At 43.9% G+C, this 55,987-nt stretch overlaps 2 protein-coding genes and 2 pseudogenes across 2 annotated transcripts; all 4 read right to left on the reverse strand.

Moving 5' to 3' along the window:
• Positions 1-30,570: 30,570 nt before the first annotated feature.
• Positions 30,571-32,010, reverse strand: LOC124686151 (2'-deoxymugineic-acid 2'-dioxygenase-like). The gene is made up of 2 exons (XM_047220140.1): positions 31,798-32,010; positions 30,571-31,398 (listed from the first exon to the last, which is right to left on the reverse strand). The coding sequence occupies exons 1-2, from the start codon at positions 32,008-32,010 to the stop codon at positions 30,571-30,573; spliced, it is 1,041 nt and encodes a 346-aa protein (XP_047076096.1).
• Positions 32,011-41,734: 9,724 nt separating this feature from the next.
• Positions 41,735-42,846, reverse strand: LOC124686152 (2'-deoxymugineic-acid 2'-dioxygenase-like). The gene has a single exon (XM_047220141.1). It carries the CDS (start codon positions 42,833-42,835, stop codon positions 41,984-41,986), a length of 852 nt encoding a protein of 283 aa, XP_047076097.1. The 5' UTR covers positions 42,836-42,846; the 3' UTR covers positions 41,735-41,983.
• A 5,344-nt stretch (positions 42,847-48,190) lies between these two features.
• LOC124689412 lies at positions 48,191-50,772 on the reverse strand (annotated as a pseudogene).
• Positions 50,773-51,696: 924 nt separating this feature from the next.
• On the reverse strand, positions 51,697-52,742 carry LOC124689413 (annotated as a pseudogene).
• Positions 52,743-55,987: the final 3,245 nt, after the last annotated feature.

Here is a 55,987-nt window from a genome sequence, read left to right on the forward strand (position 1 = left end):
CACTTTACTTAATGATCAATTTCTTGATCTTATAAAAGATTAGAATATGGTAATCCTTGTCATAACATATGAACATTCATTCAATTGGAAATCAAGCAACAATAATTGGAGAAACTATCCTTCACTTATCTTCTCCATGTCTCAAACTAATCTATAATCCTACCATGAACCTCATGGTATTCATTCTACTTTAATCTTGGAAGCAAGACAAGGAGTTCCAACTAAGAAATATATATTCTCCTCTATTTTAAAATTATTATACATCAAACCCAGAGAAGTGAGAGTTCTATGTTACTATTTGAGGATCAATGATAAACCTTGAACTAAACCTTGGATATGCATCCATGTATTTAAACCATTTCACCTTGGAGGGGTGAGATAACCTAATATACAAGGGAACAAGAGTATATCCATGAATTGATAAAGTAAGGAAGAGATTACTCCAACAAAGTTAGACAATTGAATCTCTAGCTCAGCTACCTAAATAAATATTAGGAGTATACCATAAACCCTAGAATAACTATTCCTGTATGAGAGAACTCAAGCTATGGTGTTACCCTCAAGTTAGTTGAGGAAACACTTGGATTCAAGGGAGAGACCTATTATTTATTCAAGTGGTTAAACCATCAATCCTTGAGAGAACTCTAAGTAATTACCTCAGGAATTCTCCTGGGATTTAATCTATTGAGACAACCATAGTAGGACAATCCAGGAAAATAAAATGGAAGTACTACACTCTAGGTGATCAAGACAATACTTGATCTTAGAAGTGAGAAATTTAGATCATGAGAGATACCTTATTAGGAAGTCAAACCTTGATCATTATAAATTGAGTGAGGATCATAAACCCTAAGAATCTAAGTGAGTGTGTTGAGAGAAGTATTAAAGAAGAGAGGCTAGTGAGGAATAAGTGGATCATGTCTAATGCATGATCTTACCTTATAAATTGAGATGATAAGTTAAACCTATATGTGTGATCCATAGATCTCATTCTTCACATGAAATGATAAACATATCAATAGTAGTCAATCTAGACCAATACTCCTGCCTTGTGCAATAATGCTATTGTATTTAAACCTTTCCTATTCAAACACTTGAGATAAACCTAGCATTGCCTTGATATAATAATTCTACCTAAGTGAGGAGGATAACCTTAGCCACTAAAGCATGATCAAAGCTGATACCATATCTTAAACATAGTTGTGCATCACATGGGAGATCATAACTAAACCCTAGGCCATATTTGAATTCCAATCCAAGCATTACTTTGGATCATAACCCTGCCATGCCTCATTCCTAATTAATACTTCAAATGGTGAAGTATTCCCAAAACCCTAAACCTTTTCATATAGGATCCATCCTAAATAATTTAAGTCAAAGCTTGATTGATAATTATAGAGTTCATCTCACAACTCTTCTTAAACTCTAAGAATCATCATCCACATAAAATCATAAACTCAATCCATTCTCATTATCACTTACTTTAAACCATAACCATCACTAAATTATATGTGAGTAATCATTATGGTTAAGCACTAGAAAAATATAACATATTCACCATCTACTTGTTCTAAATTTCACATCACTTAAATTGATTTGGTACCCAAGTAAAAAGGAGATAAAGGAGACAAATAAATTCATGTTAAAATTAAATTTGAATGACCCTCACAAAATACCAGTTTACTCAACCATCAAATATTTGTTTTGAACAAACAAAATGATGTAATGGTTATCATCATCAAATCATATTGAGATTCTAATAGTTAGAAACCTGCAATCAAAACAAAGTTTGAGTTTGAATTCAAACAAAGAGACATAAAATAAAAAGAAACCAGAAATAAGAAATAGGAGAAAAACCTTACCTAGCTTACACCGGCCGTGGCAGCCCACCAACAGCCCACCTCGGCAGCCCTCGGCATCAGCCCAGCGAGACCAAGCCCACCGGCAGCACTGGCCCAACTTACCCCTTCACGACATTTCACGCGAAGGGGAGGATCATCGTCCACCTCCCGTTGCTGGAAGCAGCTCGGTGGCGTCTCCTCCGCCACCGGCCACGCCAAGATGCGCGCTGCCGCCCAAGCCGTCTATAAAGATCTCCGCGCCGCCGCCTGAAACCCTAGCACCTCAATTCCCCTTTCTCTCTGCTCCAAACTCGCCCATGACCGAAACCCTAGTCGCCCCGTCTCCGATCATCACCGACGGTAGGGGTCACCCAAAGGACCAATAGGTAGTTCATAAGAAGCGCGTGAGTGTGAGGATTGTTCTGGTAGAAGGAATCGAGGATTGGCGTGCTCAGTCGGGCGAAATCGACCGTTCCCTTCCGCTCAGGTTCGCCGGAAAACTCGACCTCGCCGTCATCTCCGACCATCCCGGGCTTCGTCGAGCAGTTCTTCAGCTTCAGGTTGATCTCGCGCGTCTTTAGGTTCTTCAATTACTTCAATTGATCCACCGTAGCTCCATCTAGCAAATTGGCCGGTTAGCACCACCGCGGGAAGGTTCGCCGGAGTTCCTCCGGTGACCATTTCTTGGCGGCGAGACCACCATCTTCCTCGGCATGCCCATACGCGTCCAATGGAACCGTTCGGCCATCCTCCCGTGGCCTAAATCGGCGCCGCCGTCGGCAATCGACCGCCGGTCGGCCGCAGATCTGCCCTCGTGGCCACCGTGGCACCGACGTGGCCATCGGCCCACTCTGTCTGCGTCTCGTAGGTAATAGTAGCTCGGGTACATTTAGTAGTTTTTGTTTAAAATTCAATTCAATAATTACTGCAACTTTGTAAATTCATATAAAATCCATTATAACTCAGAAAAACGTAAATAATATACCAAAATTCTTAGAAAAGAAAAATCTATCCAATAAAAATATAATATGAAATTTTTAGTTTTAATAAAAAGTTAAATTGTTTTATACTTAATAATTAAGTATTTTCTTTTAATTCTAAAATCAATTAAAATTAAATAATCAAGAAAAGTTCTGAAATAAATAAAAACCAGTAAACAAATAAAGAAAACATGAAAACTAATTTTCTTTATTTGTTATTTTATTAAATCTTTAACTAGTGGAATTTAAACCCTAATTAATAAATGTCTTAATTATTAATTCTTTAAAAATAAGAATAGGTCAAATTCAATATTCTTTTTAATTCAAAATTATTAATAACTTCAACTTTATAATGAAGTTATCAAGTTCATAACTATATGGTGATTAAGAAACTCTAATTCCATATTGAATAAAGAACACAACCTCATAATTGTATGTGAAACCCAAAACCCTAATTCCACTAGGAATCCTAGCTCCACTATTTCATGTGAACTCCAAATTATTTTAAAACCTAAACTCAAGTTAACAAGAGATCATGTTACTTCATTAGTAGTTATAGACCCATAATTATCAGCTAAATGCTTACCAAGTTCACATAAAATATAGGAACCCTAACACTAACAACTCAAGCATCCTATCTATGTAAACTCAACAAACCAAGATAATCAAGTAGGGTTAACCAAGTATAAACCCTAGATCCTATTACCCAAAACTATCATTCCTATTCATTCCTATTTAGCATCACATCAACGTGATGAACCTCAGGAGCAACTATGCCAAATCTTGAGCATTACCTAACCATATTCCACTAAACCCTACTAGTGTTGGATACTTATCAACTAACCTATTTAGGAGCCAATTATTCCTTACTTATTAGAACCAACAGTAAAACCTAGGAAACCTCAACCTTAATTGTAATATTTCTTATTACTTAAGAAGTATGTTCTTCAAAAGTTATTCTTTTGAAGTAAATAGAGAGTGTTCATCAACCCTATCTAATAGCACCTATAAACCCTAATCGCAATACTTCTTATCACTTAAGAAGTATGTTCTTCAAAAGTTATTCTTTTGAAGAAAATAAAGAATAGCCATCAACCCTGCCTTATAGGACCTATAAACCCTACCTAGCTATCACCAGCAAGATGAACCCACCATGATAACAACCATGTATAACTAATTGCTTAAGTTGCTTATACTTAAGTAAAACCATTCAAGCCTAGTTGCTAATGAATCCAACTATGTTGTGATCCATCTTATACTTACTCCATAAACTACTTGGAACCAGAATAAATTATAGCAACCCACAACCCTAATTACCATACTTTTTCTTTATCAAATTACATGTTCTTCAAAAGTTATTCTTTTGAAGAATATAACAAGTAATCAATAACCATGCCATATAGTATTAAAACTGACAACTGCTCTTTACTTACTATACTACTACTAATCTTTGGTGTGTATGACTGTTACTTTACATTATACCACTTACTTATGATTCTAAAGCAACACAAACCTGAATAAAAACCTTGTTTGTGAATCACCTCAAAAAGTGCTACACACTTTGAACTAATCATTATAACTCACTAATCCTAAATCATCGGGGTTAGGTCACGCTTAGAGCGATTGCATCTCATACTTATGCATTATTGCATCCTTGGCAATCTTTTAAACATCGTCCTTACCGGACGATGATGCTATTTCGGAATTTGGAGTTATTGCGTATCGAAGACCCTTGTCCGCATAATCTTGCGATCAAGAAAGGCAAGTTCATCACTTGCTCATGTCATTTGAGTATTTCTATCAAATTACTTGCAAAGTATTATGGTTATCACTATCGCATAAAAATCAAAACCACTACTTTCATAATTATGAATATGACTATGTGGTGGGCAATGGAACCATGGATTGTGTTGATATGGTGGAGGTTCCATTGCACGGGCTTATATCCATCTAGGATTAAACAACAAATGTCGCCAGTGATTCTTGTGCCGTAATAACCGTGTTAACCATAAGATCCGGAGTGGGACGGAGTAGTCAAAAGTGTTTCCACCTCTCGTTCATCAACGGATGCGCTTTACCGTAGACACTTGTATCCGTCGGCGGCAACCGGTAGGCTGGGGAAGCCTTAAGTCCCCACGGCACGGTCCGTAGACACTTGTCGTTCGAAGAACAAGCGGTAGGCTGGGGAAGCCTTAAGTCCCCACGGTATTGCGGTCTATGAGGGATTGTAAGGTGTCCGGAACGGTCTATCCATGATGATAGGGGAAGGCATATGAATGCCCGGAACGGTCTCATCATGGATATAGGGAGGACATTCTTACAAAAGGGTGGGTGTTCGAGGTAGCGGAGGAACATGATTGGCTAGACCTTATACCGGGCCTCACACCAAAGGAAGTGTGGACGAGAACTAGACTCGGTTGGCACCAAGGTTAAGATCTCTTATGGGTAAAGCAACACACCTCCGCGAGTGTAAAGAACCGTGACCTGTCACTCCCTGTTCCGGGATATGGAGCTGCGAACGCGGCCGGAAAGGAGCTCCATGAAGTTCTAGTAAACCGGTGAAGGCTGACGGACATAGCTCTTACGAATAAAAGCAACCTCTTGAAGAAATGATTATGAAAACCTGCATTGGTATTAGACTTTCTGGTCTAATGCTGTAGCTAGTGCATTAAACACCTCTTTCCTATAATGAACTTGTTGAGTACGCTCGTACTCATCCCACTCTTAAATCCCCTGCTTAGATATGGAGGCATTGAAGGAGGATCTACCGTGCAACTCGAAGACCGAGGAGTCTACAAATACTTCAAAGGGAACAGGAACCTGTCGGAAGAGTCAAACACCACAACTACCATGGAGAAAACCTAGATTAAGTAGTAGAAGGGAACCAGCTTCCTAAACCTAGCTCCTATTTAGCTTGAATCTATTCATAGCCCCTATAACTAGTCAAATACTCTACAAATAGAGTTCATGATAGGCTTAGACTGCGAGTCGTCCTTCGGAGTTTAATTGAAGTTTTACCTCATTGTAAAGTAGGAGATTGTGATGATCTTATGTAACGGAGTCAATGTTGTAATTCTATAGACATGCCTTGGACCCGCATATGTTTCTGTTGTACCACTCTGAGCGATATAATACTAGTGGAACGGTGTTTCATTGGTGTTATATCAGACTTGCATACTACACCATGCAGTGGTATGTCGGGTCACCACAACCATTGAACCAAGGTTTATGTTCAGATTGTTATTCATCATCATATCACCTCTGATCATGTTCCATATGATGTCTCGTGAGTAGTTCGTTTAGTTCTTGAGGACATGGGTGAAGTCTAAATGTTAGTAGTGAACTATGGTTGAGTAATATTCAATGTTATGATATTTAAGTTGTGGTGTTATTCTTCTAGTGGTGTCGTGTGAACGTCGACTACACGACACTTCACCATTTATGGGCCTAGGAGAATGCATCTTGTACTCGTTTGCCAATTGCGGGGTTGCCGGAGTGACGAAACCTAAACCCCCGTTGGTATATCGATGCGGGGAGGGATCGCGAGGATCTCGAGTTTAAGGCTGTGGTTAGATTTATCTTAATTACTTTCTTGTAGTTGCGGATGCTTGCAAGGGGTATAATCACAAGTATGTATTAGTCCTAGGAAGGGCGGTACATTAGCATAGGTTCACCCACACAACACTTATCAAAACAATGAAGATTAATCAAGCTGTATGTAGCGAAAGCACTAGACTAAAATCCCGTGTGTCCTCGAGAACGTTTGGTCATTATAAGTAAACAAACCGGCTTGTCCTTTGTGCTAAAAAGGATTGGGCCACTCGCTGCAATTATTTCTCTCGCATTTTACTTACTTGTACTTTATTCATCTGTTACATCAAAACCCCCTGAATACTTGTATGTGAGCATTTACAGTGAATCCTTCATCAAAACTGCCTGTCAACACCTTCTGCTCCTCGTTGGGATCGACATTCTTACTTATCGAAGATACTACGATACACCCCCTATACTTGTGGGTCATCAAGACTATTTTCTGGCGCCGTTGCCGGGGAGTGAAGCGCTATTGGTAAGCGGAATTGGTAAGGAAAACATTTACTGTTTGTGCTGATTTTATTTCGGCCTGCTGCTATAAGTCATTATGGAGAGATCTTCTCTTCAATTTCTATTTGGGAAATCTACTACTACTGCAACGGTAGTGGATGAGGCGCTAGGTGAGGAAGTAATACCATATAAAATACCTACGAAAATTATTGAACATGTTATGGATAACCGCTATGAAGGGGATGGAGCTGTCCATCCTGGTGATCATTCTACTGTTTTTGCATGAATTATGCGGGTTATTCAAATGTGCAGGTATTGCTATGAATGAAGTTAGGAAAAAACTATTCTCTATATCGCTGTACGGTAAGCGGCGCATTGGTATAAATTGCTTGAAGAATGGTGATTCTCTTGATTGGGAGGACATTGTGCCTTTATTTTATTCCAAATTTTATCCTCCAAGTGAAATTCACAAAGATCGGAACCGCATATATAATTTCTGGCCTCATGATGGAGAGAGTATTGCCCAAGCTTGGGGGATATTGAAGTCTTTAATGCTCAAATGCCCCATTCATGAGCTTCCTGGTAATGTTATTATTGATAATTTCTATGCAAGACTTTCTTTTCAAGACAAGACCTAGTTGGATACTTCTTGTTCTGGATCCTTTACACGCAATAAGGAAGAGTTTAAAAGGGACCTTCTTGATCGGATCCAAGAAAATACTGAAGGTTGGGAGAACGACAAGGATAGAGAATCAGGTATAATTTATGATTATAAATGCATTGAAGCTTTTATGGATGCTGATAAATTTCGTAATATGAGTGCTACATATGGTCTTGATTCTCAAGTTGCTGCAAATCTTTATAAAGCTTTTGCCTCTCATTATGAATTGCCTAAGAAGAATTTTGACAAGTATCATGAACCGTATAAAGATAAAATTGATTCATCTATTAATAAGTGTGTTGTAGTTGAAACTGCTGATCGTGTTATTCCTGAAGCTTATATTGAAAAAACTCCTTTTCCTGCTAAAATGAAGGAGTACTCTGTTATAAATAGTGCGGTTCATAAAAGTGAAAAGAAACCTATAGAACTCTGAAGAACAAATAAAAGTTGAACCTGCTTGTTGCAATAGTTAAAGATCTTGTGACTGAAAATGTGGAGGATGGTCATATTATTTTCCGTGAAGATGCTTCTAATATTGTTTCACATCCTAATAAACCCAAACAAGCTAGTGTTCCTATGCTATACTGTTAGGATTGGTGATCATTGCTATTATGGTTTATGTGATATTGGTGCAAGTGTTAGTGCTATACCTTATGAGCTTTACACGGAGATTATGCACGAAATTGATTCTTGTGAACTTGAAGATATTGATGTGGTTATTCAGCTAGCTAATAGAGAAACTATTTCTCCAATTGGTATTGTTCGAGATGTGGAAGTTCTATGTGGTAAGATTAAATATCCTGCTTGACTTTTTGGTACTTGGTTCTGCTTGCTAGTGATTATTGCCCTATCATTTTTGGTAGACCTTTTCTAAATACTTGTGGAGCTATTATAGATTGCAAGAAAGAGAAAATTTTGACTAAATTTTCTGGTGAATCTTATGAGTTTAACTTCTCTAAATTTACCAAAACTCCTTATAAAGCTGATTTGCCTAGTAATGATTTTAAAATGGAGCGGTGTGCATCTATTGTTCTTGTTCCTAATAATCCTTTGCAGCAACATTTGGAGGATAGCGAGAGTGAAGTTTTTAGGAAAGAAAGAGATGAGCTTGAGGAGATTTTTCTTCGCCAACCTATTCTCAAGCATGATTTACCGGTGGAAGACTTGGGTACAACACCGCCACCAAAGGAAGATCCTGTTTTTGATTTAAAGCCTTTGCTCGATAATCTTAAATATGCTCATATTGATGATAAGAAAATATATCCTGTTATTATTAGTTCTAAGCTTACGAGTTTGAAGAAGAAAGATTATTGCAAATATTGAAGAAACACCGAGGTGCTATTGGCTATACTCTTGATGACTTGAAGGGGATTTCTCCCTCTATTTGCCAACACGCCGTTAATATGGAAGATGATGCGAAGCTTGTTGTTGAACCTCGGCGTCGTCTAATTCCCAAGATGAAGGATGTGGTAAGAAATGAGGTATTACGACTTCTTGAAGCTGGTATTATATATCCTATTGCGATAGTAGATGGGTTAGTCCTGTGCATTGCGTTCCTAAGAAAGGAGGAATAAGCTGTTGTGCCTAATGATAATGATGAGCTCATACCTCAAAGAGTAGTTGTAGGGTATAGAATGTGCATTGATTATCGAAAAGTTAATAAAGTTACTAAGAAAGATCATTACCCTTTACCATTTATTGATCAAATGTTAGAAAGGTTATCTAAAAATACTCATTTTTGCTTTCTTGATGGTTATTACGGGTTTTCGCAAATTGTCGTTAAAGCTAAGGATCAAGAAAACCACTTTTACTTGTCCCTATGGAACTTATGCTTATAGGCGTATGCCTTTTGGTTTATGTAATGCTCCTGCTACTTTTCAAAGATGCATGTCTGCTATTTTTCATGGCTTTTGTGAGAGTATTGTGGAAATATTCATGGATGATTTTTCCGTCTATGGGAATTCTTTTGATAGTTGCTTGCGAAACCTTGATAAAGTTTTGCAGAGATGTGAAGAAACTAACCTTGTTCTTAACTGGGAGAAATGCCACTTTATGGTTAATGAAGGAATTGTATTGGGACATTGTTGACTGCCAAAACCCACCGGCGGGCAGCGGCCTTGTCAACACTGTAGAGCCGGGAAGAGCCTAGAGCTGCGGCTGGCTGAGACCCCTCCGAGCGACGGCCCGCAATGCTCTTCTGGTCACACGCGGCGTTGCGAAGTGCAGGGCGTGCCACCTGACCTATACCGGTCGGGGAAGGTGATGAGGATGCCTCGCTTAGTTTCTGCAGGGGCATACATGTAAACGTTAAATACGAGCCTCGATCGGCTCTCGGGTTATCTGTGAATCGGCTCAAAGAGCCGATCCACCCATGATCCGTGCGGGGTGCACGAATACTTGGTGGTCCTGCTTGATCAAGATGAAGCTAATGAGATCTACGACGATTTAGGGTTTTCACCGCATAATCGGATCATCCTACTCCGGAGTTGGGCCTTGCGGCCACGCACGGTGCTCGTAAGCCGATCCTAAACAAGGCCAAAAAACCAACATGAAGTTGATCCTAGGAACATCCCGTTTAGGACTTGCGAACGCCACCCTACGTGCCCCTGGATCCTCCCCCCTTTGTAAGGCCTAACTACGCAGATATTAAACTAATCCTTGTAGAACAAGGATCAATCGTAACGGATCAGATCTACTAAATAAAGATCAAGCGGGGTGCCGCCCCCACACTGAGATAGGTGTGAGGACGGCTAGATATGCAAGGGTTGCACTACGTAAGCATGCTTAAACGAAGAACAATGCTAACCCTAACACATCTAATGATAACTACGTTGCTCGCCATCAAAAACGCTTCGATACGAGCAACGCATGAACAACGTGGGGCTTGTGCTGCCTAGATCGCAAGATGCGATCTAGGCAGCATGTCGCTTCACGATAGAAACCCTCGAGACGAAGGAGTTGGCGATGCGCCGAGATTGGTTTGTTTTTGGGGTTGAACGTGAGTTGTTGTTTATTCCATAAACCCTAGGTACATATTTATAGTCCAGGGGACTTTCTAATGAGGGCATGCACTAAACCGTGCATGACTAAGATTCTATCTCTAAACTAAAATAGATCTAATATGTTACAGATACACGGGCAATTAAGCCCAACTTGGTATAACAGGCCGATTCATATAATTCTCCACGTATATTTCCTTAAGCCCATCTTGGTTGCGGCCCACCTCGACTCGGTCAAATCTTGGTGATAACACATGCCCCCTGGTTTTGGAACTGGTAATTCCAAAATCACTCTGCTTTCCTTCGTTGGGTCATGTCGTGGCGGAGCCGTCGCGAGTATCCCTCATGATGATGCCTTGCCTTCTCAACTTCTCCGCGTGACACGGCAGTTTTTTTTTCTTTTTAGGCACCACTTCCTCGGAAACTGATGTGGCATTGAATTTCCACTATATCCTCCTCCGATTTAACCGCTCTGAACAGTTCTCCTTTGTATCTCCTCCGCACTAGCACTCCAAAAACCCTCCCAACCACCATGTCTTCCCCCTCCTCTGCCCCATCGGATCTTGCCAGCCAATCCTCCACATCCCGTGAGCCGACGCCGGAGTACAACGCGGCGGCGGTCCACGCGGCCAACACCCGCCGCGCCATTGCGGCCGGGGAGGAGTCAGACCACGACTTCTCCATCTGGTCCGAGGACGACCAGTCCTCGACGGACGGGGAGAGCGACCTCCGCTTCCTCGCCGTTGGGGAAACGAAGGAGGAGAGTGACGACGACAGCTTCTCCTGCGACTTCACCTCTTCCGAGGAGGAAGAGGAGCAGGAAGAGGAGGAGGAGGACGATGACGAGAGCTCCTCCGACGAGCCGCCGGCCAAGCGGTTCTGCCCTTGGCCGGGCAATCTTAGCGACTTCGACAGCGACGAGGACGACGGCCGATGAAGAAGATGAAGACAACGAGGGCCCGGTCGGCGGCCATTGGAGCGACGACGAGCCCGCCGGGAGCAGCGCCGATAGTGGCGACGACGGCGGCGACGAGGGCAGTGATGGCCCATAGATAGGACTTCTAGAATAGGGCCAGTAGTAGTAGATGGGGCAATGGATCCCCTAGTATTTCCCTTTTGAGAGCAATTAGCTCTTCATGTAAGAAATCCCATCTTAATCAATGAAGAACTTTTCCCCAATCTTGATTTTGCCGATTCCCTTTAATTGAGCCGATTCTCTCTTCTACTGACCTTGCCGATTCGTCCCCTTTGCCAATGCGCAATGAACCGATAACAACGCATCGGTCCTTCAATAGAACAATCTACCAGGCCTGTTGCCCCCCGAGTCTCAGCCAATGTAAAACAGAGACGAGGATACACAAATGAGCTACATAGACCCGGGCTTGATCGTGCGTGGGGAAGTTCCTTATGCAGCGCCAGCCGATTTGAACACAAATCGGCTTCTCCGAGCGGAAAGCCTTAAGGTGAGCTGCCCCCCGAGCTTCTTTCCTTTGGTGAATCTAATGTCATCCATCCTTGACCTGATCCGTCCGCCCATGCTGCTTCTGATATTGTTCTTGAAGAGAGGATCCGAGCTTCCAAACTGCTCCATTGAGGAGTTCCTTCATACAAAATCTTCCTTTGTGCTCCATTGACCCTCTGATCGTAACAGTTACTCCCCTTGAGTCGATGGCCATACATCGGCTTTCGTGTCCTTAAGTCGATGCCTGCTGCATCGGCTGTGCTCGAAAATTTTCGAATTTTCACTTTTATTACGGCCGACCTGTGCATCGGCCCCCATATTCCAATACCCATCACCAGAAGACGAGATGCTTCTTATCTACCTGGGTGCCCCCGAGCCGATTCTCGTCAAGAGAATTGATGGTATCGGCTCCGTTGGATAACATGTTGAACCCGGGCGGAATGGTGGGTGAGGATAATTTTGGCCGATTGCTGGAATCGGCCTCCACGTTGCTTGCTCGTTGAAGGTTTTGTAAGTTCCCTTCGTAAATTTTTGGGGCCGATCACAAGGATCAGCCTCTCCTGGTTTGCTCATTGGTTCAGTCTTGTTATCTGGTCAGGCTGGATGAAACCAACCCAACCTCTGACTTGATGCGCTTGCTGTCGTCCACCTTGAGTGCTCCGGAGAGTCGTGGAGGGCTAAGCTCTGTCGGCAAGACGAGTACCATGTTTGTGCCAGCCGATGTCTCATCAACGGCTTTCCTCTCGTTTGGGGCGCCACTCCATTTTCCGTGGACGACCCTCTTCATCCGGGGTTCGCTGAACCTTTGCGGCCGAATCAGGCCGTGCCTTCCTTAGCGTATGCAGGTACAACCTTTCGGCTTCCTCTAGGCCGCGCAATCGCTGAACCCTGCGCTTTTGGGAACGGCTGAGTCCGTCAAGGCACCACCTTGGCCGGTGGTACCTGTCTTCTTCCACTTCTCCCTCGTCTTCTGACTCTTCAAGATCTGCCCAACGAGGTGACTCAGCGCGTTTGCTTTGTGGCGGGAGAGGCCCTAGGCGCTCGAACACAGACATGTTGGCTGCCTCCTTCTTTTCCGATTGCATTCGGGCAATTGCCGATTGTGGGCAATCGGCTCATTCCTGAATCCCAGCAGTGTCTGAAGAAGGGGCAGTCCCAATGCCTGGCGTTGTCGTCTTGCTCCCTTGATGCTTCCGTGGCATAGCGCTCGTGCTCCTCCTCATCGTGATTCTGCCGACGATGTCTTCTGGCTTCTCTAGCCAAACGATCTTCTCTATCATCGTAATTAGACCGTCGGCGTTGGTCATACTGACTAACATATTTGTTGAGGAGGTGATCAGAGAGGGGTCGCTGGTATCTTATATTCTCCACCTCTCCCTCTGTGACATAGCGCTTGCCATCATGACGGAGCCGATCGCGTGGAGCGGCCTCCTCGGTGTCCTTGCTATGAGAGCAGCTGCCCTCATCTCCATCTTTGCCAGAGTGGTTTCCAGGTCCTACCATGTTGATGCCGAACGAGGGACCTGGCTGGCAACCTTCAGGGTAGGTGATTTCCACCATGTTAACGGCGGGGAAGGGTTGGGTGTCGACCTTCATGGCGTACTGGTTGAAAATTAGCCGCCCCTTCTCTATCGCCGCTTGGATGTGCTGACGCCACACCCGGCGGTCGTTGGTGGCATGGGAAAGCGAGTTGTGGAACTTGCAGTACGGCTTTCCGTTTAGCTCTTTCGCCGTGGGGAACTTGAGACCTTCGAGAATCGTCAATCTGTTTCTCCTTGAGCGGGAGGTCGAAGATTTGTTCAGTCTTGGTCACGTCAAAATCAAATCCCACAGGCGGCCCCGGTGGCTTCACCCATTTGCGAGGCCACGGGGGTCCCCCCTGTGTCCACTCAGCCCATTGCTATCTCTTGGCCTCCCGCGAGCACTTCATCTTCCTCTCGTATCGACCATAACTACTGCACGCTTGAACTTGTCTTGGTACAGGTCGGGGTGGCGCTGTTCATATGCTGATAGTTTCTGAACCATGTGCGCCAGCGAGGGATAATCTGCTTGGGAGGCCATGTCCTTGAGCTGTGTCGCAAGGCCTGCTACTGCCAACTCGACTGCTTCCTTTTCAGTTATACGAACCGAATAACATCGGTTCCTAAGATTCCTGAAGCGCTGGATGTATTCCGTCACCGTTTCCCCGCGCTTCTGACGTAGTTGTGCTAGATCGGCAATGCCAGACTCGGAAGCTTCCGAATGGTATTGCATATGGAACTGTTCTTCCAATTGCTTCCAAGTTTGGATGGAGTTTGCTGGCAAGGAGGTGTACCATCCAAAAGCCGATCCCGTGAGGGACTGTGAAAAAAGCCTCACGCGTAGCTGATCCGACACTGAAGCCGGTCCTAGTTGAGCCAAATATCGGCTGATGTGCTTGATACGTCTCCAACGTATCGATAATTTCTTGTGTTCCATGCCACATTATTGATGTTATCTACATGTTTTATGCACACTTTATGTCATATTCGTGCATTTTACGGAACTAACCTATTAACAAGATGCCGAAGTGCCGGTTCTCGTTTTCTGCTGTTTTTGGTTTCAGAAATCCTAGTAACGAAATATTCTCGGAATCGGACGAAATCAACGCCAAAGTTCCTATTTTCATCGGAAGCATCCAGAACACCCGGGAAGGACCGGAGGGGGCCACAGGGCCACCAAACCCTAGGCCGGCGCGGCCGGAGGGGGCCGCGCCGCCCTATGGTGTGGCCCCCCGTCGGCCCTCCTGCGCCGCCTCTTCGCCTATATAAAGCCCCTGGATCAGAAAACCCGATACCAATTGACGAAACCCACGAAAACCTGCCGAGCCGCCGCCATCGCGAAGCCAAGATCCGGGGGACAGGATCTCCGTTCCGGCACGCTGCCGGAGCGGGGAAGTGCCCCGGAAGGCTTCTCCATCGACACCGCTGCCATCTCCACCGCCATCTTCATCACCGCTGCTGCTCCCATGAGGAGGGAGTAGTTCTCCATCGAGGCTCGGGGCTGTACCGGTAGCTATGTGGTTCATCTCTCTCCTATGTAGTTCAATACAATAATCTCATGAGCTGCCTTACATGATTGAGATTCATATGATGATGCTTGTAATCTAGATGTCATTATGCTAGTCAAGTGAGTTTTACCTATGTGATCTCCGGAGACTCCTAGTCCCACGTGTGTAAAGGTGACGAGTGTGTGCACCGTGTGGGTCTCTTAGGCCATATTTCACAGAATACTTACTCATTGAATGGCATAGTGAGGTGCTTATTTATATCTCTTTAAGATTGCAGCATGTTGTATCACAATTTATCCATGTGCTACTCTAGTGATTTGTTATTAAAGTAGTTTATTCCTCCTGCATGTGTGCAAAGGTGACAGTGCGTGCACCATGTTAGTACTTGGTTTGTGCTATGATCATGATCTCTTGTAGATTATGGAGTTAACTATTGCTATGATAATATTGATGTGATCTATTCCTCCTACATATGCATGAAGGTGACGAGTGTGCATGCTATGCTAGTACTTGGTTTAGTCTCGTTGATCTATCTTACACTAAAGGTTACTTAAACATGAGCATTATTGTGGAGCTTGTTAACTCCGGCATTGAGGGTTCGTGTAATCCTACGCAATGTGTTCATCATCCAACAAAAGTGTAGAGTATGCATTTATCTATTCTGTTATGTGATCAATGTTGAGAGTGTCCACTAGTGAAAGTGTAATCCCTAGGCCTTGTTCCTAAATACTGCTGAGTTACTACTGCTTGTTTACTACTGCTTGTTTACTACTGCTGAGTTACTACTGCTTGTTCATTGTTTTATTGCGTTACTATTGCTGCAATACCACCACCATCAACTACACGCCAAGCACTTTTTCGGCACCGTTGCTACTGCTCATACTTATTTATACCACCTGTATTTCACTATCTCTTCGCCGAACTAGTGCACCTACTTGGTGTGTTGGGGACACAAGAGACTTCTTGCTTTGTGGTTGCAGGGTTGCATGAGAGGGATATCTTTGACCTCTTCCTCCCTGAGTTCGATAAACCTTGGGTATCCACTTAAGGGAAACTTGCTGCTGTTCTACAAACCTCTGCACTTGGAGGCCCAACACCGTCTACCGGAAAGGAGGGGGAACGTAGACATCAAGCACTTTTCTGGCGCCGTTGCCGGGGAGGAAAGGTAAAAAGGCTCTCATACTACGGTCTCAGGTAAAGTATTTTTCTGGCGCCGTCGTGTGTGTGCTCAAAGCTATTTCCTTTAGATCCTGCAATTGCATCTTGTTGTTTCTTGTTTACACTAGTTTGGCATAATGTACAAGAGTGAGCTTCTTATTCTATTTCCTGATTTAAAACATGGATTGTTTGATGCGAAACTTAAAAAACCTATGAAATCTTATTTGCATGCTTGGTAGTGATATTAGTATGAACGCTTTGAACACCATTGTTGATAATGATATAGAAAGTTCTAAGCTTGGGGAAGCTGGTTTTCATGATATTTTTAGTCCCCCAAGCATTGAGGAGAAAATTTTCTTTGATGATACTTTGCCTCCTATTTCTGATGATTATAATGATAGTGGTCTTTTGATGCCACTTACTGCTGAGAGTAAATTTTGTTGTGATTATACTATGCCTCCTACACTTGATGAGAATAATAATGATAGCTACTTTGTTGAATTTGCTCCCACTACTACTAATAAAATTGATTATGCTTATGTGGAGAGTAATAATTTTATGCATGAGACTCATGATAAGAATGCTTTATGTGATAGTTATATTGTTGAGTTTGCTCATGTTGCTACTGAAAGTTATTATGAGAGAGGAAAATATGGTTGTAGAAATTTTCATGTTACTAAAATGCCTCTCTATGTGCTGAAATTTTTGAAGCTACACTTGTTTTATCTTCCTATGCTTGTTACTTTGCTCTTCATGAACTTGTTTATTTACAAGATTCCCTTGCATAGGAAGCATGTTAGACTTAAATGTGTTTCTAATTTGCCTCTTGATGCTCTCTTTTGCTTCAAATACTATTTCTTGCGAGTCCATCATTAAAACTGCTGAGCCCATCTTAATGGCTAAAAAGAAAGAACTTCTTGGGAGATAACCCATGTGTTATTTTGCTACAGTACTTTGTTTTATATTTGTGTCTTGGAAGTTGTTTACTACTGTAGCAACCTCTCCTTATCTTAGTTTTGTGTTTTGTTGTGCCAAGTAAAGTCTTTGATAGTAAAGTAAGTACTAGATTTGGATTACTGCGCAGAAACAGATTTCTTTGCTGTCACGAATCTGGGCAAAATTCTCTGTAGGTAACTCAGAAAATTATGCCAATTTACGTGAGTGATCCTCAGATATGTACGCAACTTTCATTCAATTTGAGCATTTTCATTTGAGCAGGTCTGGTGGCCTAATAAAATCCATCTTTACGGACTGTTCTGTTTTGACAGATTCTGCCTTTTATTTCGCATTGCCTCTTTTGCTATGTTGGATGAATTTCTTTGATCCATTAATGTCCAGTAGCTTTATGCAATGTCCAGAAGTGTTAAGAATGATTGTGTCACCTCTGAACATGTTAATTTTTATTGTCCACTAACCCTCTAATGAGTTGTTTCGAGTTTGGTGTGGAGGAAGTTTTCAAGGGTCAAGAGAGGAGGATGATATACTATGATCAAGGAGAGTGAAAGCTCTAAGCTTGGGGATGCACCCGGTGGTTCACCCCTGCATATTCTAAGAAGACTCAAGCGTCTAAGCTTGGGGATGCCCAAGGCATCCCCTTCTTCATCGACAACATTATCGAGTTCCTCCCCTGAAACTATATTTTTATTCCATCACATCTTATGTGCTTTTTCTTGGAGCGTCTGTTTGTTTGCCTTTGTTTTTGTTTGTGTTTGAATAAATTGGATTACATCATGCTTGTGTGGGAGAGAGACACGCTCCGCTGGTTCATATGAACACATGTGTTCTTAGCTCATAATATTCATGGCGAAGTTTCCTCTTCGTTAAATTGTTATATGGTTGGAATTGGAAAATGATACATGTAGTAATTGCTATAAATGTCTTGGGTAATGTGATACTTGGCAATTGTTGTGCTCATGTTTAAGCTCTTGCATCATATACTTTGCACCTATTAGTGAAGAATACATAGAGCATGCTAAAATTTGGTTTGCATAATTGGTCTCTCTAAGGTCTAGATAATTTCTAGTAAGGTGTTTGAACAACGAGGAAGACAATGTATAGTTTTATAATGCTTGTAATATGTCTTTTATGTGAGTTTTGCTGTACTAGTTCATACTTTTGTTTGCTTCAAACAACCTTGCTAGCCTAAGCCTTGTATCGAGAGGGAATACTTCTCATGCATCCAAAATACTTGAGCCAACCACTATGCCATTTGTGTCCACCATATCTACCTATACTACATGGTATTTTCCCGCCATTCCAAAGTAAATTGCTTGAGTGCTACCTTTAAAATTCCATCATTCACCTTTGCAATATATAGCTCATGGGACAGATAGCTTAAAAACTATTGTGGTATTGAATATGTAATTATGCACTTTATCTCTTATTAAGTTGCTTGTTGTGCGATAACCATGTTTACTGGGAACGCCATCAACTCATTGTTGAATTTCATGTGAGTTGCTATGCATGTTCGTCTTGTCTGAAGTAAGGGCGATCTACACTGAGTTGAATGGTTTGAGCATGCATATTGTGAGAGAAGAACATTGGGCCGCTAACTAAAGCCATGATTCATGGTGGAAGTTTCAGTTTTGGACAAATATCCTCAAATCTCTAATGAGAAAAGAATTAATTGTTGTCAAATGCTTAAAGCATTAAAAGAGGAGTCCATTATCTCGTTGTCTATGTTGTCCCGGTATGGATGTCTAAGTTGAGAATAATCAAAAGCGAGAAATCCAAATGCGAGCTTTCTCCTTAGACCTTTGTACGAGGCGGCATAGAGGTACCCCTTTGTGAAACTTGGTTAAAGCATATGTATTGCGGTGATAATCCGGGTAGTCCAAGCTAATTAGGACAAGGTGCGAGCACTATTGGTACACTATGCATGAGGCTTGCAACTTATAAGATATAATTTACATGATGCATATGCTTTATTACTACCGTTGACAAAATTGTTTCATGTTTTCAAAATCAAAGCTCTAGCACAAATATAGCAATCGATGCTTTTCCTCTATGAGGACCATTCTTTTACTTTCAATGTTGAGTCAGTTCACCTATTTCTCTCCACCTCAAGAAGCAAACACTTGTGTGAACTGTGCATTGATTCCTACATACTTGCTTATTGCACTTATTATATTACTCTATGTTGACAATATCCATGAGATATACATGTTACAAGTTGAAAGCAACCGCTGAAACTTAATCTTCTTTTGTGTTGCTTCAATACCTTTACTTTGAATTATTGCTTTATGAGTTAACTCTTATGCAAGACTTATTGATGCTTGTCTTGAAGTGCTATTCATGAAAAGTCTTTGCTTTATGATTCAGTTGTTTACCCATGTCATATACATTGTTTTGATCGCTGCATTCACTACATATGCTTGTACAAATAGTATGATCAAGTTTATGATGGCATGTCACTCCAGAAATTATCTTTGTTATCGTTTTACCTGCTCGGGACGAGCGAGAACTAAGCTTGGGGATGCTGATACGTCTCCAACGTATCGATAATTTCTTGTGTTCCATGCCACATTATTGATGTTATCTACATGTTTTATGCACACTTTATGTCATATTCGTGCATTTTCTGGAACTAACCTATTAACAAGATGCCGAAGTGCCGGTTCCCGTTTTCGCTGTTTTTGGTTTCAGAAATCCTAGTAACGAAATATTCTCGGAATCGGACGAAATCAACGCCAAAGTTCCTATTTTCATCGGAAGCATCCAGAACACCCGGGAAGGACCGAGAGGGGGCCACGGGGCCACCAAACCCTAGGCCGGCGCGGCCGAGAGGGGGCCGCGCCGCCCTATGGTGTGGCCCCCTGTCAGCCCTCCTGCGCCGCCTCTTCGCCTATATAAAGCCCCCGGATCAGAAAACCCGATACCAATTGACGAAACCCACGAAACCTCGCCGAGCCGCCGCCATCGCGAAGCCAAGATCCGGGGGACAGGATCTCTGTTCCGGCACGCTGCCGGAGCGGGGAAGTGCCCCCGGAAGGCTTCTCCATCGACACCGCTGCCATCTCCACCGCCATCTTCATCACCGCTGCTTGCTCCCATGAGGAGGGAGTAGTTCTCCATCGAGGCTCGGGGCTGTACCGGTAGCTATGTGGTTCATCTCTCTCCTATGTAGTTCAATACAATAATCTCATGAGCTGCCTTACATGATTGAGATTCATATGATGATGCTTGTAATCTAGATGTCATTATGCTAGTCAAGTGAGTTTTACCTATGTGATCTCCGGAGACTCCTAGTCCCACGTGTGTAAAGGTGACGAGTGTGTGCACCGTGTGGGTCTCTTAGGCCATATTTCACAGAATACTTACTCATTGAATGGCATAGTGAGGTGCTTATTTATATCTCTTTAAGATTGCAGCATGTTGTATCACAATTTATCCATGTGCTACTCTAGTGATTTGTTATTAAAGTAGTTTATTCCTCCTGCATGTGTGCAAAGGTGACAGTGCGTGCACCATGTTAGTACTTGGTTTGTGCTATGATCATGATCTCTTGTAGATTATGGAGTTAACTATTGCTATGATAATATTGATGTGATCTATTCCTCCTACATATGCATGAAGGTGACAGTGTGCATGCTATGCTAGTACTTGGTTTAGTCTGTTGATCTATCTTACACTAAAGGTTACTTAAACATGAGCATTATTGTGGAGCTTGTTAACTCCGGCATTGAGGGTTCGTGTAATCCTACGCAATGTGTTCATCATCCAACAAAAGTGTAGAGTATGCATTTATCTATTCTGTTATGTGATCAATGTTGAGAGTGTCCACTAGTGAAAGTGTAATCCCTAGGCCTTGTTCCTAAATACTGCTGAGTTACTACTGCTTGTTTACTACCGCTTGTTTACTACTACTGCGTTACTACTGCTTGTTTCTTGTTTTACTGCGTTACTACTGCTGCAATACCACCACCATCAACTACACGCCAAGCACTTTTACTGGCACCGTTGCTACTGCTCATACTTATTTATACCACCTGTATTTCACTATCTCTTCGCCGAACTAGTGCACCTACTTGGTGTGTTGGGGACACAAGAGACTTCTTGCTTTGTGGTTGCAGGGTTGCATGAGAGGGATATCTTTGACCTCTTCCTCCACGAGTTCGATAAACCTTGGGTATCCACTTAAGGGAAACTTGCTCGCTGTTCTACAAACCTCCGCACTTGGAGGCCCAACACTGTCTACGGGAAAGGAGGGGGAACGTAGACATCGGTGCTCGATGGAGCTGGAGCCATCCGATCCACCGAATTTGGAGAAGTCGAGGAGCCGATATTTAGGTGGCAGCGGGATCATCTCGTAATCGTCGGGGTACGGCTTGGAATAGCCGATCGCCCTTCTTTTCGGCATCATGCCGAATTGGTCTCTCAATATGGTATCGATCTGATCCGCTGTGCTGGCCGTAGGAGTTGCACTGCGAAGGTTCGCCGGGGTGGCGTACTTGGCCTGCCATGTTTGCTTTTCCAGCTACGAGCCATCTGCGAGGAGCTGGGCTCGGGAGTTTCGTCGGCGTGGCGTATTTAGTTAGCCACGTCCGCTCGGTCGCCGACTTTCCTCCTCGTCTTCGCCGGAGTCCCCGATGTTGTGACCTGGTTTGTGAGTGCCCAGTCGCCACAATCCGGCACATACATGCACGCGTATCCATGAGGGATCTCCTTAGGCGCCTCCATTAAGAACTGGTAGTCACTAGGGTCGCCACCAATCCTGTAGACGAGGAATGCCGGTGTAGTCGGCACTTCAGGCTGGTGCTGCCAACGCAAATGGCAGCGGTGGACGGGACCGGAATGGCAACTCTCCTTGATGCGTCCCGAGAGCTGGTCCCGACGGCGAGTACTGGTGGCTCATGATCTCCTGGATCACGCGCGAGCGACACGCTCCAACACGTTGACCAAGTTCTCGAGTGGCGGTGTAGCGAGTGAGCCACCGGGTAGTTGATCTCCTGCCGCTGACCCTCGGTGCGTTCCTCCGACGGGGTTGAGAGGTCTATCCCATCGAGCGCACCTTGCGGTGAGAACCCCTTCCATCTGATGCCACCGGAACGGGTTCTCTGAAAAGAGCCGATGAGGTCGGCTTCGAGGGTAGCCTTGATCTCGTTGTATTGCTTCTTGAGGTCGTCGGGCGGATCCCCGTAGGTGATCGGCGTGCCGTCCGCCATCTCAGATGTAGATGGCGATGTGGTTGATGTAGACGATTGTCCCACCGGGCGTGCCGGAATGTGTTGACTGCCAAAACCCACCGGCGGGCAGCGGCCTTGTCAACACCGTAGAGCCGGGAAGAGCCTAGAGCTGCGGCTGGCCGAGACCCCTCCGAGCGACGGCCCGCAATGCTCTTCCGGTCACACGCGGCGTTGCGAAGTGCAAGGGCGTGCCACCTGACCTATACCTGGTCGGGAAGGTGATGAGGATGCCTCGCTTAGTTTCTGCGGGGCATACATGTAAACGTTAAATACGAGCCTCGATCGGCTCTCGGGTTATCTCGTGAATCGGCTCAAAGAGCCGATCCACCCATGATCCGTGCGGGGTGCACGAATACTTGGTGGTCCTGCTTGATCAAGATGAAGCTAATGAGATCTACGACGATTTAGGGTTTTCACCGCATAATCGGATCATCCTACTCCGAGGTTGGGCCTTGCGGCCACGCACGGTGCTCGTAAGCCGATCCTAAACAAGGCCAAAAAACCAACATGAAGTTGATCCTAGGAACATCCCGTTTAGGACTTGCGGACGCCACCCTACGTGCCACTGGATCCTCCCCCCCTTTGTAAGGCCTAACTACTGCAGATATTAAACTAATCCTTGTAGAACAAGGATCAATCGTAACGGATCAGATCTACTAAATAAAGATCAAGCGGGGTGCCGCCCCCACACCTGAGATAGGTGTGAGGACGGCTAGATATGCAAGGGTTGCACTACGTAAGCATGCTTAAACGAAGAACAATGCTAACCCTAACACATCTAATGATAACTACGTTGCTCGCCATCAAAAACGCTTCAGTACGAGCAACGCATGAACAACGTGGGGCTTGTGCTGCCTAGATCACAAGATGCGATCTAGGCAGCATGTCGCTTACCTGATAGAAACCCTCGAGACGAAGGAGTTGGCGATGCGCCGAGATTGGTTTGTTTTTGGGGTTGAACGTGAGTTGTTGTTTATTCCATAAACCCTAGGTACATATTTATAGTCCAGGGGACTTTCTAATGAGGGCATGCACTAAACCGTGCATGACTAAGATTCTATCTCTAAACTAAAATAGATCTAATATGTTACAGATACACGGGCAATTAAGCCCAACTTGGTATAACAGGCCGATTCATATAATTCTCCACGTATATTTCCTTAAGCCCATCTTGACTGCGGCCCACCTCTGACTCGGTCAAATCTTGGTGATAACAGACATAAAATTTCTGAGAGAGGTATTGAAGTTGATAGAGCTAAAGTTGAAGCTATTGAGAAGATGCCCTATCCGAGGGATGTTAAAGGTATTCGTAGTGTTCTTGGTCATGCTGGGTTTTATAGGAGATTTATTAAAGATTTCTCCAAGATTTCAAAGCCTCTTACTAATCTTCTTCAAAAAGATGTACCTTTTGTTTTTGATGATGATTGTAAGGAAGCTTTTGAAACTCTAAAGAAAGCCTTAACAACTGCTCCTATAGTTGAACCTCCTGATTGGAATTTACCATTTGAAATTATGTGTGATGCTAGTGATTTTGTTGTAGGCGCTGTTCTTGGACAGCGAGTAGATAAAAAATTAAATGTTATTCATTATGCTAGCAAGACTCTTGATGCTGCTCAAAGAAATTATGCTACTACTGAAAAAGAATTGTTAGTCTGTAGTCTTTGCTTGTGATAAATTTAGATCTTATATTGTTGATTCAAAAGTTACAATTCATACTGATCATGCTGCAATTAGATACCTTATGACAAAGAAAGATGCTAAGCCGAGGCTTATTAGATGGGTACTTCTTTTGCAAGAATTTGATTTACATATTGTAGATAGGAAAGGTGCTGATAATCCTGTTGCTGATAATTTGTCTAGATTGGAAAATATTGCTTATGATCCTGTTCCCGTTAATGATAGTTTTCCAAATGAACAATTGGCTGTAATAAAGGTGAGCTCGCGAGACAGTCCTTGGTATGCTGATTATGCTAACTTTATTGTTTCCAAGTACTTGCCTCCAACCTTTTCAGCTCAGCAGAGGAGGAAATTCTTTTATGACTTGAGGCATTATTTCGGGATGACCCACACTTATATAAAGAAGGAGTGGATGGTATTCTGCGAAGGTGTGTTCCCGAATATGAACAACAAGAGATATTGAGTAAATGTCATGGCAGTGCTTATGGAGGACATCACGCCGGAGATAGAACCGCGCAAAAGGTTCTACAATCAGGTTTTTATTGGCCAACTCTCTTCAAAGATGCAAGGAAGTTTATTTTATCTTGTGATGAATGTCAAAGGGTTGGTAATATCTCCAGACGCAATGAAATGCCTATGAATTATACTCTTGTTATTGAACCGTTTGATTGTTGGGGATTTGACTTCATGGGACCTTTTCCCTCTTCAAAAGGTAACACTCATATACTTGTTGTTGTTGATTATGTTACTAAATGGGTGGAAGCCATACCTACAAAAAGTGCTGATGGTGAGACCTCTTTAAAAATGCTTTTAGATGTTATTTTTCCTAGATTTGGAGTACCTAGATATATTATGACTGATGGAGGTTCTCATTTTATTCATGGAGGTTTTAGAAAAACTCTTGCTAGGTATGGTATTAATCATAGAATTGCTTCCGCTTATCACCCTCAAAGTAGTGGTCAAGTAGAATTATCAAATAGAGAAATTAAATCTATCTTGCAGAAGACCGTTAATAAATCTAGAAAGAATTGGGCTAGTAAATTGAAAGACGCACTATGGGCTTATAGAACTGCTTATAAAAACCCCATGGGAATGTCACCTTATAAAATGGTTTACGGAAAAGCTTGTCATTTACCTTTAGAACTAGAACACAAAGCTTATCGGGCTGTTAGAGAATTAAATAAAGATCTTAAACTTGCCGGTAATAAGAGGTTGCTACAATTAAGTTCTCTAGATGAATGGAGAAGTGAAGCTTATGAAAATGCTAAACTCTTTAAAGAGAAAGTTAAAAAATGGCATGATAGAAGGATCATCAAAAGAGAGTTTAATATTGGGGATAAAGTCCTATTGTATCGGTCTCGTCTCAGATTCTTTGCAGGGAAATTACTCTCGAAATGGGAAGGACCATATGTTGTTGAGGAGGTGTATCGTTCAGGAGCAATTAAAATTAGCTCTCTCCAAGGCAATGCTACGCAAGAGGTGAATGGACAAAGACTCAAGCATTATATCTCGGGTGATTCTTATAATGTTGATGTTGATATTATTCAAGTGGAAACACCGGAGGCTTTCATCAAAGGACAAATTGACGAGTCCGCCGAACTCGACTTTGAATAGGTAACGAACTGGTAATGAAAAGTTCGCGATTTACTTTCCGAACAATATTTTTGCTGTTTTTGGAAAATATGAAAAATTACGAGATCGAAACGGAGTGGAAAGGACGCACGAGGGCGTGCCACCACAGGCCGGCGCGGCCTGGCCTGGGCCCGCGCCGACCTATGGTGGCACCGCCTCGTCGCCCCTTTCCGACTCTGGTTCGACCTGGTACTTTCCGTTTGTTCTGAAAATTTTTATTATAAAATCCCCCGGACCCCTGGAGGTTCGTATATCGTTTTCTCGACGTGTTTTGTTTCGAGCTGTTTCTGCCAGGATCTGTTTTCAGTTTAGAAGCACCATGGTCTCCAAGAACAAGGGCAAGGAGCTTCCGGATGAAGATAATCAAGACCGTGAGTGGAAAGAAGAGGACAAGAGCGTCAAGGAAGAAGTAAAGGAGGATGAAGAGGAAATCGAAGAAGTTCCGCAAGAGCGCCCGCGCACCACAATTGCAAGCATCGGAGTGGTGTCAGACTCGTTCAACGCCAAGAAGAGCGCACGGATTAGGACCGGAGGAGGAGTTCCCCGTCATTACCTAGCTCCAAGGACATCTTCTTCAGGCATTCACCATCCCTTCCGCAATCTAATCTACAATAATCAAATTGAAAGGACCCCCAAGGCAGCATTGCCTAGCAATTGGGATATAGATCGTTCTAACACCGCAGGAAGGACGAAGCCTGAAGCTGAAGGTTGGGGAAATAACTCCAAGAATTCGGACTCGCCGTCGGACATACTTCTTAATCGCGTCGAGCACAATTCGGAGATGATCCGCAACCTTATGTACAAGATTGACGAGCTTCGGGAGCTTGTGAAGAAGCTTGTGAGGAATTCATCACCACCATCGCCAAAGGAGTAATCCATCATCGGTATTGGCATCCCCTTGGTTTGTTCCAAGCTTGGGGAGTGCCGCGGTATCACATTATCATTACCTTTTTACTTTTTACTATCAAGTAGTGTCATATCATGAGTAGGGAAGTTATCGTATGAGATGGGTTGCAATGTGGAAGTATCTCTCCTTTAGTTTGTCTATGTATCCCTTGGTGTGAGTTATCGTTATGGAATATTAATGAGAAGTCTTATCATTTACATATTGCACACCTTATTTTAGTTTGCAATTTCTACTATATGATTGATCTTGATTTTAGTATTGGTACCACTTTGGGAGCATTAAGTAAATCTATTTGATTTTGGCAAACTTAGCAATGGTCAATAGCAACAACACTTTGAGTTTAAGAAGAATAGAGGAAATACATGTAGAAGATATTATTATCTTTCTTATCAGTCCTTAGCATTAGTATTCTAAAGTTAAAACTGTTTGTGCTTACAAGTAAGATGCATGATTGTTTCTATCACATGTATATTTGTTTGTTTCCCTCAACTCCTATGCTTGCTAATTAACCTTGCTAGCCAAAGACCTCGTACCGAGAGGGAATACTTCTCGTGCATCCAAACCTGAACCCAAACCTATGCCAATTGTGTCCACCATATCTACCTACCGCATGGTATTTTCTGCCATTCCAAGTAAATACTTCATGTGCTACCTTTAAACAATTCAAAACTTATTACTTCTTATTTGTGTCAATGTTTTATAGCTCATGAGGAAGTATGTGGTGTTTTATCTTTCAGTCTTGTTAGGCAGCCTCCACTAAAGGACTAGTGGCTTCATCCACTTATCCTATAATTTTGCAATAAGAGCTGGCAACGGGGTTCCCAGCCCTAATTAATCAACTTTCATTAACAATTCTCTTCACATGTTTTGCCCTGATTCATCAGTAAGCAACTTAATTTTGCAATAGACACTCCTCCATGGTATGAGATTGTTGGAAGACACCCGAGGATTCGGTTAGCCATGGCTTGTGTAAGCAAAGGTTGGGGGAGTGTCATCCTTAAATAAACTAAAGTACATGTGTAAACAAAAGAGAAGAGGGATGATCTACCTTGCTGGTAGAGATAACGTCCTTCATGGGAGCCGCTCTTTGGAGGTCTGTTTGGCAAGGGGGTTAGAGTACCCGCTACCAGTCGTTGACAACAACAAACACCTCTCAAAACTTTACTTTTATTCTCTTTATATGATTTCAAAACTGAAAAAGCTCTAGCACATGATTTAATCCCCGCTTCCCTCTGGCGAAGGGCCTGTCTTTTACTTTATGCTGAGTCAGTAAACCTATTTCCCTCCATCTCAAGCAAGCATTTGAGTTGTTGTGATCAAACTATTATATTGTGATTTGCTTCATCATGTCTTTACTCTTTCTTGTTTAGTACAAATTTTACCTGAATGAATATAGCTTTGAAAGTCATCAATGATTAATATGATTGAGTATGCAAGTTTACCATAAGCTTTATTATGAGAGCGCTGCTCAATAGATAAGTATAATCTGTTAACTGTTCTCTGACCAAGAACAAAGTTTGCCATCACCAATTATGATTTCTTATGCACCTTTATTTGTGACTACCTTATACTTGTTTCAAGTTGAGTTATATGAGGAAGTTGTTTACTATAATGTCTTGTGTGAATGAATATGATGCTTCTTGTCCGTATTTTGTTTATCGACTCTTCACTCCATAAACATGCGGTCCTGTTTACCGAGTTCAGTTTCGCTTGGGGACAAGCGAAGTCTAAGCTTGGGGGAGTTGATACGTCCAATTTGCATCACTATTTTATATCATAATTTGTTGTTATTCATTGATATATTTCATATTGGGACACAATACTTATGTTATTTCATCTATTTTGCATGTTTCATGATTATTTGGGGATCGAGCACCGGAGCCAGGATTCTGCTGGAAAAAGCACCGTCGGGATGCAATATTTCGGAAGATCAACTGTGGAAGGAAGTTTTACCAAAAATCCTATTTTTCCAGATGACGAAGGAAGCCAGAAGGGGGAGCCGGATGGACCCAAGGTGGGCCCACACCATAGGGTGGCGCGGCCCATGGCCTGGCCGCGCCACCATGTGGTGTGGGGCCCCCTCAGCCTCTTTCGCCTCCTTTTCTTCGCGAAACCCTTCGTCCCGAAGACCTAAGCCACAGAGGAATCCTCACGAAGGGTTACAGCCGCCTCTACGGGGCGGAGAACACCAGAGAGAAAAGAGCTCTCCGGCGGGCAGGAATCCGCCGGGGAAATTCCCTCCCGGAGGGGGAAATCGACGCCATCGTCACCGCCATCGAGCTGGACATCATCTCCATCACCATCATCATCATCTCCACCATCATCACCGCCATCTCCACCGCTGGAAATCGTCACCGCTGTAGCAATTTGGGTTTGATCTTGATTGTTTGATAGGGGAAACTCTCCCGATACTGATTTCTACTTGTTGTTGATGCTATTGAGTGAAACCATTGAACCAAGGTTTATGTTCAGATTGTTATTCATCATCATATCACCTCTGATCATGTTCCATATGATGTCTCGTGAGTAGTTCGTTTAGTTCTTGAGGACATGGGTGAAGTCTAAATGTTAGTAGTGAACTATGGTTGAGTAATATTCAATGTTATGATATTTAAGTTGTGGTGTTATTCTTCTAGTGGTGTCGTGTGAACGTCGACTACACGACACTTCACCATTTATGGGCCTAGGGGAATGCATCTTGTACTCGTTTGCCAATTGCGGGGTTGCCGGAGTGATAGAAACCTAAACCCCCGTTGGTATATCGATGCAGGAGGGATCGCAGGATCTCAGAGTTTAAGGCTGTGGTTAGATTTATCTTAATTACTTTCTTGTAGTTGCGGATGCTTGCAAGGGGTATAATCACAAGTATGTATTAGTCCTAGAAAGGGCGGTACATTAGCATAGGTTCACCCACACAACACTTATATCAAAACAATGAAGATTAATCAACTGTATGTAGCGAAAGCACTAGACTAAAATCCCGTGTGTCCTCGAGAACGTTTGGTCATTATAAGTAAACAAACCGGCTTGTCCTTTGTGCTAAAAAGGATTGGGCCACTCGCTGCAATTATTTCTCTCGCATTTTACTTACTTGTACTTTATTCATCCGTTACATCAAAACCCCCGAATACTTGTCTGTGAGCATTTACAGTGAATCCTTCATCAAAACTGCCTGTCAACACCTTCTGCTCCTCGTTGGAATCGACATTCTTACTTATCGAAGATACTACGATACACCCCCTATACTTGTGGGTCATCACACGTACACACATCTTCTCTCCTCCATTGGTGTTTGATCATCTCGTATCACCGGTGATTGATCCAGATGTTGCTCAAAATGGTCTTCATGTGAAGCTTGAATTAACCAAGCACCATGCATGCGCGAAACGCCTAGATCGATCACCCATGGTGGAACAACGATCTAAGACTATTCAACCATGGTACCATGAACCGCTGCAGGCTGATTTGCATGGAGAAACTAGGACAGAGATCATCCCTGTTACAATTAGAATGCTTGAGGAGCAGGGTCGGTCGCAAGGTCCTTCCCAAATTTTCCCGTTGCATCCTATTCATATATAGCAATTGTCGCATATGATCTTTGGGTGTGATTCAGGTCCTATCATCCTATCTTCACATATCTAGCAAGTTGTTCTCTATTACGGATGTGTTTTTTCCTTCAGTCTAGCAGCTGATTATCTTGTCTATTGAGATTGGGATGGCAAGCATATATCTACACGGTCTTGCCGTCTTGGTGTATGGTTTAAAGTCAAGTATTAGTTTTCACCAACTGATCGACCAACTATCTTTGAGAGTTTGCGATCGACCAACCGTAAACTTAGAGTTTACAATGCTTTTATGTTTTGATGAGTATATACTCTAGGAAATAAATTCTAGAAGTTCGGAATCATCATAATATGTTTTCACACTGTTTGAAACGTGTGATGTAGCTAATTCGATCGATAAGCCAGATGCTGATAGTCGTAATCCCCAACTAGGGACCTAGTTTTGGAGGATCCTGAAGGACTCGAGCACATCCTCCCTGCTAGCCGAGGCGGTGTAATACGCCTCCATAAACTCACTAAACACGAACTCCCTGAACTTGGCAGGATTCGTGGCCTCGTCCACCATCTCCGGCGCCGGGACGATACGGCACTCCATCTTGGGCATGATGAGCGTGGCCACCGACATCCTCGTCACGGCGGAGTTGGTGACGGCACGGTGCTCCACGCTGGCCAGTGCACCGTTGGTGACGATCTCCATTTGGTGGCCAAAGTTGATGACGAATGCGCCGGAGACGGGGCGGACGAGGAGCCACCGCCCATTGTGCCTCGCCTGGAGTCCCGCCACGTCGCCCTGGGAGAGAACAGTGAGGAGGTGGCGATCGCAGTGCGGGAGGAGGCCGAGCGTGAGGCTCGGGTCCGGGCACGGCGGGTAGTAGTTGACGTTCATTTGAGTGTCGCCACCACTAAGGTCGCCGGCGAAGAAGTCGGCGCCGAGGCCAAGCCCTTCGGCGACGAGACGGAGCAGCGTATGGGCCAACTCGTCCACCGCCTCGGAGAACTCGGCGAGGCGCGCCCTGAAGCTCGTTGGTTCGGTTGGCCAGTGCTGGACGAGCTCGTCTGTCACCGGGTGGCACTGGAGCTTGAGGTAGTCCAGCCAGTACTGCGTCTCGCCGCGGTCGTAGGTGGTGCTGGTGGCGAGCCGGAAGGGCTTGCTCTGGTCGTTGGAGCAGTAGGGGAGCTTCTTCTCCGCCGGCATCGCGAAGAACTCTGCTGCCGCATCACGGAACCCCCTCACCACATCCTCCCCCACGCCATGGTTCACTACCTGCATGGAAGATCGAATCAACATCAAGCGTTTTGGACTCTAAGCCAAGTAGAGAATATTTTTTCGATATGGGAGCATTGCTCCGGCCTCTCAGCCATCAAGCGTTTTGGACTCTAAGCCAAGTAGAGAATATAGACAGCTTTCAAATTCTTAAGATACTCCGTATTAAGTTATTAACTAGTTGTACCATCATGAACTGAATGGTAGTGTGGTGGATCAAAGTTAATCATTTTAGAAAAAAATCTGATTGTTTCCCGGGCATGTATCTAGGGTCCCATAGAATGATAGAAATGACCCAATTCTATGAAATTCTGACCTAAACCAAAACCCCGATCAGGGGGTGAAGCAAAGAAAAGTGCTACTGTAGCTGAATCATGAAGGACGTGGGCGGGCGCGTGCCTGAAAGAAGCCGAAGTCCTTGCCGGCCCGGACGATCTCTGCGGCGACGCGCTGGCGGAGGCCGTCGTCGCCGGAAAGGGCGGCGCGGTGCAGGTCGACGACGGGGAGGGTGACGCCGTCGTCGTAGAGCTGCAGGACGGCGCGCTTCTCAGGCGGGAAGACGTACCTGTCAGGCACCGAGGCGTGCGGTGGGGCGTTGCACAGCAGCTCCATATCTGATCTCGGTCTCTCTCGTGTGTCTGGTGTGTATGTTTGTGGCAAATACGCGAAATGGACGTGGTATAAGCAACGTGTACCTAATGAATGAAGCTCGGCTAGTTTGTTGGCAGTTGGAGGTTGTTTGGTGTGAGTCCACGTGGAAGCATATCTAGCGTCTGTTGGACTTTTAAAGCCATACGGCTTGTGCACTGGTTGATAATATTGTCTTATCTTAATCATTATCACATAATCTAAGTATAAACAATAAAATATGATGTGTAATAGGTAATTTTTAGTCTTATCTTTAGCAACGAGATATCCTAAATATGTGATTTGACAGATTGGGCTAAGAGATAATCTCTTAGCTGAGAAAAGGTAAAGTCTTTTTTCATCTTTCCATTTTCTCCACCTCAATATTTATCCTACGTGGTAATTCTAAGATATCATCATTGTGCATACTTCGTTGGAGTCTTCCAGCCAAAATATGGCCTACATATCAGATCTAGTTTAGATTAGGTTTACATCATGAAATGCTTTGCTGTAGCGTTCGTTTTAATCTGGCCGACGCAAAGGACCGATAAATTTTGTTAGAATCTACATAAGAGTGGTAAATTCTGCGTGAACTTCATGTACATAGTTTTAATCCGTGCAAATTGTGTAAGCTGCTAATAAAAATAAAAATTGAAAAAAATCGCTAAAGAGTAAGGTTTTCGCATGGTGTTTTCGTGGAGGAATAATCATCAGTAAAGACAAATCTTGTAAGACACAATTGGCACGAAAGTACAAAGTATGTATTTTGTAACCATGATGAGACTACTTAACACTTATTTTCTAAGTTCAATTTTGGTACATGGGTCTATATATTTTGAAACTGACATTAAGGAGGCATATGAATCTATATTGTTGGATCCTTTTTGCCCCATTAATTTTTGTAACAAAATTATCTCACCAAAATTTATACGGAATAACTCTACTTCCCCAGCGTGAAGACATCTGAATAAATCTAGAAGATCTGATTTTATAGTATCCCAAAAGATTTGATAAAATTTAGCTGGGAAACCATTCGGACATGGTGATTTGTTGTGTTCCATTTAAAAGACAACCTTTCTTACTTCCTCTTCAGATTATTCAGCAGTAAGAAGGTTATTCTCCTCCCTGGACACTTGGGGTATATCATCCTATCGGGTCTCATCCATAAAGAAGGATCCTTCTTTTTGGATCCCCAAACAAGGTTTTCTAATAATTGGCAATTAATGTTGGATTTAAGATGTTGTTCAATGATACCTTCATCCTGGACGAGGGCAACAATATGTTTCTTCCTATGTCTGCTATTGGCAATGCTATGGAAATATCTTGTATTGGAGTCCCCTTCAAGAATAAATTGGCTTTTAGACCTTTGGTGCCATTTGATTTCCTCCTCACGGAGTAATCTCGCAATCTCAACATTTGATTGACTTTTCAGTTCAATCTCTTGCGTAGATAAAAGCCTCATCTCAGCCAAGGCTTCCATCTCATCTATAATGGATGAGAGCCTCAGCTTTTCTTTTTTAAGAATACATGCTATATGATGTTTCCAACCAGTAAGGTGACTGCGTAAAAAACGCATCTTTTTGTTCCACCTTAGGATCGGAGAGGACACCCATACAGGTCTATCACATACATTTTTTACCATATCATGAAAACCTTCCTGTTGTAATCATCCAAGTTCAAATTTGAAACACTGGTTAATCTGCGGTCTAAACGCTCCAGTGGTTAAAAGTATGGCGCATCATCAGAAAGACGCTCCAAACGCTCAAGAACCCTTACAGATACCATAGGAAAATTTAGTTTCCCATTCAATATCCATAAGGACTCTATCAAGTTTTTCGAATGTGGGATTGGAAAGGCTATTTGCCCAAATGAATTGTCTTCTAATCATCTCGACTTCCTTTAAATATATACTGTCAATGAAAGCATTGAATACGAAAGACCAATGATCGTCAAACCGGCCCTTGCTCTTCTCGTGGCGAAACGTGAGCAAATTGAAGTCTCCCCCAATTAAAATTGGATCGGGATTATCTTTCGCTAGGTTAACAAACTCAAGCAGAAAATCAGCCTTGAATTCTTCATGGGCAGCCCCATAAATGGTAACCAGACTCCAAGAAAAATTATTCCGAATATGGAGCTTAATATGATAATCTCCACTAGAACTTGCTAGAACTTACATGGTATCTATTCTTACTCCTACCAGAATTCCTCCCGGTCTACCACGAGGAGGACTAGATATCCACTCGAAGTCTATACCGCCGGATAGACGATTAAGTAGACTTTGAGAGAATTTCAGAAATAGCAATAAAATCTAAGTTTTGATCTCGTATACAGTGAACGATATGTAGATGTTTAGCCAAGTCTCCAACACCTCTGATATTTGAAAACACACCATTCATTGAGAAACAACTAGAGATTTTGAAAACTTAACCTGCTTCTACCTTGGGTTTCTTATTGAAAGAAGATTTTGACTTACGGCAAGACGCTTGCAATTCATACAAAGAACCTAGCATCGCCTCATTCAAATCATCCTCCGAGACAATACCCACTAGGTTAGAGATAAGCTGACCATCAATTGTGTCATTCGCTTCCTCTTCATCTAGATCAGTATCGTCAACCACATCATGAAGCTCAGGACTAACCTTGAGTCGGTCAAATTCCATATGCCTCAAGACGTTGGTGGACAAATTAATTTCATTTAAATTATTGCCTAGTTTATCCCCTAACTATTGAGCTTTGAGGAAATAACAGGAGTGGAGAAACAAAGATAGGACTTAGCTAGCTAACGGGGACGTACCAACACCATCCAAGTTTCGAATGGCTTTGCGACGCATCGTCTTCTTCAACGAGTCATCATCAGGTCATATGTGTCCAGCAAATAGTTGCACGAACGTGCACGTCTACTCTACTCGGTTGGTTTTTGATCCTCCTCAGATGGGACATGAATGTGAAACCCAAAAAAAATAGGAAGGGCTCACTCCACATTCTCCTACTCTTCATCTCCACGGTACCGTGAACCACTCCATGTCGACATGCATTTGGCTACTAGGAAACCAAAAAATCATGTTCAAATTAGCATCCTCGGGGAGTAGAATAGTTCAGAGCGTCCAACATTTTTTCGCGAAAATGCAAAAGCCTTGCGTTTCGATGCATTGATTGATAAAGAAGAGTTTATGTACAAGTCCGAGGACAGACACACCACGCCGTACAACTCGGCCCAAGAAAAAAACTAGGGGAGTAGCTGGCGCACACCCCGGGCTTCCGCGTCCGCCCATTGCCGCGCCTCGGCCACGATGTCGTTGAACAAGGATGTCACCGAAGGCCGTGCGTTGTCGAAGACCGCCGTGTTCCGGTGTTTCCAAATCCAGCATGCCGTTAGCATGACAACCGACGAATTGCCCTTGCACAGCTGGCAAGGGGCGGTCCGCACCACCAGCGACCACCACTCCGCGAAGTCACCCTCAGCCATGAGAGAGCCTGAGGTGGATCGGATCCACGACAGAACCTCAAACCAAATCGTCCTGGAGAAGGAGCATCTGGCTCATGGTCTCAGCAGCTTGGTCACACAGCGGGCATCTAGGTGTGTGCGGAAGATCGCGTCGTGCCAGTCTCTCACCCGTCCAGCATCTGTCGATTTCCAGTTAAGCTTCCAGGAACCTGAGATGATCGCTCCCTGGAAGAGGGTGTCATAGCAGGATCCGGCTGAATACTGGTCATCTGTCGTCCAACGCCAAACTAGCATGTCCGGGTCCGCCAAACTAGAGCGTCCAACCTAAATTGTCCCGATTCATCCTATTCACAGCAATTTCCGCAGGTGAATCAAGGAGTTTGATTCAGCTCCTATCATGTATTCTGTAGAAAGGAAGGATGTTTTCTCTTCAGTCTAACAGATGATTATTCTTTCCTGTTGAAATGGATGCCATCTACTATATATCTACAGGGTCTTGGTGTATGGAGTAAAGTCACACTTTAGTTTTCACCAACTGATGGAGCAATTATCTTGAATAGCCAACTGTTGTGTTCTGAGAGTACTACGCTATGTGAGGGGTAATAATATGACAACCGTAAACTGGGGAGTTTAGAGGCAGCGCCGGCTAGGAAGACGAGGCCACCTGGCGCCCAAATCACGACCCAAACGATCACTCACACCGCCGCCCTATAAGCCACGTCCGCGCGGCCACCCAAACCGACCAAATAGAATACAAAACATGTCCTACTTGCATCCTCAGGTTGGAGATGGCCTTATTAGTACTACACTATATGTTTTCTAGAGTTCAGTAACAACCATTGTCTCTCTCCATACTAGAAGAAAAAGAAACTACTTCCTCTATTTGAAATTAGTTGATCTAGCTTTGGTCGGTCTCCATACTAGAAGAAAAAAGAAACTATTTCCTCTATTTGAAATTAGTTGATCTAGCTTGGTCGGATTTAGTCTTCGACACGTTTCGGTGTGTACGTTTCGCTCTCATTTTGGAAGAAAATAATGTGTCAACTAATTTGGAACTAATTGAGGCATCAACTCATCGAGACAGGGTTTTGGTTTATTCGTTTCTCCCTAGTAAACCAATCCGCGTCTGCACGCAAGGATTTCTTGCCGGTATATATCTGTAGGGTCTTGGTGTCTGGCGTAAAGTCGCGCTTTAGTTTTCACCAACTGATCAACCAACTATCGTTGAGAGTTTGCGACCTGAGAAGTAATTATATGAAAACCGTAAACCTAGAGCTTACAACGCTTTTATGAACTCAGCTACACCGCCATACTCAAATCCATCAACTGCGTTGGGGGAAAGTATCATCTACACCCGCGAAGACTACTCATAGTGAGTGTAACATAACTAGTAACATCACACATCCCAAGGCATTTTGGTGGCAATAAACGAAAAAAAATAAGGTGGTAACTAGCTATGTTATCATAACATCACACACTTCTCAAGACAAAATAAGTCTACAAATCTAATAAATATAACTTGCATGATACCACATATAAGTAAGTATCCACTATGAGGGTAATAACATAGAGTAGTAACATGCACCATGCACTACTCTATGTTACTCCCCACTATAACTAATCTAAAGGTGTCAGTGTTGTGTAATAAATATGTCCGCTGGTTAGCTAGAATTCCAGGAATTGGTTGAAGGAGCCCGAATCAGTGGCAAGCTCAAGGATCATCTGTGGCAGTAACCAATATTCATAGCCCGACTTGAATTAAGTACTAAACTAACCTGGAGATGAAATGTCCGCACTGATCACCTGCCGCTGCCACTCCATTCTAATGTGATTTAGCAGAAAGATAGATTAAAAAAAGACATATATTATTGTCTCCTCATCGTGACAAAGGATACATTTCGTACATCCATGCCAGTTCCGTTTTATAAATAAGGTTAATTTTAAGAATAACACCACGATGAAGATACCAATATACCATGCAAAAAAAAACCTTTGTTTTAATGGTATCTTCATCTTCTAAATGAATTTATTATTAACTACCAACTGAATTGATTTGATTAACGCTTTATACATAGACCCTAGCAAAAATACACCCTTGTTAAGTCCCCATCGTAATTTATTAGACCCATGCATCAGCTGAACAGAAACTAACCAATGTTGCAGTTCATTACAGGATGCCAACCGAGGTGCAATAAGATCGCAACTGAACATCATAATCAGTGGAGATGTTTCCAGCACCTTCGCTATGGTCTCACCTTGTTGGTGTACAATATTGTACAAAGATGAATATTGTTCCGAACAGTGGTTGTTCCCAACCATTTAGCCTCCCGAAATTTTATCTTTGACCAATCCCTGATGAAAAAGAACCATATAAATAAAGTTGGATCTGGGTTGCCATAATATCAATCGAAAAATGAGAATCTCCAGATTTTCATATAACCTGATAAATAGCTTTTGAGTCAACATACTTTTTCCACAACAAATTTTGCCATGCACTATCCTCATTTAACAACCTAGCCAGCCATTTTTTAAGCAAGGCCTATTTTTAACCCCAAGATCATGGACACCAAGCCCCCCCCCCCCCTCCCTTGATCTTTTGATCAATCCTTAGACGCCTTACATTTTGGGACGGAGGGAGTACTTCTGATCCACAAATGCCACGTTGGTCCGACGCCGACTCGATCTTTTATCTAACCTAGCTTGCATCTAGTCTACTTTTGCTTCCATAAAGTCAGTAAATAGAAACTCTCTGAACTTGGCAGGATTCATGGCCTCGCCCACCATCTCTGGAGGTGGCCCGATCCGCTCCATCCTAGGCATGATGAGCATGGTCACCGATATACTTGTCACCGCCAAAGTTTGTGATAGCGCAGTGGTCCACGCTGGCCAGTGCGTCATTGGTGATGATCTCCATCTGGCGTGTGTGTTTTCTAGTCTTTCTAATAAAGCAGGTGTTATTGCAAGATTGAGATAAATGAGAATGAGAGGTACAACAAGAATAAGGAGCGGTGAGATCTAGCTCCAATGGAACTTGAGTTGGTTCTTAAAGAAATCAAGACTGCAACCATTTGCGGTTGTGTTTTTTCTAATATTTTTAGCCTCTCCTTGAGAATCTTGCTCTTAGCATGCTGTGTTTTTCCATGGGTTAGAGCTGGGTATAATGGATATTTTGGTTCTGAATTTTGGTACTCACTTACCCTAAAACGTGTCGCCGCAGATTTGATTAAGAAATTCCACGCAATCGCGCTTATTAATGGCATGAATACATTGATACAACATGATACGGTAGGCTAACACCCACAACTTATTTTCTTTGTTTTGCAATGTTCAGTGGCAGAAAAAAGAGTGGCCAGACATGACGGAATGACGGGAAGTCTTCATGAGCCTTTTCCAGCTATATGATTTATCACGAACAAACGCTTTTGTCTACATAAATATTTTATATCGACAAATTGAAATATAAGGGTACTGGTACTACGGTGTAAAGATATGTGTGCACCAAATATTTGCACGTACACGCATCTCGTCTCCTCTGCTGGTGTTTGATTATCTCATATCACCGGTGAAGGAGGTGTTGGTCAAAATGTACGACTTCCTGAGGCGGAACAACGATCTGAGACTCTTCAACCATGGTACCATGAACCTCTGCATGCTGATTTGCATGTGGAAAGCAGGACAGAAATGATCTCTGTTCCAAATTCGATAAAGAGTATATATTAATATCGCGAAGATACCAATTACACACAGCCCTGCAACAACATCATGCCCTAATGGCAGAAAGGATGCACACAATCAAAAAAAAAAGAGAAAAGAATTACAAAAAATAAAAATCCCGCTACAGAGATCCATAACCTGAAACAACAACATGACACCACCAAGCCAACACCAGAAGATCAGCTTCTCCATAAGCGACGCCTTCATGAAGGAAACGGTGCAAAACGCTGTCGCCGCCCGATCATAGATCTTAGGTTTTCACCCTGAAGAAAGTCCTCACTCTCAAAACAATGTCTTCAACAAGAACATTGCCAGGCACAACCAATTAAGGCCAGACCTTGGATTTTCACCCTGAAAGATAAGACTCCGAACTTCTCCTGTGCAGTCGCCCCCATATACCAGTTGTTCTTTCAAGTCACGAAGCACCTAGCCAATTCCACCTCACTCCAAGATCCGACCACCATTCCTATTCCACCGATCTCGGCTTGATGACCTTCTTCGCTAGCACCATGGAAAGAAAACAACTTCATGATATTAACAGCCAGCAGAGCTTCGAAGCGCTCCCTCTGAAACCAAATGGCCAGATAAAAAATTAAACATGGTTGCGCACGACCAAAACCACCCAATCCAGCAATCTTCAGTCATTATTCGCACAATAAATTTCGCCGGCAGGACCTTCCGGAACACGACAATCCACCCAAACTGGAGGGAACAAGCATCCGGTAGATCTTCAACTTAGTATGAGAAGAATCCGAGGACCGCCGCCTTTATTCAGATCGGACCCCAACGGTGCCGACCATCCCGGGACGGCCAAGGCAAAGGTGGAGATTAGGCGAGGAAGCCCTCGCCAGCAGCGCCCTACAGCCAGCAGTCGACCCTCCACCATCGGCAGCCAACACCGCGAAGAGGACAAGGGTTGAACCGATCTAGGGTTAGTACCCCACCGGCCCAACCACCTGGACCTCCGCCGGCGGCATCCCTGTTCCAAATAGAAGGCTTGAGGAGCAAGGTCGATGGCAAACTCCTTCCCAGATTATCCCGTTGCATCCTATTCATAGCAATTGTCGCATATGAATCGTTAGGTGTGATTCAGACCCTATCATGCTATCCTCACATATCTAGCTAGCAAGTTGTTCTCTACCATGGATGTTTTTCTTTTCTTCAGTCTAACATGGGATTATTCTTCCCTACTGAGATGGATGCCATTGCCAGGTATATATCTGCAGGGTCTTGGTGTTGGCTTTAAGATGGCCTTTAGTTTTCACCAACTGATCGATCAACTATAGTTGAGAGTTTGCGACCTGAGTAGTAATTATATGAAAACCGTACACCTAGAGCTTTACGACACTTTTACGTTTCGATGGGTGTATATTCTAGGAAATAAATTATAGAAGTTCAGAATCATCATAATATGCTGGGCGCCAACATTCCCCCATTTCTAATTTTGCGCTGGCGCCCCCCATACGGTCCCTATATAAGCTGCACGGGACACCGTATGAGGAGGGCGAGTGGAGATGCTCTTATTAATGTCATGAATACATGGAGGGACACCGTATGAGGAGGGCGAGTGGAGATGCTCTTATTAATGTCATGAATACATGGATACAACATGATACGGCAGGCTAACACCAACGGCTTATTCTCTTTGATTTACAATGTTCAATGGCAAACCAAAAGAATGGTCAGACATGACGCGATGAGGGGAAGTCTTCGGGCGCCTTTTCCAGCTATATGATTTATCATCAAGAAACGCTTTTGTTTACATGAATATTTTATATCGACAAACTGAAAGAGCAGAGTGCTGGTACTATAGTGTAAAGATATCGCAACCTTTCGAACTCTGAACTTGTTAAGAATTTATCTATTTCTCTCAACACATATTTGTGCACAATATATTTGCACGTACACGCAACTTCTCTCCTCCGTTGGTGCATTGCTTTGTTAGAATATGTTTTACGTCTCTTTATTTTATGTTTTGCACCCAATACGTATGTGTATTGGTGTCTTCCATTGTACAAACTCTTGGTCCTATTCTGGCCCTATATTAACGCGTAACCGATGGGAGACGACCCCATCGTTCAACCCTAAACTTCAACATGCTTGATTGTCTTGTATCACCGGTGACGGAGATGTTGCTCAAAATGGTCTTCACGGCTCCATGTGAAGTTTGAATTAACCAACCACCATGCATACGCCAAACGCCTAGACTTCCTGAGGCGGAACAACGATCTGGGACTCTTCAGCCATGGTACCATGAACCGCTGCAGGCTGATTTGCATACGGAAGCTAGGACAGAAGTGAAATCTGTTCCAATTAGAAGGCTTGAGGAGCCAGGTCGATGGAAAAGTCCTTCCCAAATCATCCCGTTGCATCCTATTCATAGCAATTGTCGCATATGAATCGCTAGGTGTGATTCAGATACTATCATCCTATCTTCACATATCTAGCAAGTTGTTCTCTACCATGGACGTTCTTTTTTCTTCAGTCTAGCAGATGATTATTCTTCCCTATTGAGATGGATGCCAATGCCAGGTATATGTCTGCCGGGTCTTGGTGTATGGTGTAAAGTCGGGTTTTAGTTTTCACCAACTGATCGATCAACTATCTTTGAGAGTTTGCGATCTGAGTAGTTATTATATGAAAACCGTACACAACGCATTTATATTTTGACAAGTATGTATTCTAGAAAATAAATTCTAGAAGTTCGGAATCGATCATCATAATATGTTATAGACAGTTTGAAACTTAAGTTATTTATCTAATTCGATTAGCTAGATGCTGATAGTCGTAGTCCCCAACCTAGTTTTCGTGGGTCCTGAAGGACTCGAGCACATCCTCCCTGCTAGCCGAGGCGGTGTAATACGCCTCCATAAACTCACTAAACACGAACTCCCTGAACTTGGAAGGATTTGTGGCCTCGTCCACCATCTCCGGCGCCGGGCCGATACGGCACTCCATCTTGGGCATGATGAGAGTTGCCACTGACATCCTTGTCCTGTCGGAGTTGGTTACAGCGCGGTGTTCCACGCTGGCTAGTGCGCCGTTGGTGATGATCTCCATCTGGTGGCCAAAGTTGATGACGAGTGCGCCGGGGATAGGGCGGACGAGGAGCCACCGCCCGATGTGCCTCGCCTGGAGGCCTGCCACATCACCCTGGGAGAGCACGGTGAGGAGGTGGCGGTCGCAGTGCGGGAGGAGGCCGAGGGTGAGGCTCGGGTCCGGGCACGGCGGGTAGTAATTGACGTTCATTTGGGTCTCACCACCACTAAGGTCGCCGGCGAAGAAGCCGGTGCCGAGGCCGAGACCCTCGGCGATAAGGCGCAGTAGCGTCTGGGCTAACTCGTGCACCGCCTCGGAGAACTCGGCGAGGCGCGGCCTGAAGCTTGTTGGTTCGGCTGGCCAGTCCTGGACGAGCTCGTCTGAGACTGGGTGGCACTGGAGCTTGAGGTAGTCCAGCCAGTACTGGGTCTCGCCGCGGTCGTAGGTGGTGCTGGTGGCGAGCCGGAAGGGCTTGCTCTGGTCGCTGGAGCAGTAGGGGAGCTTCTTCTCCGCCGGCATCGCAAAGAACTCCGCCGCCGCATCACGGAACCCCCTCACCACGTCCTCCCCCACGCCATGGTTCACTACCTGCATGGAAGATCGAATCAACATCAAGCGTTTTGGACTCTAAGCCAAGTAGAGAATATTTTTTTCGATATGGGAGCATTGCTCCGGCCTCTGCATCAATAGATGCACACAGCCATCAAGCGTTTTGGACTCTAAGCCAAGTAGAGAATATAGACAGCTTTCAAATTCTTAAGATACTCCGTATTAAGTTATTAACTAGTTGTACCATCATGAACTGAATGGTAGTGTGGTGGATCAAAGTTAATCATTTTAGAAAAAAATCTGAATGTTTCCCGGGCATGTATCTAGGGTCCCATAGAATGATAGAAATGACCCAATTCTATGAAATTCTGACCTAAACCAAAACCCCGATCAGGGGCTGAAGCAAAGAAAAGTACTGCTACTGTAGCTGAATCATGAAGGACTTGGGCGGGCGCGTGCCTGAAAGAATCCGAAGTCCTTGCCGGCCCGGACGATCTCTGCGGCGACTCGCTGGCGGAGGCCGTCGTCGCCGGAAAGGGCGGCGCGGTGCAGGTCGACGACGGGGAGGGTGACGCCGTCGTCGTCGAGCTGCAGGACGGCGCGCTTCTCAGGCGGGAAGACGTACCTGTCAGGCACCGAGGCGTGCGGTGGGGCGTTGCACAGCAGCTCCATCTCTCTCGTGTCAGGTGTGTATGTGTGTGGCAAATGGGCGAAATGGACGCAGTATAAGCAACGTGTACCTAATGAATGTCAGTTAGTTTGTTGGCAGTTGGCAGTTGTTTGGTGTGAGTTCACGTGGAAGCATATCGAGCGTCTGTTGGAGTCTACAGCGCTACTACGGCTAAGGTGTTGGAATCATCCCACCAAATATGACGTTCAACTCAGATCTAGTTTAGAATAAGTTTACATCATGAAATGCTTTGCTTTAGCGTTCGTTTTGGTCCAAACGATGCAAGGGACCGATGAATTTTGTTAGAATATACGTGAGAGTGGTAAATTCCGCGTGGACTTCATGTATAGAGTTTTAATCCGTGCCAATTGTGTAAGCTGCTAATAATTAAAAAAAAATGAAAAACAAATCGCTAAAGAGTAAGGTCTTCGCATGGTATTTTCGTAGAGGGGTAATCCTCGGTAAAGACAACCTTGTAAGACACAATTGGCACGGAATTACAAAGTATGTATTTTGTCATCATGACGATTGACGAGAGTAGCAAGCACTTATTTTTAAGTACAATTTTGTTATATCTATATGGTCAGTTATCTAAGTATGTTCTACCTTATACCCACCACGTGGTGTTGCTCATATACTTGGCAGATGGACAAACGGTGTGGATCATAGGTTTAAAGTACTTATTAGGATGGACGTATTTGCCTTTTTTTAGTCTCTATAGCTATGTAGAAATGATAATATTTTAACGATAAAGAGGGTTCTCTCATGCAGGTTAACTATCGGTGCCCGACTTTGCTACGTAAGTTCGTGTCTAAAATGTGTGGAGAATTATGACCTGTTTATGGGGGTATCTACAGATGAAGTAATTCACTACAAATAACATCTCAAAACTTCTGAAAAAAATCCGCAGGAAAACCGTTAGGATCAGATGCTTTATTATGCTCCATTTCAAAAACAGCTATCTTAATCTCCTCTAATGTAAAAGGCTCTTTTAATTTCTCTTTATCTTCAAGTGAAAGACAGTCAGGAAAGTCATCTAATAAGGTGTAGGGCATCAAATCAATAGCACCAAACAAGCTTTTATAATAATTAGTAGCATATTCAAGAATATTATCATCTCCAGTAATTAAACCTTCATCTTGTATGAATCTAAAAAAATTATTTCGCCGTTTACGACCACTAGGTTTCAACATAAAATACTTTGTATTGCGATACCCTTCAAGCAAGTCCTCCTTGGATCTTTGCCTCCACTTAATCTCTTCCTCGCTTAAAATAACATTTAACTTTGCAGTTAACTCTTTCCTAAGTTCATACACTTCAGCAGAGATAACCCAAAAAAACTCACTTCTCTTATATTTTATTCCTTTTACTTTCTCCTTCTATATTTAAATTCCAACCTTTCAAAATCCTTCTAGTGTTAACAAAGAAGTTATGCCAAAAATCTAAAATGTTCCTGCCTTTCTTAGTTTCTCGCCATATCTTTGGAATTAACTCAAAGACCTCAGGCTGTTGTAACCAGCATAATTCAAAACGAACAATCTTTTTTTCGTCAGGTAATTATATACTTGTGTCGAGAATAAGCGCAGCATGATAAGAGACTCCTCTAACCAAGGTCCTGACCGTAGATAAAGGATATTGAAGCTCCCAAGAAGTAGTAACTAGAACTCTGTCCAACTGAGCAAATAAAGGATGTTTTTGGTTGTTAGACCAAGTAAAATGTCTACCAGAAATACAAATTTCCTTCAAGCCCCAATGTTATGTAATTGCATTAAATAAATAAGACCATTTAGAACGCTTCTTAACTTTATTTCTCTCACGGTCTCTTCTAATCAAATTATTAATCTCCTCCCAAACAAAACAGATGATCATTTCCTCCCAAGACTTGAACTAATTCAGACAAGAAAACAGCCTTATGGTACAATATGGTACTTACGAATATGGAAAGATAAGCTCCTATCCCTTGGGGAAGATTAGTTCTCATAAATTCAGTACTTACAAATATGGTACTGTATATGATCTCTTTCTTCCAGCTGCCCAAAGGAGTCTTGCACCGATTGGATTACTTCCAATCAATATTTTTTTGGAAAGAGAATAATGAAAAGAAAAAGTATCGGTTGAAAAAAATGGAGTGTTGTATGCCGTTTAAAAGAGCATACAACACAGGGCCTTGCTAGGAAAATGGCTGGCCAGGTTATTAACGGAGGACGGTCTATGGCAATAACTATTGCGGAAAAATTATGTAGGCTCAAAGACGATATCCCAGGTTATTTGGAAACCGGGGGATTCACAGTTTTGGGCTGGTATTATGGCAACAAATAAATACTTTTTTTCGTTTGGCTCCTTCTCCATTAGGAATGGGGCGGAGATACGTTTTTTGGAGGATCAATGGTTGGGAACAACCACTCTCCGCGAACAGCATCCGGCCTTGTACAATATTGTTCGTTATAAAGGGGACACCTTGCAGAAGGTGGAATCTTCTTCACCCTCGGTGACGTTCAAACGTGATCTTATTGGTCCCCGTCTTGACTCTTGGAACGAACTGCTTTAGTGGTTAGATTCAATACAGTTAGCTATGGCGTCTGATGAATTCCGTTGGAGTCTTGCCAAGAATGGTGTTTTCTCGGTAGTCTCAATGTATAAAGCATTTTGCATTCCTACCCAACCAATTTTAAATAATAAGTCCATCTGGAAGATGAAGATACCATTAAAAACGAAGATTTTCGCATGGTATCTTTGTCGAGGTGTGATTCTTACTAAATGTAACCTTGTAAAACGCATCTGGCATGATAGCAAGAAATGTGTAATCTGTCACGAAGATGAGACAATAAAACACATTTTCTTTAACTGTCGGGTTGCTAGATCTATATGGTCAATCATTCAGATAGGTTCTACCCTGTACCCACCCCGTAGTATAACCAATATATTTTGTAGTTGGTTAAATGTTGTGGATTCAAGGTATAAAACGATTATCCGAGTGGAGCGATTGCAGTTGTATGGTCGCTTTGGTGTGTAGAAACGACAAGGTTTTTAATGACAGAAATTCCTCTATCATGCAGGTTATCTACAGATGTACAGCTATGCTCCGTTCATGGTCACCGCTTCAATGCTCTATTTTTGGAGGTGTCTACACGTTTGGAGAATACGGCAAAGGACTTTATTACCCAATATGGATGGCAGCATAGCCGTAGGATAGAAACCAATGGAGCTGTTGACTAGTTGGCTTTTTTCCTTTATCCTTTATGTACTTGTTTCTCTTGGATACTTGATTCAAAAACGGCTGTGTGCATCTTAGCTATACAGAGGCTGGGTGTAATGGTTGATACTTCGAGTAATAAAGGGCCCTTTATCAAAAAAAAACAGCCTTATATTTTTCATGAGCTGCCCCACAAATATTAACTAAGTTCCACTTGAAATTATTCACCTTATCTATCAAGAGCATCCTAGTAAAGAATTTACCGGTTGCGCACTCTCCGGCATCAAACCGTTCATCACTCACACTCATCAGTATACCACCAAACCCAGATAAACATCTTATTTGTACAGATATCTGGATGTTTGTTCTCTCTTTATTAAATTATGCAATAAAGAGATGTGTGCATCCTTTGCATGCAGAGGCTGGGGTTTTACCCCCATTTCAGAAAGAAAAATATCTTATTACCAGTTAATGTCATGAATACATGGATACAACATGATACGGCAGGCTAACGCCCACGACTTATTCACTTATATTTACAATGTTCAATGGCAAAAAAAAAGAGTGGCAAGACATGACGTGATGATGGGAAGTCATGAACAAACGCTTTTGTTTATCAGGCGCCTTTTCCAGCTATATGATTTATCATGAACAAACGCTTCTATTTACATGAATATTTTCTATCGACAAACTGAAATAGCAGTGTGCTGGTACTATGGTGTAAAGATATCACAACCTTTACAGTCTGAAGTTTGAACTTGTCAAGGATTCATCTATTTCTCCCAATACATATGTGTGCACCAAATATTTGCAGGTACACACATCTTCTCTCCTCCGTTGGTGCTTGATTATCTCATATCACCGGTGACGGAGATGTTGCTCAAAATGGTCTTCACGGCTCTGCGTGAACCTTGAATGAACCAATCAACATGCATGCGCCAAAAGCCCAAACCTCCTGAGGCGGAACAACGATCTGGCACTCTTCAACCATGGTACCATGAACCGTTGCAGGCTGATCTGCAGGCGGAAACTAGGACAGCAATGAAACCTGTTCCAATTAGAAGGCTTGAGGCTGGAGCAAGGTCGATGGCAAACTCCTTCCCAAATTATCCCGTTGCATCCTATTCATAGCAACTGTCGCACATGAATCGTTATGTGTGATTCAGATCCCATCATGCTATCTTCACATATCTAACAAGTTGTTCTCTACCATGGATGTTTTTTTTTACTTCAGTCTAGCAGATGATTATTCTTCCCTATTGAGATGGATGCCAATGCCAGGTATATATCTGTCGGGTCTTGGTGTATGGCGTAATGTCGGGTTTTAGTTTTCACCAACTGATCAATCAACTATCTTTGAGAGTTTGCGATCTGAGTAGTTATTAGGGATCCGTACTTATTATACGAAAACCGTATACATCGCTTTTATGTTTAGTATGTATTATAGAAAATTAATTCTAGAAGTTCGAGATCATCATACTATGTTTTTACACAGTTTGAAACTTGTGGTATGTATAATTCAATTAGCCGAATGCTGATAGTCGTAGTCCCCAAGCTAGTTTTCGTGGATCCTGAAGAACTCGAGCACATCCTCCCTGCTAGCCGTGGCGGTGTAATACGCCTCCGAAAACTCACTAAACACGAACTTCTTGAACTTGGCAGGATTTGTGGCCTCGTCCACCATCTCCGGCGCCGGGCCGATACGGCACTCCATCTTGGGCATGATGAGAGTTGCCACTGACATCCTTGTCATGTCGGAGTTGGTTACAGTGCGGTGTTCCACGCTGGCTAGTGCGCCGTTGGTGATGATCTCCATCTGGTGGCCAAAGTTGATGACGAGTGCGCCAGGGATAGGGCGGACGAGGAGCCACCGCCCGATGTGCCTCGCCTGGAGGCCTGCCACATCACCCTGGGAGAGGACGGTGAGGAGGTGGCGGTCGCAGTGCGGGAGGAGGCCGAGTGTGAGGCTCGGGTCTGGGCACGGCGGGTAGTAGTTGACGTTCATTTGAGTGTCGCCGCCACTAAGGTCGCCAGCAAAGAAGTCGGCGACGAGAAGGACGTCTGGGCCAACTCGTCCACCGCCTCGGAGAACTCGGCGAGGCGCGCCCTGAAGCTCGTTGGTTCGGTTGGCCAGTGTTGGACGAGCTCATCTGTCACCGGGTGGCACTGGAGCTTGAGGTAGTCGAGCCAGTAGGGGAGCTTCTTCTCCGCCGGCATCACGAAGACCTCCGCTGCAGCATCACGGAACCCCCTCACCACGTCCTCCCCCACGCCGTGATTCACAACCTGCGTTAAGATCGAATCAGAACCAATATTTCAGGATTCAAAAGCAAAAAAGATGAACCAGGCGAAAATGCGCATTTGGAAAAAAAAAGTTGAGAATTCCAGAGTTATCAAATTCATACAACTGTCATGTTTGAAACGTGGACTAAATGCTACAGCTATTTTTTCAAAAATTTCACTGATATAGTATAAATAGTTCTAAAAGTAAATATAAAATAAAAATATATACATAGGTATTTGGGCCATTTGGCGATGACTACATGCACTAGCCGAGTCGAAGGCACGCCGCCATCGTCACCCCTCCATCACTTATGACGGACACAGCAGCTCCATCGATCTCTGATCACGGTCTCACGTGCTCGTAGGCGTTTCGTTTGTTTTTGTGTTCGTGTGTGTGTGTGAATAACTGGATTGATGGATGTGGTGCAAGGAGCCAAAGTTTGACGTGTACGTGATGAATGAAGCTTAGCTAGTTTGTTGGCAGTTGGGAGTTGTTTGGTGCGACTGGGAGGGCAGTCGACGTGGAAATATGTGTGCCATCCGTGGTGCGCACAAGGACTATGGGTGGACCCAGGATAAAAATGTCCAGGTGTTCCATGTTTAATAATATATTAAATAATACTATGATTTTACGAACACGATTGTCAATATAAATATAATGGTACGTAATATTGAAAAATCTTACCAAAAATTCAAATTTAAGATGCCCACTAAAAATATAGTTCATCATTCCGAAAATCGAAATAAATAGTAAAGTACCGAAGATTGCACTATGAAAAAGCATAAACGGAGATGCATCAGTACATCTCAATTGCCGACAAAGGAAACAAATATCACTTAGAAACAAATTGAATAAAATTGTATTGAATTGAATTAATAAGTTAAGACCATTACCTTTAAAATGCTCTCCTACATTCTTTTATAACCATTATTTTGTCCATGTGGCGGTGGCAGAGCTGCGGCATCGTCGAGTTCATGGGATGGGGCATCATTTTGTTCATTGGATGGACAAATATTTTTTTCTTGAATTGAGGTCCTAGGTTTCTTTAGAATCATTTCCATAAATGCAGCTTCTCCTATAATTTACCAATTTTTATAAGAGAATTAATAAGGATGATATAAATCTGCATAAAGAAAAATAGGAAATCATATGAGCTGTTGGATTATTTTATTTTTTTAATAGAAACGGGTCTAGAAGACCCCACAGGTGCATTCAGTCCATCACAGGTGGCGGGTACATTTTACATCTCTCGCACTGAGAAACATAAAATTTGAAGAAAGGGCCTCTAAAATAATAGAAAACACCCTATAACTAAAATATGAAAAGCAATCAGGTCCTTGGGTGCCGCCGCCACCTCTCATCGGCGATCTCAATACGTGAGTCGAGATCCGATGCCAAAGCGCTCGACAACATGCATCCGGCGAAGCATCGCACACGCCGGTCACTCCTCCTCCTCCGGGGACGATCCACTTGGCGGTGGAGAATCATCGAGCTCCGACGAACGATGCGCAGAAGAGCCTCCATCCTGGAGGTAGAGAAAGGGCCGCCATGTCGGCTAAAGTTCACAGCGTCCTGGAGGTAGAGAACATCTACTCAGTGCGCCCCTGTCCTTCCTCAGGTTGCCACCGGTTGTCGATCTGGAGATCGTGTCAAGTCAGTCGGCCGATTCAGCCGTGATATGTTATATGTTTCAAAAATTATATTATTGATTTTTTTAATATGAATCCAATAGCATAGTTTTTGTAGGTATATAATTTGTATTTCATTAATTAAATTAATGGTTTAAACTGTACCGAGTAGCTCTCCAGTTGTATCCCTGGCATTGGTTTGTACGGCCGCGTTACCTCGTACATTTGTGGAAAATAATAAGGAAACAGGCAAACACGGTATCTTCGGCGGCTTGCTTGCTTGCTTTGAGTGCTTGCGAGTAATCTTTGGAGTAATAGCTCCTGCAAAAAGTGTGTCTACCTTTTATTCCGTAAGAGCAATTCCAATAGTATAGCCAACTGTTGGCTATAACAAGATGTCATATCATTTGTAGTCATCATATAGCTAACATGTGCAATAGTTGGCTATAAGAATGTAGTATTTTACTAATATATGGCCCACCTTTCACTCTCACAAGGTGTCTAGGAGCACGTGCAAGAGCTGGCTATTGCATAGTAGCCCACATCCCTTCTCTCTCCTCCAACTCATCTAAAATATATTATTTAATGTCTTATAGTCAGCTGACTGGACTCTATTGTACTTGCTCTAAGGGCAATATACAATCGCTCACTAAAATTCATGTTTCCCTTCTCTATATCCTTCAAAAAGAAATCATGTCAATAAATATTCAATGTTGTGAGAAAATTCATTTGCTATGCAAATGATGCGGTCGTCAACCCCCAAGCTGTAAAGAGCGGACAAGTCATCCTCTAAGAATAGCGGCGGCATAAAGAGCGTGTTTAGGTACTTCCTATTTCTGTTTGGACTGTGTAGCTTGGATTTGCATAACTTTAGAGAACAAGTAAGTATTTAAGGGTTCAAATTTGCAAACACAAGCGGTTCTCTTTTTTATTTTGAGAAATTAAAGAGGTTCTACAACATATGATTAGACCTAGGCCTATCAAAGGCCTAGCCCAATAAAACCCACTCACTCAACCACCAAATTTCCATTTCCCTTCTCTATTTATTTTATTTAGAGCAAATTCATTTGCTACCACACATGGATGACTTGAATGCAAGGCCTCGACATGCACACCAGAAACCATGGAGTCGTCATTGATGATCTTGAGCTAGCCGCGACGGATCTTGAAGGACTCGAGCACGTCCTCCCTGTTGCCGGCAGCAGCGTCAAAAGTCTCGTAGAACTCGCTGAACACGAATTCCCTGAACTTTGCCGGGTTCTCCTCGCTTACCATCACTGGCGCCGGGCCGACAAGGCAGTCCATCGTGGGGTGCACTAATGTGGCCAACGACAACCTCGCCTTGGCTGAGTTGGTGAACACACGGTGCTCGACACTAGCCAGCGCCCCATTGGTGACGATCTCGATCTGGTGGCCGAAGTTGACGATAAACACGCCAGGGAGGGGGTTGACAAGGAGCCACCGCCCATTGTGTCTAACCTGGAGCCCGGCAACATCGCCCTGGGATAGCACAGGTGAGGAGATTGCGGTCGCAATGTGGGAGCAGGCCCATCGTGAGGGATGGGTCTGGGCATGGAGGGTAGTAGTTGACGTTCATCTGCGTGTTGCCACGGCTGAGATCTCCACCAAAGAAGCCGCTATCGAGGCCGAGCCCCTCAGCGATCAGCTCGAGAAGATTCCGGGACAGCTCGTGTAGGGCGACGGAGTAATCGGCGAGGGAGCTCCGGAAGGCCTCCGGCTTGGATGGCCAGTGCTGGACGAGCTCTTCATCAATGGGGTAGCAGATGAGCTTGAGGTAGTCACGCCAGTAGCGGTTCTTGTTGCGATCCCAAGGAGTCTTGGAAGCGATGCGAAAGGGCTTGCTCTGGTCATCAGAGCAGTACGTGAGCTTATCCTCTGGTGGCATCTCGAAGAACTTTGTTGCTGCCTCCCGGAATGCCCGCACCACATCCTCCCCCACGCCGTGGTTCACAACCTGAAAGAAGCCAAACTCCTTACCAGCCTTGACGATCTCGGTGGCAACCTCGGCGGCGGAGGATCCCGTCGCAGAGGGCGCCACCGTGGAGGTCAATGAGCGGCAGTGACACATCATCGGAGCTAAGGTCGCCGAGGAGGGAAGCACGCTTCTCTGGTGGGAAGACATACTCGGCGGGCACAGAGGAGAGTGGAGCACTGGCGTTGGACAAGAGATCCATGGAGAGGAATGAAGCTTCTCAATAAACATGGGGGTATATATAACTAGTGAACTAGGGACTATGGAGTCAAGGGCGATGTTTACGAGGTAGGCTCATTGATTAGTACAGTAACCACACACGGAACTTACTTAAATAGATCCAAAACAAATAAATGTACATACAACAAAACCATTTATATGATGCGCAATGAACTCCACCTTCCACCCGCCTCATGGATCCAAAACTAATGATGTACTTACAATAATTATTACTTATATTTCCAAAAGTAATGAGCATATGTAGGATGAAATCATATATGGCGTGAAATTAATTGCACGGTCTACCTTTCCAGTAGATCTAAATCAATAAATGTGTGTACAACGAAACCATATATATGCCACGCAATTGTGCCACCTCTTTTCTCGTAGATCCAAAACTAATAAATACATGTACGCCACGCAATTAAGTGCACCTTACCTACTCAATAGATCCAAGTTGTAGCTCCTACCTACCCATGAGATCCAAAACTAATGAATGCAGTATAATAAAATAATATATTGGGTGCTAATCACATCTATCAATAGATGCAAAACAAATGAATGTAGTATAATAAAACAATATATTGCGCGCAAATCACATCTATCAATAGATGCAAAACTAATGAATGAAATACTATAAAGTAATATATTATCCTTAATTCTCATATCTACCAATATATCTAAAATAAATGAATGTGACAAAACTATATATGGAGCGCAATTAACCATACCTACCACCTGCATGATAGATCCAAAACAAATGAATGTATGCATGAAAAAACAAATATAGCCCCGCATATGACCGCTAACTTCTACTTTTTTATGGATACAAAGATAATTAAGGGCCTACCTATAGCTTAACCACCTATTTTTTTCTAAAATCATAGTCAATTTTGTTTGACATTGGATCTTCATCTAACAATCCACAGCTCTCTATACAATTTAACTTGTAGTATTTGAAACATCATATGTATATCACTAGATTTATCATGAAAGATATATTTGCACTTGTGACTGTGTCTATGGCTTGAGAACCTATATTTAGAATCATCGGAGGTAGTTAGAGTGATTGTTGTGGGTATACTTTATGGGTATATCAACGGCAATGGCCTAGATCCGGCAAGCCCGGGTGGCCCATAGTTGGTGATGAGGCATGTGGCCCATCGGGCGGCCCGAGCTTGCCGTAGATCCCGAAGGATGAAGTCCAGCCTCAGAACAGGAAGCCGGATCTCAACCGACCTACGAAGGAGGCCGGATCCGTGACGGCCTATGAAGTATCCGGATCCAAGCACGTACTTAGAGGAAGGCGGATCCTTGACGTGCACGGCAAGACCTTGTACCGTAGTTAGGCAACTTGTATTCCGGCTAGGACTCTCCATGTAAACCCTAGATCCGTGCGACTTTATAAGCCGGATCCCGGGAGCCCTAGAGACACAACCACAACACATTGTAACAACGCGAAAGCGCCCAGATAATTCCAGACAAGCAGCAGTAGGCCCTGTCATCGTGCAGGTGTTCCGAAGCTGGGTAAATCGCGTACCACCATCCCGTGTGCACTCCGCCCTATGGCCCCTACTTCTTCTCCCCTCGTGAGGATCCCTCCTCCGAGGTACCGTCGATTAGGCAACGACGCTTGGCGCCCACCGTGGGGACCGCGGGCGTCTCGGGAGGCCGGAACCGGGAGGGTTCCGCCATGGGAAGCTTCGACGACACCATCGCCGTGGGGCGCGTCCTTTACGCCGGAAATCCGCCGATCGTCCCTCCGGATGAGTGCCGGATTCTGGCTAAGACCGACCCCATCAAGCTCACCATCGTCCCGCTTGGCGGCATACACATCTTCATCGGGGAAACCGTCGATTCCGACGGAAACCCACTGGTAAGTAGCGCTGACGCGACCGCCGTCGAGCAGGACGCAGTCGCGAAGATCCGATCTGAGACGCAGGAACTTCCTAAGGAAGATTTCGCCTTAGATCTGAAAAAATCAAAGCCCACCCAATCCGCCCCTGAGCAGGAAGTAAAGGTGGAAGACCAATGCGATCCGCCCGGGTCTCCCGGTGTTAGAGAAGCAAAGGTGTCACTTCGTGCACTTCTTGGCCCATACCGCCGGAACCGCCCCTCAAGAAGCCGGAGCTGGTCCCGAGCAGGTCGAGGCCCCGGAAAACAACGCTGCTTCGGATCAGCAAGAGGCTGTCTGAGAAAGCGGAAACCCGGTTGAAGAGTCGATCTTGGGTAACCTAAGCCCAATTTCCGGGGATGCCCCCTCCATGGATACTGAAGAGTTCGATCGCAAGATGAAGGAATACGGATATGGTGATCAGCCCGAAGTTGAATCCGCCCAGCCTAAACAGGTCCTTGCAACCTTGGCGGCGCTGGATCAACGCGAATCAGAGGATGACAACACCTACTCCGATCCACAGCCATCCCATGCAGGATCTCCGCTATCGCGGGAGCGTCCGCACAAGGAAGTACTGTCCCCAGAAGAGCTGGTTGAGCAAGCAGGCATGGAGGCAATCGCACACTCGGATATTCTCAGCAAACCCATAACCCCTGACGATGCCGCAGATCCGGAGGCTCTAGAAGCTAAAAGATAGGAGATGCTGGCAACAGCCTAGAAGTTCGCCAGAACCGCAGCTGCAATGCTGGATGGGAGGAAAGAGGCCGCGCACTTCGTGGAAAATTTCCACCAGCGAGAGCTTGAGGTTGACGAACAACTGGTAAAAGTCAAGGAACTCCAGCAACACTGGAAGGACAAGGTCACCGAGCTTCAGCGGGAGGCCGATAAAATCAGGCGGGATGCTATACCTCCCCGCAAGATCACCTTCGCAACCCCCACTGAGAAACAGCCACTCGCAACTCCAAAGGATAACATGAAGAAGGCTGCGGAGATCTTGAAGAAAAAGACCGAGGAAATTGACATCGAGTTCGTCCGTACGCTCGTTGCCTCAGCAATGAAGCAGCAGAGCAAGGCAGACCCTTCGTGCAGGTTGGAATCCAACCCGGAGCATTGTGTCTCTACTGCGCAGAAGGACGCCTATGACAATCGCCATCGCGATGACGAATCGCGAACTGGATCCTCGGAACGCAGAAGGAAAACCAGAGAACACCCAAATCCGATCCCCGTACCATCAAAGACACCCCCGTCAGATCCGAGAAAGGGAAAGGATGCAATGTACACCGGTAGGAACAAGTACCGGAATCCCTCTCCTCCACCCAACGGGCACCCGCGTC

This window comes from Lolium rigidum, chromosome 2, assembly GCF_022539505.1.
Source record: "Lolium rigidum isolate FL_2022 chromosome 2, APGP_CSIRO_Lrig_0.1, whole genome shotgun sequence".
Classification (NCBI taxonomy): Eukaryota; Viridiplantae; Streptophyta; class Magnoliopsida; order Poales; family Poaceae; genus Lolium; species Lolium rigidum.

What these genes read in the sequence shown, in the direction of transcription:
- LOC124686151 (XM_047220140.1), bottom strand. Translation starts at nt 32,010, where the DNA reads ATGGAGCTGCTGTGCAACGCCCCACCGCACGCCTCGGTGCCTGACAGG. An exon ending in AGGACTTCGGCTTCTTTCAG is followed by an intron (nt 31,399 to 31,797) that starts GCACGCGCCCGC and finishes TCTTCCATGCAG; the next exon opens with GTAGTGAACCATGGCGTGGG.
- LOC124686152 (XM_047220141.1), bottom strand. Translation starts at nt 42,835, where the DNA reads ATGTTGATTCGATCTTCCATGCAGGTAGTGAACCATGGCGTGGGGGAG.